We start from the raw sequence: 72,089 nt of genomic DNA, 5'->3' as shown, positions 1-72,089 counted from the left end.
CATCTCGTGCTCCCAACAGCCGCTTGCGACGACAACTCACGCGTTTCAAACTTCATGACGGAACGCTACTTCGACAAACTTACCATCCTCTCGGTAGCCGATGGGTCCCGGTCATACCTCGCTCACTTCGACTCCAAGTCTTAGAAGCCTTTCATGACGACCCGACGGCTGGCCACTTGGGTTTTCATAAAACCTACGATCGCATTAAGACTCGCTGCTTCTGGCCTGGCCTCTCCACTAGTGTTTCCAGGTACGTCACTTCCTGTTCATCATGTCAGCACCGAAAACGTTCGACATCTCTTCCCGCCGGCCCTCTACAGCCTCTCCCGTGCCCATCCGCTCCTTTCGAGTTCGTCGGCATAGACTTATACGGACCCCTTCCGCTTACCGCCGCCGGTCACCGCTGGATTGTTACTGCCGTAGACCATCTTACTCGCTACGCTGAGACGGCAGCTCTTCCTACTGGAGCTGCCAGCGAAGTAGCCGACTTTGTTCTGCGTGCCATTATCCTGCGCCACGGCGCCCCTCGTGTTCTCCTGAGTGACCGTGGCAAGACATTTCTTTCTCGTGTGCTCGCTGAAGTTTTACAGGCCTCTGACACAATCCATAAGACCACCTCGGCATATCATCCGCAAACCAATGGTCTTACTGAGCGTTTTCATAGAACCTTGTCAGACATGATCTCTATGTATGTCCAACCCGATCACAAGAACTGGGACACAATACTACCTTTCGTCACGTTTGCCTATAACACTGCCATACAACGCACTACAAGTTACAGCCCGTTTTTTCTTGTGTATGGCCGTGCACCATCTTTTGTTCTAGACACCAGCTTTTTGTCCACGCCTTCTGTCCCATCTGCGTCCCTTCCGGAAGAATTCGCTGCCCGTGTCAACCACTGCCGCACAATCGCCCGCGCCAACACCTCTACCATTCAGGCCCAGCGAAAAGTTCGTTGTGATGCGACACGTCGAGTTGTGTCATTCTACCCAGGCGACGAAGTGCTCCTCTGGACACCTGTTCGCACACCCGGCCTCTGTGAAAAATTCATTCACAGATACCTGGGTCCTTACACCGTGCTTGAACGAACATCGGCCGTAAATTATCGCGTCGCGCCGGTTACTTCGGCTTCTGATCGCCGTCGTCGCGGGACCGAGATCGTCCATGTGTCTCGCCTGAAACCTTATATCCAGCGCTCATACACTTACTAAATGAACGTCTTGCAGACCGCTTTCGTGTAGGGGGGAAATAGTGTGAGCGCTGATTGTGTTGCTTATCATTTTCACTTTCACCTGCGCATACAAAGCACCGTGATCATCATCATCGTAGCGGCTCGCTGCTTGTTCGGTTGCTGGCTCGCGCGTCTGGGTTGACAATAAAACGGTCGCTCCTTCGTACCTGACGTCGTCTCACAATATTAAGTAAAAGATTTAGGACACCCTCTTCGCTAATTACCACATCATCGATCGGCTGCTGCAATGGTGACGTAGAAAACTCGGGCAAAATGCCATTATCATGAGTAAACACAGAAGCGAAAAAAGAATTGAAATCATCAACACGTTGTTGAGTAATTTCAGGTGGCCTCGGAGAGCTTGCTGGGGGAGTTACAAAGCGCCAAAACCTTGAGGGGGCTTCCTTCAAGTATTTCGTCAATGTCACATTGAAAAACCGATCCTTGGACTGCTTCATCAGACGTTTCAGTTCTTGTCTCATTGAAGAAATGCAAGCTATTCCTTCAGGGGTACAATTTTTTGCACAAGATTTCCGTTTCCGTTTTAGTTTTCTTTTTGTGTGAATGATTTCTCTGGTAATCCAGGGATTGGTTTTACAAATGCGTTTTCTAATCCTAGGTACATGCACTTCCCTACAACAATTGAAAAGAAATGCCATAGCCTATCAGTGCTGCAGTCAGTGATGTAAAGGACCTGAAATTCACCAAAGGACCTTTCAAGAAAGTCTAAAATAGACACATCATCAGCCGCCATAAAATTCAATACAGTGCTAAGTGTGGGTTTACCCAAGGTGTCTGGGGACAATGCTAGGTGTGTTACTACCATTCTGTGGTCGGATAGGCCTTCTACAACTTCACAACGGCTGAGTAACGGCAACAGCTTTGGGGACACAAAAACCAAATCAAGGATAGATGACCTTGTAGTCCCTATCCGAGTAAATTCAGTGACAGTTTGCGTTAGCCCGTAACAGGATGTCAGCTCCAGTAGTTGCTCAGCACTTGCAACCTGTTCCAATCCAGGAGACTGGGATAGCCAATTAATATCCGGAAGATTGAAGTCCCCTAATAATAATATGTTATCTTGGAGGCTAAAATTAGAATCCATAAAATTTCTTAGCTTTGCGATTATATCAAGAGAGGAATTCGGCGCTCTATAAATCCCTCCAATATACACAGTTCGCTCGCTGAACCCACACCTAATCCACAACATTTCTATGTCATAGTTATCATCCAACACTGAAAACCTAATGTTGTCTTTAATATGAAACGCAACACCACCACCTCTTCCTTGCCGGTCTTTTCTAACAATTGTGTAACCTGTAGGTGTTACTTCAAAATCTGCTACATCCGTGTGTAACCAAGTCTCTGTTACGACCATTATATCCGGTTCATGCTCCAGGATTGCGGCTTCAACTGCATCAGCTTTATTCAGCAAACTTCTGGCGTTTACATTAATAACCTTAACAGATGCGGTCGGTCTCGATTTGCGTCAGTCAGAGCTGGTAATACCTGGGCTAGCATACCTGAATCGCTCGTTGGTAGCCTCATTCCAGCCATAGAGAACGTTGTTTACTTTCAATTTATCGATGATTAGTTTAACCTTTGCTCCCTTTGCTCTTTCATCCGCTGATGAAATCCATAGTTGTTTTCTAATTTCAACTACTCGTTTAGAGTAATCTTCGCTGATACTGAATTGCGTCCCCTTGAGGTTGCGGCAGTTTTTCAGTATTTTGGTTTTGTCCCTGAAGTCTCCTACTTTCAAGATGACCGGACGGATTCTTCCAGGTATTTTCTTTCCTAGACGGTGAATTCTCTCAATGGAGCTACACTTTGAGCCAAGTAATTTGTCAAAGATATCGTCATTCACCTTACTTAAGAGTACTGCCTCATCCTCAAATTCTTCTTCTTCCACTCCGCGTACCATAAGGTTGTTGCGTCTAGAACGATTATCTAAGTCATCGATCTGCCTGGCAAGAGCCGTCAATTCACTGTCATGGCGACCAACACTTGATTCTATCATTGTAAGCCGGCTCTGTATTTCACCCAACCCTTCAAGTTGTTTTTCAATAGTCTGGAGCCTAATATGCATGTCGGAAATGCTGGCATCCGTAGATGTCTGCTTGGCCTGAATTTCATTAACTTTTGCTAGTAGTTTAGTCTGGTTACTTAATATTTCCTCCAGCATTTTTTCAACCTCGGGCCCAGGATTTTCCTCTACGTCACCGGACAACTTCAGTAACAGGCTTACAACTGAAACACAGTCATTTAAGCAACCAAGAACAGTGTGTGGACACGGCAGCACAATCAGGCAGGTACAGTTACTACGGAAACCATACTTTCGATCACCAACCTGCACAAGTAGACGCACGTAAGGCGACATCATCACGGCGTTGCTGCCGCGTCCACTGAAGGTCGAGACCATGGCCCTTGCTTTTATATGCTCCGGGCAGCTTGCTATCGGGGAGGAGGAGAACGTCATCGTGCTCCACGGGGGTGCGCAGTCGACGAAGTCCACGTGGCACAGCATCGTTGACGCCACTGGCGATGATCTAGTTGCGCAGTGGTTGAGTTCCTTCGATGGCTGGTGCGCATTCTTCATCGGGGTCCATTGATAGTGTTGTCCAGCAATAACATAGGCCGCTGCTGCGTCCGCGAAGAACCACGCCAAAACCTGCACAAGTAGACGCACGTAAGGCCGTATCATCACGGCGTTGCTGCCGCGTCCACTGAAGGTCGAGACCATGGCCCTTGCTTTTATATGCTCCGGGCAGCTTGCTATCGGGGAGGAGGAGAACGTCATCGTGCTCCACGGGGGTGCGCAGTCGACGAAGTCCACGTGGCACAGCATCGTTGACGCCACTGGCGATGATCTAGTTGCGCAGTGGTTGAGTTCCTTCGAGGGCTGGTGCGCATTCTTCATCGGGGTCCATTGATAGTGTTGTCCAGCAATAACATAGGCCGCTGCTGCGTCCGCGAATAACCACGCCTAAACCTGCACAAGTAGACGCACGTAAGGCGACATCATCACTTGTATCTAAAAACGCTCTATTACATTGTTTCGTTAACAATTACGATATTTACATGACCTCACAGTTTTTCACCAACTTATTGCAGTACAGAACGCTGTATCTCGCTAAATGACATCGTTCTTTAAGGTTTCACGATGCTTGCATGCGCTTTAACGAGAATATCACAACATAGAAGATTCGCACTTTTAACGATACAACACGCAGTATTTGGCTTGTTCATGCCGTTTTGTGTGCTTTCACAACTTCACCTATCGCAGTTTCGTACTCGCAATAAAACAACACTATCTCGTTAGATGACGTCGTTTTTGGTGGTTTTACGACGCTACCTAGCTTAAACTAACATAACTCAACCTAACATAACCTTCGCACTTCTATCGTCAGAAAACGTTTTACTCGCTACTTTACATTGCTTTCTACAACATTACGACGGTTTCAAGCGCTTTCACAATAAATATCGCAGTTCCCGACTTGTAATGGTGAAAAACACTGCATCTCACTAAGTGACATTGTTTAATGCGGTTTTACGACGGTTCATATCTTAACCTAACCTAACCTAACCCAACCCAACCCAACCTAACCTAACCTAACCTAACCCAACCTAACCTAGCCTAACCTAACCTAACCAAACCTAACCTAACATAACCTAACCTAACCTAACCTTACCTAACCTAACCTAACCTAACGTAACCTAACCTAACCTAACCGAACGTAACCTAACCTAACCTAACCCAACATAACCCAACCCAACCCAACCCAACCTAACCTAACCTAACCTAACCAAACCTAACCTAACCTAACGTAACCTAACCTAACCTAACCTAACCCAACCTAACCCAACCCAACCCAACCCAACCACACCCAACCCAACCTAACCTAACCTTACCTAACCTAACCTAACCTAACCTAACCTAACCTACTGTAACCTAACCTTACCTAACCTAACGTAACCTAACCTAACCCGACCTAACCTAACCTAACCTAATCTAACCTAACCTAACCTAACCAAACCTAACCTAACCTAACCTAACGTAACCTAACCTAACCTAACCTAACGACGGTTGCAAGCGCTTTCAAATTAAATATCGCAGTTCCCGACTTGTAATGGTGAAAAACACTGCATCTCACTAAGTGACATTGTTTAATGCGGTTTTACGACGGTTCATATCTTAACCTAACCTAACGTTCGCACTTGTATCTAAAAACGCTCTATTACATTGTTTCGTTAACATTTGCGATATTTACATGACCTCACAGTTTTTCACCAACTTATTACAGTACAGAACGCTGTATCTCGCAAAATGACATCGTTCTTTAAGGTTTCACGATGCTTGCATGCGCTTTAACGAGAATATCACAACATAGCAGTTTCGCACTTGTAACGGTACAACACGCAGTATCTGGCTTGTTCATGCCGTTTTGTGTGCTTTCACAATATTTCACCTATCGCAGTTTCGTACTCGCAAAAAAAAACACTATCTCGTTAGATGACATCGTTTTTGGTGGTTTCACGATGCTACCTAGCTCAAACTAACCTAACCTAACCTAACCTTCGCACTTCTATCGTTAGAAAACGTTTTACTCACTACTTTACAATGCTTTCTACAAGATTACGATGGTTTCATGCGCTTTCACATTAGATCTCGCAGTTCCCGACTTGTAATGGTGAAAAACACTGCATCTCACAAAGTGACATTGTTTATTGCGGTTTTACGACGGTTCATATCTTAACCTAACCTGACGTTCGCACTTGTATCTAACAACGCTCTATTACACTGTTTCTTTCACAATTACGATATTTACACGACCTCACAGTTTTTCACCAACTTATTACAGTACAGAACGCTGTATCTCGCTAAATGACATCGTTCTTTAAAGTTTCACGTTACTTGCATGCGCTTTAACGAGAATATCACAATAAAGCAGTTTCGCACTTGTAACGGAACAAGACGCAGTATCTGGCTAGTTCATGCCATTTTGTGTGCTTTCACAACATTTCACCTACCGCAGTTTCGTACTCGCAATAAAACCACACTATCTCGTTAGATGACATCGTTTTTGGTGGTTTCACCATGCTACCTAGCTCAAACTAACCTAACCTAACCTAATATAACCTTCGCACTTCTATCGTTAGAAAACGTTTTACTCGCTACCTTACAATGCTCTCTACAACACTACGACAGTTTCATGCGCTTTCACAATAGATATCGCAGTTCCCGACTTGTAATGGTGAAAAACACTGCATCTCACTTAGTGACATTGTTTATTGCGGTTTTACGACGGTTCATATCTTAACCTAACCTAACGTTCGCACTTGTATCTAAAAACGCTCTATTACACTGTTTCTTTCACATTTAAGATATTTGCATGACCTCACAGTTTTTCACCAACTTATTACAGTACAGAACGCTGTATCTCGCTAAATGACATCGTTCTTTAAGGTTTCACGATGCTTGCATGCGCTTTAACGAGAATATCACAACATAGCAGTTTCGCACTTGTAACGGTACAACACGCAGTATCTGGCTTGTTCATGCCGTTTTGTGTGCTTTCACAACATTTCACCTATTGCAGTTTCGTACTCGCAATAAAACAACACTATCTCGTTAGATGACGTCCTTTTTGGTGGTTTCACGACGCTACCTAGCTTAAACTAACAAAACAACCTAATATAACCTTCGCACTTCTATCGTTAGAAAACGTTTTACTCGCTATTTTACAATGCTCTCTACAACATTACGACGATTTCATGCGCTTTCACAATAGATATCGCAGTTCCCGACTTGTAATGGTGAAAAACACTGCATCTCACTTAGTGACATTGTTTAATGCGGTTTTACGACGGTTCATATCTTAACCTAACCTAACGTTCACACTTGTATCTAAAAACGCTCTATTACACTGTTTCGTTCACAATTACGACATTTACACGACCTCACAGTTTTTCACCAACTTATTACAGTACAGAATGCTGTATCTCGCTAAATGACATCGTTCTTTAAGGTTTCACGATGCTTGCATGCGCTTTAACGAGAATATCACAATATAGCAGTTTCGCACTTATAACGGTACAACACGCAATATCTGGCTTGTTCATGTCGTTTTGTGTGCTTTCACAACATTTCACCTGTTACAGTTTCGTACATGCAATAAAACAACACTATCTCGTTAGATGACGTCGTTTTTGGTGGTTTCACGACGCTACCTAGCTTAAACTAACAAAACAACCTAATATAACCTTCGCACTTCTATCGTTAGAAAACGTTTTACTCACTACTTTACAATGTTTTCTACAAGATTACGATGGTTTCATGCGCTTTCACATTAGATCTCGCAGTTCCCGACTTGTAGTGGTGAAAAACACTGCATCTCACAAAGTGACATTGTTTATTGCGGTTTTACGACGGTTCATATCTTAACCTAACCTGACGTTCTCACTTGTATCTAACAACGCTCTATTACACTGTTTCTTTCACAATTACGATATTTACACGACCTCACAGTTTTTCACCTACTTATTACAGTACAGAACGCTGTATCTCGCTAAATGACATCGTTCTTTAAAGTTTCACGTTACTTGCATGCGCTTTATCGAGAATATCACAATAAAGCAGTTTCGAACTTGTAACGGAACAAGACGCAGTATCTGGCTAGTTCATGCCATTTTGTGTGCTTTCACAACATTTCACCTACCGCAGTTTCGTACTCGCAATAAAACCACACTATCTCGTTAGATGACATCGTTTTTGGTGGTTTCACCATGCTACCTAGCTCAAACTAACCTAACCTAACCTAACCTTCGCACTTCTGTCGTTAGAAAACGTTTTACTCACTACTTTACAATGTTTTCTACAAGATTACGACGGTTTCATGCGCTTTCACATTAGATATCACAGTTCCCGACTTGTAGTGGTGAAAAACACTGCATCTCACAAAGTGACATTGTTTAATGCGGTTTTACGACGGTTCATATCTTAACCTAACCTAACATTCGCACTTGTATCTAAAAACGCTCTATTACACTGTTTCGTTCACAATTATGATATTTGCATTATCTCACAGTTTTTCACCAACTTATTGCAGTACAGAACGCTGTATCTCGCTAAATGACATCGTTCTTTAAGGTTTCACGATGCTTGCATGCGCTTTAACGAGAATATCACAATATAGCAGTTTCGCACTTGTAACGGTACAACACGCAATATCTGGCTTGTTCATGCCGTTTTGTGTGCTTGCACAACATTTCACCTATTACAGTTTCGTACATGCAATAAAACAACACTATCTCGTTAGATAACGTCCTTTTTGGTGGTTTCACGACGCTACCTAGCTTAAACTAACATAACTCAACCTAATATAACCTTCGCACTTCTATCGTTAGAAAACGTTTTACTCGCTACTTTACACAACTCTCTACAACACTACGACAGTTTCATGCGCTTTCACAATAGATATCGCAGTTCCCGACTTGTAATGGTGAAAAACACTGCATCTCACTTAGTGACATTGTTTAATGCGGTTTTACGACGGTTCATATCTTAACCTAACCTAACGTTCGCACTTGTATCTAAAAACGCTCTATTACACTGTTTCTTTCACATTTAAGATATTTGCATGACCTCACAGTTTTTCACCAACTTATTACAGTACAGAACGCTGTCTCTCGCTAAATGACATCATTCTTTAAGGTTTCACGATGCTTGCATGCGCTTTAACGAGAATATCACAACATAGAAGATTCGCACTTTTAACGGTACAACACGCAGTATTTGGCTTGTTCATGCCGTTTTGTGTGCTTTCACAACTTCACCTATCGCAGTTTCGTACTCGCAATAAAACAACACTATCTCGTTAGATGACGTCGTTTTTGGTGGTTTTACGACGCTACCTAGCTTAAACTAACATAACTCAACCTAACATAACCTTCGCACTTCTATCGTTAGAAAACGTTTTACTCGCTACTTTACATTGCTTTCTACAACATTACGACGGTTTCAAGCGCTTTCACAATAAATATCGCAGTTCCCGACTTGTAATGGTGAAAAACACTGCATCTCACTAAGTGACATTGTTTAATGCGGTTTTACGACGGTTCATATCTTAACCTAACCTAACCTAACCTAACCTAACCCAACCCAACCCAACCTAACCTAACCTAACCCAACCTAACCTAACCTAACCTAACCTAACCAAACCTAACCTAACATAACCTAACCTAACCTAACCTTACCTAACCTAACCTAACCTAACGTAACCTAACCTAACCCAACATAACCCAACCCAACCCAACCCAACCTAAGCTAACCTAACCTAACCAAACCTAACCTAACCTAACGTAACCTAACCTAACCTAACCTAACCCAACCCAACCACACCCAACCCAACCTAACCTAACCTTACCTAACCTAACCTAACTTAACCTAACCTAACGTAACCTAACCTAACCTAACCTAACCTACTGTAACCTAACCTTACCTAACCTAACGTAACCTAACCTAACCCGACCTAACCTAACCTAACCTAATCTAACCTAACCTAACCTAACCAAACCTAACCTAACCTAACCTAACCTAACCTAACGTAACCTAACCTAACCTAACCTAACGACGGTTGCAAGCGCTTTCAAATTAAATATCGCAGTTCCCGACTTGTAATGGTGAAAAACACTGCATCTCACTAAGTGACATTGTTTAATGCGGTTTTACGACGGTTCATATCTTAACCTAACCTAACGTTCGCACTTGTATCTAAAACGCTCTATTACATTGTTTCGTTAACATTTACGATATTTACATGACCTCACAGTTTTTCACCAACTTATTGCAGTACAGAACGCTGTATCTCGCTAAATGACATCGTTCTTTAAGGTTTCACGATGCTTGCATGCGCTTTAACGAGAATATCACAACATAGCAGTTTCGCACTTGTAACGGTACAACACGCAGTATCTGGCTTGTTCATGCCGTTTTGTGTGCTTTCACAACATTTCACCTATTGCAGTTTCGTACTTGCAATAAAACAACACTATCTCGTTAGATGACGTCCTTTTTGGTGGTTTCACGACGCTACCTAGCTTAAACTAACAAAACAACCTAATATAACCTTCGCACTTCCATCGTTAGAAAACGTTTTACTCGCTATTTTACAATGCTCTCTACAACATTACGACGATTTCATGCGCTTTCACAATAGATATCGCAGTCCCCGACTTGTAATAGTGAAAAACACTGCATCTCACTTAGTGACATTGTTTAATGCGGTTTTACGACGGTTCATATCTTAACCTAACCTAACGTTCGCACTTGTATCTAAAAACGATCTATTACACTGTTTCGTTCACAATTACGATATTTACACAACCTCACAGTTTTTCACAAACTTATTACAGTACAGAACGCTGTATCTCGCTAAATGACATCGTTCTTTAAAGTTTCACGATACTTGCATGCGCTTTAACGAGAATATCACAATAAAGCAGTTTCGCACTTGTAACGGAACCAGACGCAGTATCTGGCTAGTTCATGCCATTTTGTGTGCTTTCACAACATTTCACCTACCGCAGTTTCGTACTCGCAATAAAACCACACTATCTCGTTAGAAGACATCGTTTTTGGTGGTTTCACGATGCTACCTAGCTCAAACTAACATAACCTAACCTAACCTTCGCACTTCTGTCGTTAGAAAACGTTTTACTCACTACTTTACAATGTTTTCTACAAGATTACGACGGTTTCATGCGCTTTCACATTAGATATCGCAGTTCCCGACTTGTAGTGGTGAAAAACACTGCATCTCACAAAGTGACATTGTTTAATGCGGTTTTACGACGGTTCATATCTTAACCTAACCTAACATTCGCACTTGTATCTAAAAACGCTCTATTACACTGTTTCGTTCACGATTACGATATTTGCATAACCTCACAGTTTTTCACCAACTTTTTGCAGTACAGAACGCTGTATCTCGCTAAATGACATCGTTCATTAAGGTTTCACGATGCTTGCATGCGCTTTAACGAGAATATCACAATATAGCAGTTTCGCACTTGTAACGGTACAATACGCAGTATTTGGCTAGTTCATGCCATTTTGTGTGCTTTCACAATATTTCACCTATCGCAGTTTCGTACTCGCAAAAAACAACAGTATCTCGTTAGATGACATCGTTTTTGGTGGTTTCACGATGTTACCTAGCTCAAACTAACCTAACCTAACCTAACCTTCGCACTTCTATCGTTAGAAAACGTTTTACTCACTACTTTACAATGTTTTCTACAAGATTACGATGGTTTCATGCGCTTTCACATTAGATCTCGCCGTTCCCGACTTGTAATGGTGAAAAACACTGCATCTCACAAAGTGACATTGTTTATTGCGGTTTTACGACGGTTCATATCTTAACCTAACCTGACGTTCGCACTTGTATCTAACAACGCTCTATTACACTGTTTCTTTCACAATTACGATATTTACACGACCTCACAGTTTTTCACCAACTTATTACAGTACAGAACGCTGTATCTCGCTAAATGACATCGTTCTTTAAAGTTTCACGTTACTTGCATGCGCTTTAACGAGAATATCACAATAAAGCAGTTTCGCACTTGTAACGGAACAAGACGCAGTATCTGGCTAGTTCATGCCATTTTGTGTGCTTTCACAACATTTCACCTACCGCAGTTTCGTACTCGCAATAAAACCACACTATATCGTTAGATGACATCGTTTTTGGTGGTTTCACCATGCTACCTAGCTCAAACTAACCTAACCTAACCTAATATAACCTTCGCACTTCTATCGTTAGAAAACGTTTTACTCGCTACTTTACAATGCTCTCGACAACACTACGACAGTTTCATGCGCTTTCACAATAGATATCGCAGTTCCCGACTTGTAATGGTGAAAAACACTGCATCTCACTTAGTGACATTGTTTTATGTGGTTTTACGACGGTTCATATCTTAACCTAACCTAACGTTCGCACTTGTATCTAAAAACGCTCTATTACACTGTTTCTTTCACATTTAAGATATTTGCATGACCTCACAGTTTTTCACCAACTTATTACAGTACAGAACGCTGTCTCTCGCTAAATGACATCATTGTTTAAGGTTTCACGATGCTTGCATGCTCTTTAACGAGAATATCACAACATGGAAGACTCGCACTTTTAACGGTACAACACGCAGTATTTGGCTTGTTCATGCCGTTTTGTGTGCTTTCACAACTTCACCTATCGCAGTTTCGTACTCGCAATAAAACAACACTATCTCGTTAGATGACGTCGTTTGTGGTGGTTTTACGACGCTACCTAGCTTAAACTAACATAACTCAACCTAACATAACCTTCGCACTTCTATCGTTAGAAAACGTTTTACTCCCTACTTTACATTGCTTTCTACAACATTACGACGGTTTCAAGCGCTTTCACAATAAATATCGCAGTTCCCGACTTGTAATGGTGAAAAACACTGCATCTCACTAAGTGACATTGTTTAATGCGGTTTTACCACGGTTCATATCTTAACCTAACCTAACCTAACCTAACCTAACCCAAGCCAACCCAACCTAACCTAACCCAACCTAACCTAACCTAACCTAACCTAACCAAACCTAACCTAACATAACCTAACCTAACCTAACCTTACCTAACCTAACCTAACCTAACGTAACCTAACCTAACCTAACCGAACGTAACCTAACCTAACCTAACCCAACATAACCCAACCCAACCCAACCTAACCTAACCTAACCTAACGTAACCTACCCTAACCTAACCTAACCTAACCCAACCTAACCCAACCCAACCCAACCCAACCACACCCAACCCAACCTAACCTAACCTTACCTAACCTAACCTAACCTAATGTAACCTAACCTAACCTAACCTACTGCAACCTAACCTTACCTAACCTAACGTAACCTAACCTAACCTAACCCGACCTAACCTAACCTAACCTAATCTAACCTAACCTAACCTAACCAAACCTAACCTAACCTAACCTAACGTAACCTAACCTAACCTAACCTAACCTAACCTAACGACGGTTGCAAGCGCTTTCACATTAAATATCGCAGTTCCCGACTTGTAATGGTGAAAAACACTGCATCTCACTAAGTGACATTGTTTAATGCGGTTTTACGACGGTTCATATCTTAACCTAACCTAACGTTCGCACTTCATTTCATTTCATTTCATTTATTTATACTGTTAGCCCAGAAGTGGGCCGTTACAGGGTGGAAGTACAAACAATTATTTGCAAAAAGAAGTACCGTACAGGTCTCGAGATAATTTCTCGGTATTATTGTGACCAGCAACTCGAAGTTATACATAGCATACATAAATGGAACACACATGCGATGCAATACATACGCGCAGAACAGCACATGACGCATTTGAGGCGGCACTTTTGCACCGCGCTGAAGATTTGAAAGACAACTACTGCAGAATCATGCAACCAACAAAAAGTACACACACACGCCAAAAAAAAACATATGTCACTGTTATTCGGAAAATAAACGTTTTAAATTCTGTTCAAATGATGTAAGCGAGGAACAACCAATTATAGACTCTGGCAGCATATTCCAATCTTCAATAGCACGTGGAAAGTAACTGAACTTAAAGCAATCGTTACGTGCGACTAGGGGTGGTATATACATATTATGGCGATGTCTGGAGTGTTCTTGTGTGTTGACCTGGAAGTAATCTGAATAGTTTAGTTTAAAATGATTATGAAATACCTGGAAGAGGAATTTCAGACGCTCAATCCTCGTCCTAAGTTCAGGACTATCCAGTCCAGCTTTTTTACAGAGTTCAGTAGGAGAATGATGTCGGCGATATTTATTAAAAATAAATCTCGCACCAAGTCGCTGTATTTTTGTTATTTTATTGCAGTTTGTCTCTGTGTAAGGGTCCCAGAGAATTTTAGAATATCCGATAATAGGTCTGACAAGAGTTTTGTAAGCAAGACACTTTATATCAGATGTGGCGGTATAAAGGTTACGTCTAAGGCTATACAATGCCTTGGTAGCCCTGGAGCATACATTATCAATATGAGTGTTCCACCGGAGGTCAGGCGTGAACCATAACCCAAGATATTTATAGTTTTGTACACGCTTGAGGAAAGCATTGCCAATCTGGTAGTTGTAATCTAGAGGTGCTTTCTTTCTAGTTATAGTCATAAAGACTGTTTTTTCTGTGTTCAAACTCATTTGCCATTCTTCGCACCAATCCTTTATTCATTGAAGATTGTTGTTTAGATTAACTTGGTCATGTTCAGTCTCGATTCTGCTATAAACAACACAGTCATCGGCAAACAACCTTATCGGGACCGTAACGCGGTTTGGTAGGTCATTTATATATAACAAAAATAAAAGGGGACCCAGCACGCTCCCCTGGGGAACTCCAGAATTCACTGCAACTGCTCTAGACTGTTTATTTTTTATTTGAACAAACTGCTGACGGCAGCTGAGATAGGATGAAAACCATTTTGTCAAGTGATTATTTTGAAACGTTTTGTCAATTTTAAACAGTAGCTTTGAGTGCGATACTTTATCAAATGCCTTTGCGAAATCCAAATATACCACATCAGTTTGACCACGCAAATTGATTGTTTTTGAAAGATCATGAACAAATTCGATTAACTGAGTTGTTGTAGATAAGCCTCGGCGGAAGCCATGCTGCTTCGAAGATAATAGATTGTGCGTATCAAGATAGGACATCAAGTGTTTGTTAATAATGTGCTCGAGTATCTTAGAACATGTACTGATAAGCGAAATAGGACGGTAGTTGTGCACGTCCCGAGAGGAGCCACCTTTGTGAACAGGGGTAATTTTAGCCTGCTTCCACGCTAGTGGGAAAGAGCCACTGCGCAGGGACGACTGAAATATTTTTGTAAGGAAGCGAGCCGCCCATTCAGCGTATCTGTACAGAAATTCGTTTGGTATACCATCAGGGCCGGGGGTTTTTCTTGTATTTATATTAAGTAAAAGATTTAGGACACCCTCTTCGCTAATTACCACATCATCGATCGGCTGCTGCAATGGTGACGTAGAAAACTCGGGCAAAATGCCATTATCATGAGTAAACACAGAAGCGAAAAAAGAATTGAAATCATCAACACGTTGTTGAGTAATTTCAGGTGGCCTCGAAGAGCTTGCTGGGGGAGTTACAAAGCGCCAAAACCTTGAGGGGGCTTCCTTCAAGTATTTCGTCAATGTCACATTGAAAAACCGATCCTTGGACTGCTTCATCAGACGTTTCAGTTCTTGTCTCATTGAAGAAATGCAAGCTATTCCTTCAGGGGTACAATTTTTTGCACAAGATTTCCGTTTCCGTTTTAGTTTTCTTTTTGTGTGAATGATTTCTCTGGTAATCCAGGGATTGGTTTTACAAATGCGTTTTCTAATCCTAGGTACATGCACTTCCCTACAACAATTGAAAAGAAATGCCATAGCCTATCAGTGCTGCAGTCAGTGATGTAAAGGACCTGAAATTCACCAAAGGACCTTTCAAGAAAGTCTAAAATAGACACATCATCAGCCGCCATAAAATTCAATACAGTGCTAAGTGTGGGTTTACCCAAGGTGTCTGGGGACAATGCTAGGTGTGTTACTACCATTCTGTGGTCGGATAGGCCTTCTACAACTTCACAACGGCTGAGTAACGGCAACAGCTTTGGGGACACAAAAACCAAATCAAGGATAGATGACCTTGTAGTCCCTATCCGAGTAAATTCAGTGACAGTTTGCGTTAGCCCGTAACAGGATGTCAGCTCCAGTAGTTGCTCAGCACTTGCAACCTGTTCCAATCCAGGAGACTGGGATAGCCAATTAATATCCGGAAGATTGAAGTCCCCTAATAATAATATGTTATCTTGGAGGCTAAAATTAGAATCCATAAAATTTCTTAGCTTTGCGATTATATCAAGAGAGGAATTCGGCGCTCTATAAATCCCTCCAATATACACAGTTCGCTCGCTGAACCCACACCTAATCCACAACATTTCTATGTCATAGTTATCATCCAACACTGAAAACCTAATGTTGTCTTTAATATGAAACGCAACACCACCACCTCTTCCTTGCCGGTCTTTTCTAACAATTGTGTAACCTGTAGGTGTTACTTCAAAATCTGCTACATCCGTGTGTAACCAAGTCTCTGTTACGACCATTATATCCGGTTCATGCTCCAGGATTGCGGCTTCAACTGCATCAGCTTTATTCAGCAAACTTCTGGCGTTTACATTAATAACCTTAACAGATGCGGTCGGTCTCGATTTGCGTCAGTCAGAGCTGGTAATACCTGGGCTAGCATACCTGAATCGCTCGTTGGTAGCCTCATTCCAGCCATAGAGAACGTTGTTTACTTTCAATTTATCGATGATTAGTTTAACCTTTGCTCCCTTTGCTCTTTCATCCGCTGATGAAATCCATAGTTGTTTTCTAATTTCAACTACTCGTTTAGAGTAATCTTCGCTGATACTGAATTGCGTCCCCTTGAGGTTGCGGCAGTTTTTCAGTATTTTGGTTTTGTCCCTGAAGTCTCCTACTTTCAAGATGACCGGACGGATTCTTCCAGGTATTTTCTTTCCTAGACGGTGAATTCTCTCAATGGAGCTACACTTTGAGCCAAGTAATTTGTCAAAGATATCGTCATTCACCTTACTTAAGAGTACTGCCTCATCCTCAAATTCTTCTTCTTCCACTCCGCGTACCATAAGGTTGTTGCGTCTAGAACGATTATCTAAGTCATCGATCTGCCTGGCAAGAGCCGTCAATTCACTGTCATGGCGACCAACACTTGATTCTATCATTGTAAGCCGGCTCTGTATTTCACCCAACCCTTCAAGTTGTTTTTCAATAGTCTGGAGCCTAACATGCATGTCGGAAATGCTGGCATCCGTAGATGTCTGCTTGGCCTGAATTTCATTAACTTTTGCTAGTAGTTTAGTCTGGTTACTTAATATTTCCTCCAGCATTTTTTCAACCTCGGGCCCAGGATTTTCCTCTACGTCACCGGACAACTTCAGTAACAGGCTTACAACTGAAACACAGTCATTTAAGCAACCAAGAACAGTGTGTGGACACGGCAGCACAATCAGGCAGGTACAGTTACTACGGAAACCATACTTTCGATCACCAACCTGCACAAGTAGACGCACGTAAGGCGACATCATCACGGCGTTGCTGCCGCGTCCACTGAAGGTCGAGACCATGGCCCTTGCTTTTATATGCTCCGGGCAGCTTGCTATCGGGGAGGAGGAGAACGTCATCGTGCTCCACGGGGGTGCGCAGTCGACGAAGTCCACGTGGCACAGCATCGTTGACGCCACTGGCGATGATCTAGTTGCGCAGTGGTTGAGTTCCTTCGATGGCTGGTGCGCATTCTTCATCGGGGTCCATTGATAGTGTTGTCCAGCAATAACATAGGCCGCTGCTGCGTCCGCGAAGAACCACGCCAAAACCTGCACAAGTAGACGCACGTAAGGCCGTATCATCACGGCGTTGCTGCCGCGTCCACTGAAGGTCGAGACCATGGCCCTTGCTTTTATATGCTCCGGGCAGCTTGCTATCGGGGAGGAGGAGAACGTCATCGTGCTCCACGGGGGTGCGCAGTCGACGAAGTCCACGTGGCACAGCATCGTTGACGCCACTGGCGATGATCTAGTTGCGCAGTGGTTGAGTTCCTTCGAGGGCTGGTGCGCATTCTTCATCGGGGTCCATTGATAGTGTTGTCCAGCAATAACATAGGCCGCTGCTGCGTCCGCGAATAACCACGCCTAAACCTGCACAAGTAGACGCACGTAAGGCGACATCATCACTTGTATCTAAAAACGCTCTATTACATTGTTTCGTTAACAATTACGATATTTACATGACCTCACAGTTTTTCACCAACTTATTGCAGTACAGAACGCTGTATCTCGCTAAATGACATCGTTCTTTAAGGTTTCACGATGCTTGCATGCGCTTTAACGAGAATATCACAACATAGAAGATTCGCACTTTTAACGATACAACACGCAGTATTTGGCTTGTTCATGCCGTTTTGTGTGCTTTCACAACTTCACCTATCGCAGTTTCGTACTCGCAATAAAACAACACTATCTCGTTAGATGACGTCGTTTTTGGTGGTTTTACGACGCTACCTAGCTTAAACTAACATAACTCAACCTAACATAACCTTCGCACTTCTATCGTCAGAAAACGTTTTACTCGCTACTTTACATTGCTTTCTACAACATTACGACGGTTTCAAGCGCTTTCACAATAAATATCGCAGTTCCCGACTTGTAATGGTGAAAAACACTGCATCTCACTAAGTGACATTGTTTAATGCGGTTTTACGACGGTTCATATCTTAACCTAACCTAACCTAACCCAACCCAACCCAACCTAACCTAACCTAACCTAACCCAACCTAACCTAGCCTAACCTAACCTAACCAAACCTAACCTAACATAACCTAACCTAACCTAACCTTACCTAACCTAACCTAACGTAACCTAACCTAACCTAACCGAACGTAACCTAACCTAACCTAACCCAACATAACCCAACCCAACCCAACCCAACCTAACCTAACCTAACCTAACCAAACCTAACCTAACCTAACGTAACCTAACCTAACCTAACCTAACCCAACCTAACCCAACCCAACCCAACCCAACCACACCCAACCCAACCTAACCTAACCTTACCTAACCTAACCTAACCTAACCTAACCTAACCTACTGTAACCTAACCTTACCTAACCTAACGTAACCAAACCTAACCCGACCTAACCTAACCTAACCTAATCTAACCTAACCTAACCTAACCAAACCTAACCTAACCTAACCTAACGTAACCTAACCTAACCTAACCTAACGACGGTTGCAAGCGCTTTCAAATTAAATATCGCAGTTCCCGACTTGTAATGGTGAAAAACACTGCATCTCACTAAGTGACATTGTTTAATGCGGTTTTACGACGGTTCATATCTTAACCTAACCTAACGTTCGCACTTGTATCTAAAAACGCTCTATTACATTGTTTCGTTAACATTTGCGATATTTACATGACCTCACAGTTTTTCACCAACTTATTACAGTACAGAACGCTGTATCTCGCTAAATGACATCGTTCTTTAAGGTTTCACGATGCTTGCATGCGCTTTAACGAGAATATCACAACATAGCAGTTTCGCACTTGTAACGGTACAACACGCAGTATCTGGCTTGTTCATGCCGTTTTGTGTGCTTTCACAATATTTCACCTATCGCAGTTTCGTACTCGCAAAAAAAAACACTATCTCGTTAGATGACATCGTTTTTGGTGGTTTCACGATGCTACCTAGCTCAAACTAACCTAACCTAACCTAACCTTCGCACTTCTATCGTTAGAAAACGTTTTACTCACTACTTTACAATGCTTTCTACAAGATTACGATGGTTTCATGCGCTTTCACATTAGATCTCGCAGTTCCCGACTTGTAATGGTGAAAAACACTGCATCTCACAAAGTGACATTGTTTATTGCGGTTTTACGACGGTTCATATCTTAACCTAACCTGACGTTCGCACTTGTATCTAACAACGCTCTATTACACTGTTTCTTTCACAATTACGATATTTACACGACCTCACAGTTTTTCACCAACTTATTACAGTACAGAACGCTGTATCTCGCTAAATGACATCGTTCTTTAAAGTTTCACGTTACTTGCATGCGCTTTAACGAGAATATCACAATAAAGCAGTTTCGCACTTGTAACGGAACAAGACGCAGTATCTGGCTAGTTCATGCCATTTTGTGTGCTTTCACAACATTTCACCTACCGCAGTTTCGTACTCGCAATAAAACCACACTATCTCGTTAGATGACATCGTTTTTGGTGGTTTCACCATGCTACCTAGCTCAAACTAACCTAACCTAACCTAATATAACCTTCGCACTTCTATCGTTAGAAAACGTTTTACTCGCTACTTTACAATGCTCTCTACAACACTACGACAGTTTCATGCGCTTTCACAATAGATATCGCAGTTCCCGACTTGTAATGGTGAAAAACACTGCATCTCACTTAGTGACATTGTTTAATGCGGTTTTACGACGGTTCATATCTTAACCTAACCTAACGTTCGCACTTGTATCTAAAAACGCTCTATTACACTGTTTCTTTCACATTTAAGATATTTGCATGACCTCACAGTTTTTCACCAACTTATTACAGTACAGAACGCTGTATCTCGCTAAATGACATCGTTCTTTAAGGTTTCACGATGCTTGCATGCGCTTTAACGAGAATATCACAACATAGCAGTTTCGCACTTGTAACGGTACAACACGCAGTATCTGGCTTGTTCATGCCGTTTTGTGTGCTTTCACAACATTTCACCTATTGCAGTTTCGTACTCGCAATAAAACAACACTATCTCGTTAGATGACGTCCTTTTTGGTGGTTTCACGACGCTACCTAGCTTAAACTAACAAAACAACCTAATATAACCTTCGCACTTCTATCGTTAGAAAACGTTTTACTCGCTATTTTACAATGCTCTCTACAACATTACGACGATTTCATGCGCTTTCACAATAGATATCGCAGTTCCCGACTTGTAATGGTGAAAAACACTGCATCTCACTTAGTGACATTGTTTAATGCGGTTTTACGACGGTTCATATCTTAACCTAACCTAACGTTCGCACTTGTATCTAAAAACGCTCTATTACACTGTTTCGTTCACAATTACGACATTTACACGACCTCACAGTTTTTCACCAACTTATTACAGTACAGAATGCTGTATCTCGCTAAATGACATCGTTCTTTAAGGTTTCACGATGCTTGCATGCGCTTTAACGAGAATATCACAATATAGCAGTTTCGCACTTGTAACGGTACAACACGCAATATCTGGCTTGTTCATGTCGTTTTGTGTGCTTTCACAACATTTCACCTGTTACAGTTTCGTACATGCAATAAAACAACACTATCTCGTTAGATGACGTCGTTTTTGGTGGTTTCACGACGCTACCTAGCTTAAACTAACATAACTCAACCTAATATAACCTTCGCACTTCTATCGTTAGAAAACGTTTTACTAGCTACTTTACAATGCTCCCTACAACACTACGACAGTTTCATGCGCTTTCACAATAGATATCGCAGTTCCCAACTTGTAATGGTGAAATACACTGCATCTCACTAAGTGACATTGTTTAATGCGGTTTTACGACGGTTCATATCTTAACCTAACCTAACGTTCGCACTTGTATCCAAAAACGCTCTATTTAACTGTTTCGTTCAAAATTACGATATTTACATGACCTCACAGTTTTTCACCAACTTATTACAGTACAGAACGCTGTATCTCGCTAATTGACATCGTTCTTTAAAGTTTCGCGATACTTGCATGCGCTTTAACGAGAATATCACAATAAAGCAGTTTCGCACTTGTAACGGCACAAGACGCAGTATCTGGCTAGTTCATGCCATTTTGTGTGCTTTCACAATATTTCACCTATCGCAGTTTCGTACTCGCAAAAAACAACACTATCTCGTTAGATGACGTCGTTTTTGGTGGTTTCACGACGCTACCTAGCTTAAACTAACATAACTCAACCTAATATAACCTTCGCACTTCTATCGTTAGAAAACGTTTTACTAGCTACTTTACAATGCTCCCTACAACACTACGACAGTTTCATGCGCTTTCACAATAGATATCGCAGTTCCCAACTTGTAATGGTGAAATACACTGCATCTCACTTAGTGACATTGTTTAATGCGGTTTTACGACGGTTCATATCTTAACCTAACCTAACGTTCGCACTTGTATCTGAAAACGCTCTATTACACTGTTTCTTTCACATTTAAGATATTTGCAAAACCTCACAGTTTTTCACCAACTTATTACAGTACAGAACGCTGTCTCTCGCTAAATGACATCATTCTTTAAGGTTTCACGATGCTTGCATGCGCTTTAACGAGAATATCACAACATAGCAGTTTCGCACTTGTAACGGTACAACACGCAGTATTTGGCTTGTTCATGCCGTTTGGTGTGCTTTCACAACATTTCACCTATCGCAGATTCGTAATCGCAATAAAACAACACTATCTCGTTAGATGACGTCGTTTTTGGTGGTTTCACGGCGCTACCTAGCTTAAACTAACATAACTCCACCTAACATATCCTTCGCACTTCTATCGTTAGAAAACGTTTTACTCGCTACTTTACATTGCTTTCTACAACATTACGACGGTTTCAAGCGCTTTCACATTAGATATTGCAGTTCCCGACTTGTAATGGTGAAACACACTGCATCTCACTGAGTGACATTGTTTAATGCGGTTTTACGACGGTTCATATCTTAACCTAACCTAACGTTCGCACTTGTATCTAAAAACGCTCTATTTAACTGTTTCGTTAAAAATTACGATATTTACATGACCTCACAGTTTTTCACCAACTTATTACAGTACAGAACGCTGTATCTCGCTAATTGACATCGTTCTTTAAAGTTTCGCGATACTTGCATGTGCTTTAACGAGAATATCACAATAAAGCAGTTTCGCACTTGTAACGGCACAAGACGCAAAATCTGGCTAGTTCATGCCATTGTGTGTGCTTTCACAATATTTCACCTATCGCAGTTTCGTACTCGCAAAAAACAACACTATCTCTTTAGATGACATCGTTTTTGGTGGTTTCACGATGCTACCTAGCTCAAACTAACCTAACCTAACCTAAGCTTCGCACTTCTATCGTTAGAAAACGTTTTACTCACTACTTCACAATGTTTTCTAAAGATTACGATGGTTTCATGCGCTTTCACATCAGATCTCGCAGTTCCCGACTTGTAATGGTGAAAAACACTGCATCTCAGAAAGTGACATTGTTTAATGCGGTTTTACGACGGTTCATATCTTAACCTAACCTAACATTCGCACTTGTATCTAAAAACGCTCAATTACACTGTTTTGTTCACAATTACGATATTTGCATAACCTCACAGTTTTTCACCAACTTATTGCAGTATAGAACGCTGTATCTCGCTAAATGACATCGTTCTTTAAGGTTTAACGATGCTTGCATGCGCTTTAACGAGAATATCACAATATAGCAGTTTCGCACTTGTAACGGTACAACACGCAATATCTGGCTTGTTCATGTCGTTTTGTGTGCTTTCACAACATTTCACCTGTTACAGTTTCGTACATGCAATAAAACAACACTATCTCGTTAGATGACGTCGTTTTTGGTGGTTTCACGACGCTACCTAGCTTAAACTAACATAACTCAACCTAATATAACCTTCGCACTTCTATCGTTAGAAAACGTTTTACTAGCTACTTTACAATGCTCCCTACAACACTACGACAGTTTCATGCGCTTTCACAATAGATATCGCAGTTCCCAACTTGTAATGGTGAAATACACTGCATCTCACTTAGTGACATTGTTTAATGCGGTTTTACGACGGTTCATATCTTAACCTAACCTAACGTTCGCACTTGTATCTGAAAACGCTCTATTACACTGTTTCTTTCACATTTAAGATATTTGCAAGACCTCACAGTTTTTCACCAACTTATTACAGTACAGAACGCTGTCTCTCGCTAAATGACATCATTCTTTAAGGTTTCACGATGCTTGCATGCGCTTAAACGAGAATATCACAACATAGCAGTTTCGCACTTGTAACGGTACAACACGCAGTATTTGACTTGTTCATGCCGTTTGGTGTGCTTTCACAACATTTCACCTATCGCAGTTTCGTAATCGCAATAAAACAACACTATCTCGTTAGATGACGTCGTTTTTGGTGGTTTCACGACGCTACCTAGCTTAAACTAACATAACTCAACCTAACATAACCTTCGCACTTCTATCGGTATAAAACGTTTTACTCGCTACTTTACATTGCTTTCTACAACATTACGACGGTTTCAAGCGCTTTCACATTAGATATCGCAGTTCCCGGCTTGTAATGGTGAAAAACACTGCATCTCACTTAGTGACATTGTTTAATGCGATTTTACGACGGTTCATATCTTAACCTAACCTAACGTTCGCACTTGTATCTAAAAACGCTCTATTTAACTGTTTCGTTCAAAATTACGATAATTACATGACCTCACAGTTTTTCACCAACTTATTAGAGTACAGAACGCTGTATCTCGCTAATTGACATCGTTCTTTAAAGTTTCGCGATACTTGCATGCGCTTTAACGAGAATATCACAATAAAGCAGTTTCGCACTTGTAACGGCACAAGACGCAGTATCTGGCTAGTTCATGCCATTTTGTGTGCTTTCACAATATTTCACCTATCGCAGTTTCGTACTCGCAAAAAACAACACTATCTCGTTAGATGACATCGTTTTCGGTGGTTTCACGATGCTACCTAGCTCAAACTAACCTAACCTAACCTAACCTTCGCACTTCTATCGTTAGAAAACGTTTTACTCACTACTTTACAATGTTTTCTACAAGATTACGATGGTTTCATGCGCTTTCACATTAGATCTCGCAGTTCCCGACTTGTAATGGTGAAAAACACTGCATCTCACAAAGTGACATTCTTTATTGCGGTTTTACGACGGTTCATATCTTAACCTAACCTGACGTTCGCACTTGTATCTAACAACGCTCTATTACACTGTTTCTTTCACAATTACGATATTTACACGACCTCACAGTTTTTCACCAACTTATTACAGTACAGAACGCTGTATCTCGCTAAATGACATCGTTCTTTAAAGTTTCACGTTACTTGCATGCGCTTTAACGAGAATATCACAATAAAGCAGTTTCGCACTTGTAACGGAACAAGACGCAGTATCTGGCTAGTTCATGTCATTTTGTGTGCTTTCACAACATTTCACCTACCGCAGTTTCGTACTCGCAATAAAACCACACTATCTCGTTAGATGACATCGTTTTTGGTGGTTTCACGATGCTACCTAGCTCAAACTAACCTAACCTAACCTAACCTTCGCACTTCTATCGTTAGAAAACGTTTTACTCACTACTTTAAAATGTTTTCTACAAGATTACGATGGTTTCATGCGCTTTCACATTAGATCTCGCAGTTCCCGACTTGTAATGGTGAAAAACACTGCATCTCACAAAGTGACATTGTTTATTGCGGTTTTACGACGGTTCATATCTTAACCTAACCTGACGTTCGCACTTGTATCTAACAACGCTCTATTACACTGTTTATTTCACAATTACGATATTTACACGACCTCACAGTTTTTCACCAACTTATTACAGTACAGAACGCTGTATCTCGCTAAATGACATCGTTCTTTAAAGTTTCACGTTACTTGCATGCGCTTTAACGAGAATATCACAATAAAGCAGTTTCGCACTTGTAACGGAACAAGACGCAGTATCTGGCTAGTTCATGTCATTTTGTGTGCTTTCACAACATTTCACCTACCGCAGTTTCGTACTCGCAATAAAACCACACTATCTCGTTAGATGACATCGTTTTTGGTGGTTTCACGATGCTACCTAGCTCAAACTAACCTAACCTAACCTAACCTTCGCACTTCTGTCGTTAGAAAACGTTTTACTCACTACTTTAAAATGTTTTCTACAAGATTACGACGGTTTCATGCGCTTTCACATTAGATATCGCAGTTCCCGACTTGTAGTGGTGAAAAACACTGCATCTCACAAAGTGACATTGTTTAATGCGGTTTTACGACGGTTCATTACTTAACCTAACCTAACATTCGCACTTGTATCTAAAAACGCTCTATTACACTGTTTCGCTCACAATTATGATATTTGCATTATCTCACAGTTTTTCACCAACTTATTGCAGTACAGAACGCTGTATCTCGCTAAATGACATCGTTCTTTAAGGTTTCACGATGCTTGCATGCGCTTAAACGAAAATAACACAATATAGCAGTTTTGCACTTGTAACGGTACAAAACGCAATATCTGGCTTGTTCATGCCGTTTTGTGTGCTTTCACAACATTTCACCTATTACAGTTTCGTACATGCAATAAAACAACACTATCTCGTTAGATAACGTCCTTTTTGGTGGTTTCACGACGCTACCTAGCTTAAACTAACATAACTCAACCTAATATAACCTTCGCACTTCTATCGTTAGAAAACGTTTTACTCGCTACTTTACAATGCTCTCTACAACACTACGACAGTTTCATGCGCTTTCACAATAGATATCGCAGTTCCCGACTTGTAATGGTGAAAAACACTGCATCTCACTTAGTGACATTGTTTAATGCGGTTTTACGACGGTTCATATCTTAACCTAACCTAACGTTCGCACTTGTATCTAAAAACGCTCTATTACACTGTTTCTTTCACATTTAAGATATTTGCATGACCTCACAGTTTTTCACCAACTTATTACAGTACAGAACGCTGTCTCTCGCTAAATGACATCATTCTTTAAGGTTTCACGATGCTTGCATGCGCTTTAACGAGAATATCACAACATAGAAGATTCGCACTTTTAACGGTACAACACGCAGTATTTGGCTTGTTCATGCCGTTTTGTGTGCTTTCACAACTTCACCTATCGCAGTTTCGTACTCGCAATAAAACAACACTATCTCGTTAGGTGACGTCGTTTTTGGTGGTTTTACGAAGCTACCTAGCTTAAACTAACATAACTCAACCTAACATAACCTTCGCACTTCTATCGTTAGAAAACGTTTTACTCGCTACTTTACATTGCTTTCTACAACATTACGACGGTTTCAAGCGCTTTCACAATAAATATCGCAGTTCCCGACTTATAATGGTGAAAAACACTGCATCTCACTAAGTGACATTGTTTAATGCGGTTTTACGACGGTTCATATCTTAACCTAACCTAACCCAACCTAACCTAACCTAACCCAACCTAACCTAACCTAACCTAACCAAACCTAACCTAACATAACCTAACCTAACCTAACCTAACCTTACCTAACGTAACCTAACCTAACGTAGCCTAACCTAACCTAACCGAACGTAACCTAACCTAACCTAACCCAACATAACCCAACCCAACCCAACCCAACCTAACCTAATCTAACCAAACCTAACCTAACCTAACCTAACGTAACCTAACCTAACCTAACCTAACCTAACCCAACCCAACCCAACCCAACCACACCCAACACAAACTAACCTAACCTTACCTAACCTAACCTAACCTAACCTAACGTAACCTAACCTAACCTAACCTACTGTAACCTAACCTTACCTAACCTAACGTAACCTAACCTAACCTAACCCGACCTAACCTAACCTAACCTAATCTAACCTAACCTAACCTAACCAAACCTAACCTAACCTAACCTAACGTAACCTAACCTAACCTAACCTAACCTAACCTAACCTAACGACGGTTGCAAGCGCTTTCACATTAAATTTCGCAGTTCCCGACTTGTAATGGTGAAAAACACTGCATCTCACTAAGTGACATTGTTTAACGTGGTTTTACGACGGTTCATATCTTAACCTAACCTAACGTTCGCACTTGTATCTAAAAACGCTCTATTACATTGTTTCGTTAACAATTACGATATTTACATGACCTCACAGTTTTTCACCAACTTATTGCAGTACAGAACGCTGTATCTCGCTAAATGACATCGTTCTTTAAGGTTTCACGATGCTTGCATGCGCTTTAACGAGAATATCACAACATAGCAGTTTCGCACTTGTAACAGTACAACACGCAGTATCTGGCTTGTTCATGCCATTTTGTGTGCTTTCACAACATTTCACCTATTACAGTTTCGTACTCGCAATAAAACCACACTATCTCGTTAGATGACATCGTATTTGGTGGTTTCACCATGCTACCTAGCTCAAACTAACCTAACCTAACCTAACCTTCGCACTTCTGTCGTTAGAAAACGTTTTACTCGCTATTTTACAATGCTCTCTACAACATTACGACGATTTCATGCGCTTTCACAATAGATATCGCAGTTCCCGACTTGTAATGGTGAAAAACACTGCATCTCAGAAAGTGACATTGTTTAATGCGGTTTTACGACGGTTCATATCTTAACCTAACCTAACATTCGCACTTGTATCTAAAAACGCTCAATTACACTGTTTTGTTCACAATTACGATATTTGCATAACCTCACAGTTTTTCACCAACTTATTGCAGTACAGAACGCTGTATCTCGCTAAATGACATCGTTCTTTAAGGTTTCACGATGCTTGCATGCGCTTTAACGAGAATATCACAATATAGCAGTTTAGCACTTGTAGTTCCCGACTTGTAATGGTGAAAAACACTGCATCTCACTTAGTGACATTGTTTAATGCGGTTTTACGACGGTTCATATCTTAACCTAACCTAACGTTCGCACTTGTATCTAAAAACGCTCTATTACACTGTTTCGTTCACAATTACGATAATTACACGACCTCACAGTTTTTCACCAACTTATTACAGTACAGAACGCTGTATCTCGCTAAATGACATCGTTCTTTAAAGTTTCACGATACTTGCATGCGCTTTAACGAGAATATCACAATAAAGCAGTTTCCCACTTGTAACGGAACAAGACGCAGTATCTGGCTAGTTCATGCCATTTTGTGTGCTTTCACAACATTTCACCTACCGCAGTTTCGTACTCGCAATAAAACCACACTATCTCGTTAGATGACATCGTTTTTGGTGGTTTCACCATGCTACCTAGCTCAAACTAACCTAACCTAACCTAACCTTCGCACTTCTGTCGTTAGAAAACGTTTTACTCACTACTTTACAATGTTTTCTACAAGATTACGACGGTTTCATGCGCTTTCACATTAGATATCGCAGTTCCCGACTTGTAGTGGTGAAAAACACTGCATCTCACAAAGTGACATTGTTTAATGCGGTTTTACGACGGTTCATATCTTAACCTAACCTAACATTCGCACTTGTATCTAAAAACGCTCTATTACACTGTTTCGCTCACAATTATGATATTTGCATTATCTCACAGTTTTTCACCAACTTATTGCAGTACAGAACGCTGTATCTCGCTAAATGACATCGTTCTTTAAGGTTTCACGATGCTTGCATGCGCTTTAACGAAAATAACACAATATAGCAGTTTTGCACTTGTAACGGTACAAAACGCAATATCTGGCTTGTTCATGCCGTTTTGTGTGCTTTCACAACATTTCACCTATTACAGTTTCGTACATGCAATAAAACAACACTATCTCGTTAGATAACGTCCTTTTTGGTGGTTTCACGACGCTACCTAGCTTAAACTAACATAACTCAACCTAATATAACCTTCGCACTTCTATCGTTAGAAAACGTTTTACTCGCTACTTTACAATGCTCTCTACAACACTACGACAGTTTCATGCGCTTTCACAATAGATATCGCAGTTCCCGACTTGTAATGGTGAAAAACACTGCATCTCACTTAGTGACATTGTTTAATGCGGTTTTACGACGGTTCATATCTTAACCTAACCTAACGTTCGCACTTGTATCTAAAAACGCTCTATTACACTGTTTCTTTCACATTTAAGATATTTGCATGACCTCACAGTTTTTCACCAACTTATTACAGTACAGAACGCTGTCTCTCGCTAAATGACATCATTCTTTAAGGTTTCACGATGCTTGCATGCGCTTTAACGAGAATATCACAACATAGAAGATTCGCACTTTTAACGGTACAACACGCAGTATTTGGCTTGTTCATGCCGTTTTGTGTGCTTTCACAACTTCACCTATCGCAGTTTCGTACTCGCAATAAAACAACACTATCTCGTTAGGTGACGTCGTTTTTGGTGGTTTTACGAAGCTACCTAGCTTAAACTAACATAACTGAACCTAACATAACCTTCGCACTTCTATCGTTAGAAAACGTTTTACTCGCTACTTTACATTGCTTTCTACAACATTACGACGGTTTCAAGCGCTTTCACAATAAATATCGCAGTTCCCGACTTATAATGGTGAAAAACACTGCATCTCACTAAGTGACATTGTTTAATGCGGTTTTACGACGGTTCATATCTTAACCTAACCTAACCCAACCTAACCTAACCTAACCCAACCTAACCTAACCTAACCTAACCAAACCTAACCTAACATAACCTAACCTAACCTAACCTAACCTTACCTAACGTAACCTAACCTAACGTAGCCTAACCTAACCTAACCGAACGTAACCTAACCTAACCTAACCCAACATAACCCAACCCAACCCAACCCAACCTAACCTAATCTAACCAAACCTAACCTAACCTAACCTAACGTAACCTAACCTAACCCAACCCAACCCAACCCAACCACACCCAACCCAAACTAACCTAACCTTACCTAACCTAACCTAACCTAACCTACTGTAACCTAACCTTACCTAACCTAACGTAACCTAACCTAACCTAACCCGACCTAACCTAACCTAATCTAACCTAACCTAACCTAACCTAACCAAACCTAACCTAACCTAACCTAACGTAACCTAACCTAACCTAACCTAACCTAACCTAACGACGGTTGCAAGCGCTTTCACATTAAATTTCGCAGTTCCCGACTTGTAATGGTGAAAAACACTGCATCTCACTAAGTGACATTGTTTAACGTGGTTTTACGACGGTTCATATCTTAACCTAACCTAACGTTCGCACTTGTATCTAAAAACGCTCTATTACATTGTTTCGTTAACAATTACGATATTTACATGACCTCACAGTTTTTCACCAACTTATTGCAGTACAGAACGCTGTATCTCGCTAAATGACATCGTTCTTTAAGGTTTCACGATGCTTGCATGCGCTTTAACGAGAATATCACAATTACGATATTTGCATAACCTCACAGTTTTTCACCAACTTTTTGCAGTACAGAACGCTGTATCTCGCTAAATGACTTCGTTCATTAAGGTTTCACGATGCTTGCATGCGCTTTAACGAGAATATCACAATATAGCAGTTTCGCACTTGTAACGATACAACACGCAATATCTGGCTTGTTCATGCCGTTTTGTGTGCTTTCACAACATTTCACCTATTACAGTTTCGTACATGCAATAAAACAACACTATCTCGTTAGATGACGTCCTTTTTGGTGGTTTCACGACGCTACCTAGCTTAAACTAACATAACTCAACCTAATATAACCTTCGCACTTCTATCGTTAGAAAACGTTTTACTCGCTACTTTACAATGCTCTCTACAACACTACGACAGTTTCATGCGCTTTCACAATAGATATCGCAGTTCCCGACTTGTAATGGTGAAAAACACTGCATCTCACTTAGTGACATTGTTTAATGCGGTTTTACGACGGTTCATATCTTAACCTAACCTAACGTTCGCACTTGTATCTAAAAACGCTCTATTACACTGTTTCTTTCACATTTAAGATATTTGCATGACCTCACAGTTTTTCACCAACTTATTACAGTACAGAACGCTGTCTCTCGCTAAATGACATCATTCTTTAAGGTTTCACGATGCTTGCATGCGCTTTAACGAGAATATCACAACATAGCAGTTTCGCACTTGTAACGGTACAACACGCAGTATTTGGCTTGTTCATGCCGTTTGGTGTGCTTTCACAACATTTCAACTATCGTAGATTCGTAATCGCAATAAAACAACACTATCTCGTTAGATGACGTCGTTTTTGGTGGTTTCACGACGCTACCTAGCTTAAACTAACATAACTCCACCTAACATAACCTTCGCACTTCTATCGTTAGAAAACGTTTTACTCGCTACATTACATTGCTTTCTACAACATTACGACGGTTTCAAGCGCTTTCACATTAGATATATCAGTTCCCGACTTGTAATGGTGAAAAACACTGCATCTCACTAAGTGACATTGTTTAATGCGGTTTTACGACGGTTTATATCTTAACCTAACCTAACGTTCGCACTTGTATCTAAAAACGCTCTATTACACTGTTTCGTTCACATTTAAGATATTTGCATGACCTCAAAGTTTTTCACCAACTTATTACAGTACAGAACGCTGTATCTCGCTAAATGACATTGTTCTTTAAGGTTTCACGATGCTTGCATGCGCTTTAACGAGAATATCACAACATAGCAGTTTCGCACTTGTAACGGTACAACACGCAGTATTTGGCTTGTTCATGCCGTTTATTGTGCTTTAACAACATTTCACCTATCGCAGTTTCGTACTCGCAATAAAACAACACTATCTCGTTAGATGACGTCGTTTTTGGTGGTTTCACGACGCTACCTAGCTTAAGCTAACATAACTCAACCTAACATAACCTTCGCACTTCTATCGTTAGAAAACGTTTTACTCGCTACTTTACTTTGCTTTCTACAACATTGCGACGGTTTCAAGCGCTTTCACATTAGATATCGCAGTTCCCGACTTGTAATGGTGAAAAACACTGCATCTCACTAAGTGACATTGTTTAATGCGGTTTTACGACGGTTCATATCTTAACCTAACCTAACCTAACCTAACCTAACCCAACCCAACCCAACCTAACCTAACCTAACCTAACCAAATCTAACCTAACATGACCTAACCTAACCTAACCTAACCTAACGTAACCTAACCTAAACTAACCTAACGTAACCTAACCTAACCTAACCCAACATAACCCAACCCAACCCAACCCAACCTAACCTAACCTATCCTAACCAAACCTAACCTAACCTAACCTAACCTAACGTAACCTAACCTAACCTAACCTAACGTAACCTAACCTAACCTAACCCAACCTAACCCAACCCAAGCCAACCCAACCTAACCACACCCAACCCAACCTAACCTAACCTAACCTTACCTAACCTAACCTAACCTAACGTAACCTAACCTAACCTAACCTAACCTACTGTAACCTAACCTTACCTAACCTAACGTAACCTAACCTAACCCAACCTAACCTAACCTAACCTAACCTAATCTAACCTAACCTAACCTAACTTAACCTAACGTAACCTAACCTAACCTAACCTAAACTAACCTAACGACGGTTGCAAGCGCTTTCACATAAATATCGCAGTTCCCGACTTGTAGTGGTGAAAAACACTGCATCTCACTAAGTGACATTGTTTAATGCGGTTTTACGACGGTTCATATCTTAACCTAACTTAACGTTCGCACTTGTATCTAAAAACGCTCTATTACACTGTTTCGTTAACAATTACGATATTTACATGACCTCACAGTTTTTCACCAACTTATTGCAGTACAGAACGCTGTATCTCGCTAAATGACATCGTTCTTTAAGGTTTCACGATGCTTGTATGCGCTTTAACGAGAATATCACAACATAGCAGTTTCGCACTTGTAACGGTACAACACGCAGTATCTGACTTGTTCATGCCGTTTTGTGTGCTTTCACAGCATTTCACCTATTGCAGTTTCGTACTCGCAATAAAACAACACTATCTCGTTAGATGACGTCCTTTTTGGTGGTTTCACGACGCTACCTAGCTTAAACTAACATAACTGTCATAATATGTGCTGCGCGGGCGCGAAACAGAAACTAAAAAAAAACGACAATAGTGTGCCGTGCGGTGGCGAAGAGGATGTGAGGTGTGCGTGTATGTGCCGGGCGGTGTCTACGAGGAAGACGAGAGCTCGTGAGGCGCGGCCTCGAGCGTGGGTGACCGGTGCCTTCGGCAGTGCGCGAAGTACGTCGTTCGAGGCAGGACTACCTCGTTGGGCGTCTGGCCCGTAGGTACGACCCAGGCCACGTCGCGACACTCGTACTAGCCGAGTGGACAGCTCAGCCTCCGCTAGACGACCGGTCTAGGAGAGCTGGCGCCTGGTTCCTGAACCTGTCCTTGTCCCGCTGGTCGTGGAGAGCTGGCGCCGGGTGCCTGAACCTGCCCTTGCGCCGCTGTTCCAGGAGGGCTGGCGTGGGTTTCCGAGGCGGACTACAGGTGCTCAAGGGCACAACTCCCCGCCGCCGGAACACGTGAGTCGTCGGCTCCAGTTCGTCGACAGTGGCGCTGAGCCACTGGCGTTCGACGCGGCGACCCTGCGTCTCCCGACTTCGTCCCTGCAGGTGACGACGCCGCCCATCGTCGACTTCGCCACTGAATGTTGCCGACGGGGCATCAACGACGGCCCAGGCTACTACCCCGACGACCTGAACTGTAGGCCGAACGTTCTACTTATTCATTTAGTTTAGCCGCGTGTTTTTTGTGTTAGGAACTTCGTAATGTGTGGGTTGTCCATGTGTGAAGGGTACAATAGAAGTTGGACGTGTGTTTGTGCACTGGCGTGCTGTCTGATTCTTTCTGGAGCGGTCCTGCCCCTATAACATCACAAACTGGCGAGCCTGCCAGGATCCGCTCGTTAAACCAGGGAAAGAAGATAGTTTCGCTCGAGGCAGACACACGTTCAGACTGCACCATGGACTTGGAAAAACTCGCCGCTATAGGGCTCCAACTAGGGTTCCCGGGTGCAGAGCTAAACAAGTGGATTGAGGCCCAACAGGCTAAGCTAAGGGATGAGAGAGCTGCAGAGCGAGAGGCAGCCAAAGAAGCTGAAGAGAGGCAGCGTGAAATTCTGCAGCTTAAGCTAAAGCTTCAGGAAGGAGCTCAGAATATGCCTGTAGCAGCTAATGACGCTTTGACTGCGCCCAGCACCTCCTCACCCCTCAATCCGCAGAAGTTACTGTCTGTATTTGACGAGAAACGCGATGATCTGCACGCGTATCTGCAGCGATTCGAGCGCGTAGATACAGGACAGGATTGGCCGCAAGAAAAATGGGGTCTCGCTGTTAGCCTGTGCCTAACGGGTGACGCGTTAACCGTGATAGGCCGAATGACTGCCGCTGATTCGCTGGACTACCAAAAAGTAAAGAAAGCGCTACTGCAGAGATTTCAGTTTACGGCTCAAGGCTACCAAGATAAGTTTCGGAAAGCACGAGCAGCAGATGGTGAAACTGGACGACAGTTAGCAGCAAGAATTACCAGTTATTTCGACCATTGGATAGACATGGCAAACGTATCCCAAACCTATGAAGGTCTAAGGGATCACGTAATCTCTGAGCAATTCTTGCGTTGTTGCCATCCAAAGCTTGTTGTTTTCTTAAAAGAGCGAGAGTGCAAGTCACTAGATGAACTCGCTAATTTGACGGATCGCTTCCTTGAGGCGCAGAATTTGACTAATATAGGAGAAGGTCCTGACCCCGCGAAAGAATCCAGTGGAAAGCCTACCGAAGCGTCGCGGAAACCGCAACTCAAGTGTATCCTGTGTCATCGTTTCGGACATTTGGCTCCTGACTGCCGCAATCCACCTAAGCAGATGCTGAAATGCAAGTTGTGCGGTAAAACGGGACATGTCACAGAAACTTGCCGAAACTAGCATGGGAACAACAAACCGAGTTCTTCGTGCGCATTTAGCGAACCTGACTCTGCCCGGGCTCGTGCTAGAAAAACAGCCAAGCGTCCAGGAAAGAAGATTCCTTGCTCAAGTCACCACGACGACAAGAACGTGCAGGGTACCATACGTTTCCTGGCCGACGGGATGCCAGTGGTCGAAGGTCTGCTGCTAGGAAGAGAGGTTCGAATCTTACGCGATAAGGGATGCAACACGGCAATCGTCCGACGGGAGCTCGTTCCTGATGTGTGCCTGACAGGCAAGAAAATCAGTGTCGTTCTCCTAGACAGGTCAACTAGCCATCTCCCGGAAGCTATTGTACAAGTCAACACGCCGTACTTCACAGGGATGCTGAAAGTGGCTTGTATGGATCAACCCCTCTATGACCTTGTGCTGGGAAATCTTCCAGGCGTCAGAGGACCATACGATCCAGATTCTGACTGGAAGCAGGCGACTCATACCCAGGTGGATGAGTTACCTGCGCAAGCACACCCGACCAAGTCACCTGTCACCTCAAGATCTGCTTCTTCAAGCGTGGCAAAAACCAAAGCCAATCAACAAGGTCAAGAAAATATCAGGCCTTTGTACGTGTCAACAACGCTCTTACCTGACGTTACCAGAGCCCAACTCGCCGAGGAACAGCGAAATGACCCGACACTCAAAGCTGTCTTTGCTAAAGTGAATAAAGAGTTCAAATCGGGAAAGGGCCACTGTTACGATTTCATCGAAGATAAAGGATTGCTTTATCGACGTTACCGCCTTGCCACTGGCAGGACGTTTAAACAGCTGGTCACTCCGAAAGCGTTCCGGGTAGGCATACTGGACATTGCTCATGGCAGTATCATGGCGGGACACCAAGGCATCAAAAGAACTACTGATCGTGTCCTAGAAGAATTTTATTGGCCTGACCTGAACGGAGACGTAAAGCGCTTTGTCAAGTCTTGCGACAAGTGCCAGAGAACTACCCCTAAAGGAAAAGTTGGAGTCGCACCACTAGGCAACATGCCTCTTATCCGGACACCTTTTGAAAGGGTCGCGGTTGATTTAATCGGCCCATTTTCACCAAGATCGGACCGTGGGAACCGATATGTTCTGACACTTATCGATTTTGCGACTCGCTACCCTGACGCTGTAGCATTGCCCGCAATCGATGCAGTTCACATTGCGGAAGCACTCATCGAGATTTTTTCCCGCGTCGGCTTGCCAAAGGAAATCGTCACCGACCAAGGGGCAAGTTTTACCTCAGAATTAATGAACGAGGTTAGCAGGCTTCTCTCCGTGAAGATGCTAAAGACAACCCCATATCATGCGATGGCGAACGGTCTCGTGGAGAAATTTAATGGCACCCTGAAGACAATGCTAAAGATAATGTGCCAAGAGAGACCTCGATCTTGGGACAGGTACCTAGCTCCGCTACTCTTTGCATATAGGGAAGTTCCACAGACAAGCCTCGGGTTCTCTCCGTTTCAGCTCATTTACGGCCGCCACGTCCGAGGACCGCTAACCGTGCTGAGAGAACTGTGGACAAATGAGGGGCTAGACGCAGAAACGCGGACGACTTACACCTACGTCTTTGATTTGCGCAATCGCCTAGAGGAGACTTGCAAGATAGCCCATGAACAGCTGGAGAAGGCTCGTGTGAAGCAGAAAACCTATTATGACAGGAAAAGTCGCCCTAGAAAATTATGCCCAGGCAACAAGGTTTTAATTCTGCTCCCGACTGACTCCAACAAGCTGTTAATGCAGTGGAAAGGGCCGTTCCAAGTCATCGAACGGAAAAATGATGTCGACTACGTCATCGATGTGTTTGGGAAAAACAAGATTTTTCATATCAACATGCTCAAAAAATACGAAGAGCGCGAAGTGACAGAACCACAACAGGTGTCAGTTGTTGCAGAGCTCCACGAAAACCTCCCCGAAGAAGAAGACGAAGTCAAACAAATGCCCATATTGAGCTTGTATCGCACGCAGTTCAGCACGGATGTCAAGCTATCACCACACCTCACTGCTGAACAAGTTCAGAATGTGCAAGCACTTTTTCAAGAGTATGCGGACATTTTTTCTGACTTACCAGGGAAAACAGCACTCGTGGAGTGTTCGCTACGTCTGACCTCCCATAAGCCTGTGCATGTTCCGCAGTACCCCATCCCCCTTGCCTTGCAAGAAAGAGTAGAAAAGGAAGTGCAAGAGATGCTGAAACTCGGTATTATTGAGCGGTCTCAGTCGCCGTACCACGCTCCCATTGTCGTGGTGAAGAAACCGGACAACACGATTAGGTTGTGCATAGACTTCAGAGAATTGAACAAGATTCTGGTCCCCGACTGCGAGCCAATACCACGCATCGATGTAGTTCTTGCACTTGTTGGACAAAAGCAGTTTTTCTCCAAACTTGATTTCACGAAAGGATACTGGCAAGTACCGATGGATCCAAACAGTCGTGAAAAAACTGCTTTCTCCAGCATGTCTGGGCTCTATCACTTCCTCTACATGCCTTTTGGCATTAAAACGGCGCCAGCAGTATTCGCGCGCCTTATGAGATCAGTACTGGGTGGTGTTGACAACGTTCACCATTATTTCGACGATGTCATCATTGCGACCGATACTTGGCAAGAGCACATCGACACCCTCAGACAAGTTTTTGAACGAATTAACCAAGCTCACCTCACCATAAAACCAAGTAAATGTGAGATAGGAGAGCGAAGCATATCCTTCTTGGGACATCGAATCGGGGAGACTACAGTTGAACCGCTTCTCAAAACGCTAGACAAGATTCTTGCCGCAAAACGACCTACAACCAAGAAAGCAGTGCAGTCGTTTCTTGGCTTGACCGGCTATTACAGGAAGTTTATACCGAACTACGCCGAACTGACCAAGCCGCTGACGGACCTTACAAGAAAGGGACAAAGCCACACTGTTTCATGGGGCGCACATCAAGAGGAAGCGTTTACGGCCCTCAAGAAGAAGCTCGGTGATGCTCCCATCCTCCTCGCTCCCGACCTCTCGAAGGAGTTCGTTCTTCGTACGGATGCCTCCAATACAAGCCTGGGCGCAGTATTGCTCCAGATGGGAAAGGGCCAGGTGCTGCATCCAGTTGCTTACGCAAGTCGTAATTTATTGCCCCGAGAAACCCACTATTCAACAATAGAACGGGAATGCCTTGCACTTGTTTGGGCAGTGCAAAAATTTCATATTTACCTCTATGGCAAACCTTTTGTCATTCAGTCAGACCACCAACCATTACAGTACTTAAATTCCGCCAAACACGTGAACAACAGAGTGTTGAGGTGGAGTCTCCTTATGCAGGAGTACTCATTCACAGTTCATTACATCAAAGGTTGTGACAATGTTGGAGCCGACTACTTGAGTCGCGCATAACTGCCGTTTAGGTAGCAACGTGGTTCTTAATACTACTAGCCCTCAGTCGTGAATAGTTGACTCCTAGTTGCGACATAGCAACCCTACTTGTACAGTAGTTTTCCAACCGAACTGTAAGCAGCCTTCTCTGAACATTCTGCTACTATGTACATGCGACCCCTAAGACAATGCAGTGCAGTGCAGGGACCGTGCAGTGACCGTGCAGTGCAGTGACCATTCGTTCGCCCCGCGCCCTTGTAGTAGAATAGTTGCAAACAACTTTCTCGGAAAAGGGGGTGATGTCATAATATGTGCTGCGCGGGCGCGAAACAGAAACTAAAAAAAACGACAATAGTGTGCCGTGCGGTGGCGAAGAGGATGTGAGGTGTGCGTGTATGTGCCGGGCGGTGCCTACGAGGAAGACGAGAGCTCGTGAGGCGCGGCCTCGAGCGTGGGTGACCGGTGCCTTCGGCAGTGCGCGAAGTACGTCGTTCGAGGCAGGACTACCTCGTTGGGCGTCTGGCCCATAGGTACGACCCAGGCCACGTCGCGACACTCGTACTAGCCGAGTGGACAGCTCAGCCTCCGCTAGACGACCGGTCTAGGAGAGCTGGCGCCTGGTTCCTGAACCTGTCCTTGTCCCGCTGGTCGTGGAGAGCTGGCGCCGGGTGCCTGAACCTGCCCTTGCGCCGCTGTTCCAGGAGGGCTGGCGTGGGTTTCCGAGGCGGGCTACAGGTGCTCAAGGGCACAACTCCCCGCCGCCGGAACACGTGAGTCGTCGGCTCCAGTTCGTCGACAGTGGCGCTGAGCCACTGGCGTTCGACGCGGCGACCCTGCGTCTCCCGACTTCGTCACTGCAGGTGACGACGCCGCCCATCGTCGACTTCGCCACTGAATGTTGCCGACGGGGCATCAACGACGGCCCAGGCTACTACCCCGACGACCTGAACTGTAGGCCGAACGTTCTACTTATTCATTTAGTTTAGCCGCGTGTTTTTTGTGTTAGGAACTTCGTAATGTGTGGGTTGTCCATGTGTGAAGGGTACAATAGAAGTTGGACGTGTGTTTGTGCACTGGCGTGCTGTCTGATTCTTTCTGGAGTGGTCCTGCCCCTATAACATCACAAACTGGCGAGCCTGCCAGGATCCGCTCGTTAAACCAAATAAAATAAAAAACAAAATAAGAACCTAATATAACCTTCGCACTTCTATTGTTAGAAAACGTTTTACTCGCTACTTTACAATGCTCTCTACAACATTACGACGGTTTCATGCGCTTTCACAATAGATATCGCAGTTCCCGACTTGTGATGGTGAAAAACACTGCATCTCACTTAGTGACATTGTTTAATGCGGTTTTACGACGGTTCATATCTTAACCTAACCTAACGTTCGCACTTGTATCTAAAAACGCTCTATTTAACTGTTTCGTTCAAAATTACGATATTTGCATAACCTCACAGTTTTTCACCAACTTTTTGCAGTACAGAACGCTGTATCTCGCTAAATGACATCGTTCTTTAAGGTTTCACGATGCTTGCATGCGCTTTAACGAGAATATCACAATATAGCAGTTTCGCACTTGTAACAATACAACACGCAATATCTGGCTTGTTCATGCCGTTTTAAGTGCTTTCACAACATTTCACCTATTACAGTTTCGTACATGCAATAAAAACACTATCTCGTTAGATGACGTCCTTTTTGGTGGTTTCACGACGCTACCTAGCTTAAACTAACATAACTCAACCTAATATAACCTTCGCACTTCTATCGTTAGAAAACGTTTTACTCGCTACTTTACAATGCTCTCTACAACACTACGACAGTTTCATGCGCTTTCACAATAGATGTCGCAGTTCCCGACTTGTAATAGTGAAAAACACTGCATCTCACTTAGTGACATTGTTTAATGCGGTTTTACGACGGTTCATATCTTAACCTAACCTAACGTTCGCACTTGTATCTAAAAACGCTCTATTACACTGTTTCTTTCACATTTAAGATATTTGCATGACTTCACAGTTTTTCACCAACTTATTACAGTACAGAACGCTGTCTCTCGCTAAATGACATCAATCTTTAAGGTTTCACGATGCTTGCATGCGCTTTAACGAGAATATCACAACATAGCAGTTTCGCACTTGTAACGATACAACACGCAGTATTTCGCTTGTTCATGCCGTTTGGTGTGCTTTCACAACATTTCACCTATCGCAGATTCGTAATCGCAATAAAACAACACTATCTCGCTAGATGACGTCGTTTTTGGTGGTTTCACGACGCTACCTAGCTTAAACTAACACAACTCCACCTAACATAACCTTCGCACTTCTATCGTTAGAAAACGTTTTACTCGCTACTTTACATTGCTTTCTACAACATTACGACGGTTTGAAGCGCTTTCACATTAGATATCGCAGTTCCCGACTTGTAATGGTGAAAAACACTGCATCTCACTAAGTGACATTGTTTATTGCGGTTTTACGACGGTTCATATCTTAACCTAACCTAACGTTCGCACTTGTATCTAAAAACGCTCTATTACACTGTTTCGTTCACATTTAAGATATTTGCATGACCTCACAGTTTTTCACCAACTTATTAAAGTACAGAACGCTGTATCTCGCTAAATGACATCGTTCTTTAGGGTTTCACGATGCTTGCATGCGCTTTAACGAGAATATCACAACATAGCAGTTTCGCACTTGTAACGGTACAACACGCAGTATTTGGCTTGTTCATGCCGTTTTGTGTGCTTTCACAACATTTCACCTATCGCAGTTTCGTACTCGAATAAAACAACACTATCTCATCAGATGACGTCGTTTTTGGTGGTTTCACGACGCTACCTAGCTTAAACTAACATAACTCAACCTAACATAACCTTCGCACTTCTATCATTAGAAAACGTTTTACTCGCTACTTTTCATTGCTTTCTACAACATTACGACGGTTTCAAGCGCTTTCACATTAGATATCGCAGTTCCCGACTTGTAATGGTGAAAAACACTGCATCTCACTAAGTGAAATTGTTTAATGCGGTTTTACGACGGTTCATATCTTAACCTAACCTAACCTAACCTAACCCAACCCAACCCAACCTAACCTAACCTAAACTAACCTAACCCAACCTAACCTAACCTAACCTAACCAAACCTAACCTAACATAACCTAACCTAACCTAAGCTAACCTAACCTAACCTAACGTAACCTAACCTAACCTAACCCAACATAACCCAACCCAACCCAACCTAACCTAACCTATCCTAACCAAACCTAACCTAACCTAACGTAACCTAACCTAACCTAACCCAACCTAACCCAACCCAAGCCAACCCAACCCAAACACACCCAACCCAACCTAACCTAACCTAACCTAACCTTACCTAACCTAACCTAACCTAACCTAACCTAACCTAACGTAACCTAACCTAACCTAACCTACTGTAACCTAACCTTACCTAACCTAACGTAACCTAACCTAACCTAACCCAACCTAACCTAACCTAACCTAATCTAACCTAACCTAACCTAACCTAACCTAACCTAACGTAACCTAACCTAACCTAACCTAACCTAACCTAACGACGGTTGCAAGCGCTTTCACATTAAATATCGCAGTTCCCGACTTGTAATGGTGAAAAACACTGCATCTCACTAAGTGACATTGTTTAATGCGGTTTTACGACGGTTCATATCTTAACCTAACCTAACTTTCGCACTTGTATCTAAAAACGCTCTATTACACTGTTTCGTTAACAATTACGATATTTACATGACCTCACAGTTTTTCACCAACTTATTGCAGTACAGAACGCTGTGTCTCGCTAAATGACATCGTTCTTTAAGGTTTCACGATGCTTGCATGCGCTTTAACGAGAATATCACAACATAGCAGTTTCGCACTTGTAACGGTACAACACGCAGTATCTGGCTTGTTCATGCCGTTTTGTGTGCTTTCACAACATTTCACCTATTGCAGTTTCGTACTCGCAATAAAACAACACTATCTTGTTAGATGACGTCCTTTTTGGTGGTTTCACGACGCTACCTAGCTTAAACTAACATAACAACCTAATATAACCTTCGCACTTCTATCGTTAGAAAACGTTTTACTCGCTACTTTACAATGCTCTCTACAACATTACGACGGTTTCATGCGCTTTCACAATAGATATCGCAGTTCCCGACTTGTAATGGTGAAAAACACTGCATCTCACTAAGTGACATTGTTTAATGCGGTTTTACGACGGTTCATATCTTAACCTAACCTAACGTTCGCACTTGTATCTAAAAACGCTCTATTACACTGTTTCGTTCACATTTAAGATATTTGCATGACCTCACAGTTTTTCACCAACTTATTACAGTACAGAACGCTGTATCTCGCTAAATGACATCGTTCTTTAAGGTTTCACGATGCTTGCATGCGCTTTAACGAGAATATCACAACATAGCAGTTTCGCACTTGTAACGGTACAACATGCAGTATTTGGCTTGTTCATGCCGTTTTGTGTGCTTTCACAACATTTCACATATCGCAGTTTCGTACTCGCAATAAAACAACACTATCTCGTTAGATGACGTCGTTTTTGGTGGTTTCACGACGCTACCTAGCTTAAACTAACATAACTCAACCTAACATAACCTTCGCACTTCTATCGTTAGAAAACGTTTTACTCGCTACTTTACATTGCTTTCTACAACATTACCACGGTTTCAAGCGCTTTCACATTAGATATCGCAGTTCCCGACTTGTAATGGTGAAAAACACTGCATCTCACTAAGTGACATTGTTTAATGCGGTTTTACGACGGTTCATATCTTAACCTAACCTAACCTAACCTAACCTAACCCAACCCAACCCAACCTCACCTAACCTAAACTAACCTAACCCAACCTAACCTAACCTAACCTAACCTAACCAAACCTAACCTAACATAACCTAACCTAACCTAACCTAACCTAACCTAACGTAACCTAACCCAACCTAACCCAACCCAAGCCAACCCAACCGAACCACACCCAACCCAACCTAACCTAACATAACCTAACCTAACCTAACCTAACCTAACCTAACGTAACCTAACCTAACCTAACCTAACCTACTGTAACCTAATCTTACCTAACCTAACGTAACCTAACCTAACCTAACCCAACCTAACCTAACCTAACCTAATCTAACCTAACCTAACCTAACCCAACCTAACCTAACCTAACGTAACCTAACCTAACCTAACCTAACCTAACCTAACGACGGTTGCAAGCGCTTTCACATTAAATATCGCAGTTCCCGACTTGTAATGGTGAAAAACACTGCATCTCACTAAGTGACATTGTTTAATGCGGTTTTACGACGGTTCATATCTTAACCTAACCTAACGCTCGCACTTGTATCTAAAAACGCTCTATTACACTGTTTCGTTAACAATTACGATATTTACATGACCTCATAGTTTTTCACCAACTTATTGCAGTACAAAACGCTGTCTCTCGCTAAATGGCATCGTTCTTTAAGGTTTCACGATGCGTGCATGCGCTTTAACGAGAATATCACAACATAGCAGTTTCGCACTTGTAACGATACAACACGCAGTATCTGGCTTGTTCATGCCGTTTTGTGTGCTTTCACAACATTTCACCTATTGCAGTTTCGTACTCGCAATAAAACAACACTATCTCGTTAGATGACGTCCTTTTTGGTGGTTTCACGACGCTACCTAGCTTAAACTAACATAACAACCTAATATAACCTTCGCACTTCTATCGTTAGAAAACGTTTCACTCGCTACTTTACAATGCTCTCTACAACATTACGACGGTTTCATGCGCTTTCACAATTGATATCGCAGTTCCCGACTTGTAATGGTGAAAAACACTGCATCTCACTTAGTGACATTGTTTAATGCGGTTTTACGACGGTTCATATCTTAACCTAACCTAACGTTCGCACTTGTATCTAAAAACGCTCTATTTAACTGTTTCGTTCAAAATTACGATATTTACATGACCTCACAGTTTTTCACCAACTTATTACAGTACAGAACGCTGTATCTCGTAAATTGACATCGTTTTTTAAAGTTTCGCGATACTTGCATGCGCTTTAACGAGAATATCACAATAAAGCAGTTTCACACTTGTAACGGAACAAGACGCAGTATCTGGCTAGTTCATGCCATTTTGTGTGCTTTCACAACATTTCACCTACCGCAGTTTCGTACTCGCAATAAACAACACTATCTTGTTAGATGACGTCGTTTTTGGTGGTTTCACGACGCTACCTAGCTTAAACTAACATAACAACCTAATATAACCTTCGCACTTCTATCGTTAGAAAACGTTTTACTCGCTACTTTACAATGCTCTCTACAACATTACGACAGTTTCATGCGCTTTCACAATAGATATCGCAGTTCCCGACTTGTAATGGTGAAAAACACTGCATCTCACCAAGTGACATTGTTTAATGCGGTTTTACGACGGTTCATATCTTAACCTAACCTAACGTTCGCACTTGTATCTAAAAACGCTCTATTACACTGTTTCGTTCACATTTAAGATATTTGCATGACCTCACAGTTTTTCACCAACTTATTACAGTACAGAACGCTGTATCTCGCTAAATGACATCGTTCTTTAAGGTTTCACGATGCTTGCATGCGCTTTAACGAGAATATCAGAACATAGCAGTTTCGCACTTGTAACGGTACAACACGCAGTATTTGGCTTGTTCATGCCGTTTTGTGTGCTTTCACAACATTTCACATATCGCAGTTTCGTACTCGCAATAAAACAACACTATCTCGTTAGATGACGTCGTTTTTGGTGGTTTCACGACGCTACCTAGCTTAAACTAACATAACTCAACCTAACATAACCTTCGCACTTCTATCGTTAGAAAACGTTTTACTCGCTACTTTACATTGCTTTCTACAACATTACGACGGTTTCAAGCGCTTTCACATTAGATATCGCAGTTCCCGACTTGTAATGGTGAAAAACACTGCATCTCACTAAGTGACATTGTTTAATGCGGTTTTACGACGGTTCATATCTTAACCTAACCTAACCTAACCTAACCTAACCCAACCCAACCCAACCTAACCTAACCTAAACTAACCTAACCCAACCTAACCTAACCTAACCTAACCTAACCAAACCTAACCTAACATAACCTAACCTAACCTAACCTAACCTAACCTAACGTAACCTAACCTAACCTAACCCAACATAACCCAACCCAACCCAACCCAACCTAACCTAACCTATCCTAACCAAACCTAACCTAACCTAACGTAACCTAACCTAACCTAACCTAACGTAACCTAACCTAACCTAACCTAACGTAACCTAACCCAACCTAACCCAACCCAAGCCAACCCAACCACACCCAACCCAACCTAACCTAACATAACCTAACCTAACCTAACCTAACCTAACCTAACGTAACCTAACCTAACCTAACCTAACCTACTGTAACCTAACCTTACCTAACCTAACGTAACCTAACCTAACCTAACCCAACCTAACCTAACCTAACCTAATCTAACCTAACCTAACCTAACCCAACCTAACCTAACCTAACGTAACCTAACCTAACCTAACCTAACCTAACCTAACGACGGTTGCAAGCGCTTTGACATTAAATATCGCAGTTCCCGACTTGTAATGGTGAAAAACACTGCATCTCACTAAGTGACATTGTTTAATGCGGTTTTACGACGGTTCATATCTTAACCTAACCTAACGCTCGCACTTGTATCTTAAAACGCTCTATTACACTGTTTCGTTAACAATTACGATATTTACATGGCTTCACAGTTTTTCACCAACTTATTGCAGTACAAAACGCTGTCTCTCGCTAAATGACATCGTTCTTTAAGGTTTCACGATGCGTGCATGCGCTTTAACGAGAATATCACAACATAGCAGTTTCGCACTTGTAACGATACAACACGCAGTATCTGGCTTGTTCATGCCGTTTTGTGTGCTTTCACAACATTTCACCTATTGCAGTTTCGTACTCGCAATAAAACAACACTATCTCGTTAGATGACGTCCTTTTTGGTGGTTTCACGACGCTACCTAGCTTAAACTAACATAACAACCTAATATAACCTTCGCACTTCTATCGTTAGAAAACGTTTCACTCGCTACTTTACAATGCTCTCTACAACATTACGACGGTTTCATGCGCTTTCACAATTGATATCGCAGTTCCCGACTTGTAATGGTGAAAAACACTGCGTCTCACTTAGTGACATTGTTTAATGCGGTTTTACGACGGTTCATATCTTAACCTAACCTAACGTTCGCACTTGTATATAAAAACGCTCTATTTAACTGTTTCGTTCAAAATTACGATATTTACATGACCTCACAGTTTTTCACCAACTTATTACAGTACAGAACGCTGTATCTCGTAAATTGACATCGTTTTTTAAAGTTTCGCGATACTTGCATGCGCTTTAACGAGAATATCACAATAAAGCAGTTTCACACTTGTAACGGAACAAGACGCAGTATCTGGCTAGTTCATGCCATTTTGTGTGCTTTCACAACATTTCACCTACCGCAGTTTCGTACTCGCAATAAACAACACTATCTTGTTAGATGACGTCGTTTTTGGTGGTTTCACGACGCTACCTAGCTTGAACTAACATAACAACCTAATATAACCTTCGCACTTCTATCGTTAAAAAACGTTTTACTCGCTACTTTACAATGCTCTCTACAACATTACGACGGTTTCATGCGCTTTCACAATAGATATCGCAGTTCCCGACTTGTAATGGTGAAAAACACTGCATCTCACTAAGTGACATTGTTTAATGCGGTTTTACGACGGTTCATATCTTAACCTAACCTAACGTTCGCACTTGTATCTAAAAACGCTCTATTACACTGTTTCGTTCACATTTAAGATATTTGCATGACCTCACAGTTTTTCACCAACTTATTACAGTACAGAACGCTGTATCTCGCTAAATGACATCGTACTTTAAGGTTTCACGATGCTTGCATGCGCTTTAACGAGAATATCACAACATAGCAGTTTCGCACTTGTAACGGTACAACACGCAGTATTTGGCTTGTTCATGCCGTTTTGTGTGCTTTCACAACATTTCACATATCGCAGTTTCGTACTCGCAATAAAACAACACTATCTCGTTAGATGACGTCGTTTTTGGTGGTTTCACGACGCTACCTAGCTTAAACTAACATAACTCAACCTAACCTAACCTTCGCACTTCTATCGTTAGAAAACGTTTTATTCGCTACTTTACAATGTTTTCTACAAGATTACGACGGTTTCATGCGCTTTCACATTAGATATCGCAGTTCCCGACTTTGAAAATGGTGAAAAACACAGCATCTCACTGAGTGACATTGTTTAATGCGGTTTTAGCGCGGTTCATATCTTAACCTAACCTAACCTAACCTTACCTAACCCAACCTAACCCAACCTAACCTAACCAAACCTTACCTAACATAACCTAACCTAACCTAACCTAACCAAACCTAACCTAACCTAACCTAACGTAACCTAACCTAACCTAACCTAACCTAACCAAACCTAACCTAACCTAACCTAACGTAACCTTACCTAACCTAACCTAACCTAACCTAACCCAACCCAACCCAACCTAACCTAACCTAACCTAACCTAACCTAAACTAACCTAACCCAACCCAACCCAACCCAACCTTACCTGACCTAACCTAACCTAACGTAACCTAACCTAACCTAACATAACCTAACGTAACCTAACCTAACCTAACCTAACGTAACCAACCTAACCTAACCCAACCTAACCCAACCCAACCCAACCCAACAAAACCCAACCCAACCTAACCTAACCTAACCTAACCTAACCTTACCTAACCTAACCAAATTATTCTTACCTAACCTAACCTAACCTAACGTAACCTAACCTAACGTACCCTACGTAAGCTAACCTAACCTAACCTAACCTAACCCAACTCAACCCAACCTAACCTAATCTAACCTAACCTAACCTAACCTAACCAAACCTAACCTAACCTAACCTAACCTAACATAACCTAACGACGTTTGCAAGCGCTTTCACATTAGATATATCAGTTCCCGACTTGTAATGGTGAAAAACACTGCATCTCACTAAGTGACATTGTTTAATGTGGTTTTACGACGGTTCATATCTTAACCTAACCTAACATTCGCACTTGTAATAAAAACGCTCTATTACACTGTTTTGTTCACAATTACGATATTTGCATAACCTCACAGTTTTTCACCAACTTATTGCAGTACAGAATGCTGTATCTCGCTAAATGACATTGTTCTTTAAGGTTTCACGATGCTTGCATGCGCTTTAACGAGAATATCACAATATAGCAGTTTCGCACTTGTAACGGTAGAACACGCAGTATTTGGCTTGTTCATGCCGTTTTGTGTGCTTCCACAAAATTTCACCTATCACAGTTTAATACTCGCAATAAAACAACACTATCTCGTTAGATGACGTCGTTTTTGGTAGTTTAACGACGCTACCTAGCTTAAACTAACCTAACCTAACCTAACCTTCGCACTTCTATCGTTAGAAAACGTTTTACTCGCAACTTTACAATGTTTTCTACAAGATTACGACGTTTTCATGCGCTTTCACATTAGATATCGCAGTTCCCCAATTTTAATGGTGAAAAACACTGCATCTCACTAATTGACATTGTTTAATGCGGTTTTACGACGGTTCATATCTTAACCTAACCTAACATTCGCACTTGTATCTAAAAACGCTCTATTACACTGTTTTGTTCACAATTACGATATTTGCATAACCTCACAGTTTTTCACCAACTTATTGCAGTACAGAATGCTGTATCTCGCTAAATGACATCGTTCTTTAAGGTTTCACGATACTTTCATGCGCTTTAACGAGAATATCACAATAAAGCAGTTTCGCACTTGTAACGACACAAGACGCCGTATCTGGCTAGTTCATGCCATTTTGTGTGCTTTCACAATATTTCACCTATCGCAGTTTCGTACTCGCAATAAAACAACACTATCTCGTTAGATGACATCGTTTTTGGTGGTTTCACGACGCTACGTAGCTCAAACTAACCTAACCTTCGCACTTCTATCGTTAGAAAACGTTTTATTCGCTACTTTACAATGTTTTCTACAAGATTACGACGGTTTCATGCGCTTTCACATTAGATATCGCAGTTCCCGACTTGTAATGGTGAAAAACACAGCATCTCACTGAGTGACATTGTTTAATGCGGTTTTAGCGCGGTTCATATCTTAACCTAACCTAACCTTACCTAACCCAACCTAACCCAACCTAACCTAACCTAACCTAACCAAACCTTACCTAACATAACCTAACCTAACCTAACCTAACCAAACCTAACCTAACCTAACCTAACGTAACCTAACCTAACCTAACCTAACCAAACCTAACCTAACCTAACCTAACGTAACCTTACCTAACCTAACCTAACCTAACCTAACCCAACCCAACCCAACCTAACCTAACCTAACCTAACCTAAACTAACCTAACCCAACCCAACCCAACCTTACCTGACCTAACCTAACCTAACGTAACCTAACCTAACCTAACATAACCTAACGTAACCTAACCTAACCTAACCTAACGTAACCTAACCTAACCTAACCCAACCTAACCCAACTCAACCCAACCCAACAAAACCCAACCCAACCTAACCTAACCTAACCTAACCTTACCTAACCTAAACAAATTATTCTTACCTAACCTAACCTAACCTAACGTAACCTAACCTAACGTACCCTAACGTAACCTAACCTAACCTAACCTAACCTAACCCAACTCAACCCAACCTAACCTAATCTAACCTAACCTAACCTAACCTAACATAACCTAACGACGTTTGCAAGCGCTTTCACATTAGATATATCAGTTCCCGACTTGTAATGGTGAAAAACACTCCATCTCACTAAGTGACATTGTTTAATGTGGTTTTACGACGGTTCATATCTTAACCTAACCTAACATTCGCACTTGTATCTAAAAACGCTCTATTACACTGTTTTGTTCACAATTACGATATTTGCATAACCTCACAGTTTTTCACCAACTTATTGCAGTACAGAACGCTGTATCTCGCTAAATGACATTGTTCTTTAAGGTTTCACGATGCTTGCATGCGCTTTAACGAGAATATCACAATATAGCAGTTTCGCACTTGCAACGGTAGAATACGCAGTATTTGGCTTGTTCATGCCGTTTTTTGTGCTTTCACAACATTTCACCTATCGCAGTTTAATACTCGCAATAAAACAACACTATCTCGTTAGATGACGTCGTTTTTGGTAGTTTCACGACGCTACCTAGCTTAAACTAACCTAACCTAACCTAACCTTCGCACTTCTATCGTTAGAAAACGTTTTACTCGCAACTTTACAATGTTTTCTACAAGATTACGACGTTTTCATGCGCTTTCACATTAGATATCGTAGTTCCCGACTTGTAATGTTGAAAAACACTACATCTCACTAAGTGACATTGTTGAATGCGGTTTTACGACGGTTCATACCTTGACCTAACTTAACCTAACCTAACCTAACCTAACCTTACCTAACGTAACCTAACCTAACCTAACCCAACCCAACCCAACCTAACCTAACCTAACCTAACCTAACCTAACCCAACCCAACCCAACCTAACCTAGCCTAACCTAACCTAAACTAACCTAACCCAACCTAACCTAACCTAACCTAACCTAACCCAACTCAACCCAACCTAACCTAATCTAACCTAACCTAACCTAACCTAACCAAACCTAACCTAACCTAACCTAACCTAACGACGGTTGCAAGCGCTTTCACATTAGATATCGCAGTTCCCGACTTGTAATGGTGAAAAACACTGCATCTCACTAAGTGACATTGTTTAATGTGGTTTTACGACGGTTCATATCTTAACCTAACCTAACATTCGCACTTGTATCTAAAAACGCTCTATTACACTATTTTGTTCACAATTACGATATTTGCATAACCTCACAGTTTTTCACCAACTTATTGCAGTACAGAACGCTGTATCTCGCTAAATGACTTTGTTCTTTAAGGTTTCACGATGCTTGCATGCGCTTTAACGAGAATATCACAATATAGCAGTTTCGCACTTGTAACGGTAGAACACGCAGTATTTGGCTTGTTCATGCCGTTTTGTGTGCTTTCACAACATTTCACCTATCGCAGTTTAATACTCGCAATAAAACAACACTATCTCGTTAAATGACGTCGTTTTTGGTAGTTTCACGACGCTACCTAGCTTAAACTAACCTAACCTAACCTAACCTTCGCACTGCTATCGTTAGAAAACGTTTTACTCGCAACTTTACAATGTTTTCTACAAGATTACGACGGTTTCATGCGCTTTCACATTAGATATCGTAGTTCCCGACTTGTAATGTTGAAAAACACTACATCTCACTAAGTGACATTGTGTAATGCGGTTTTACGACGGTTGATATGTCAACCTAACCTAACATTCGCACTTGTATCTAAAGACGCTCAATTACACTGTTTCGTTCACAATTACGATATTTGCTTGACCTCACAGTTTCTCACCAACTTATTACAGTACAGAACGCTGTATCTCGCTAAATGACATCGTTCTTTAAGGTTTCACGATACTTGCATGCGCTTTAACGAGAATATCACAATAAAGCAGTTTCGCACTTGTAACGGCACAAGACGCAGTATCTGGCTAGTTCATGCCATTTTGTGTGCTTTCCCAATATTTCACCTATCGCAGTTTCGTACTCGCAATAAAACAACACTATCTCGTTAGATGACATCGTTTTTGGTGGTTTCACGGCGCTACCTAGCTCAAACTAACCTAACCTTCGCACTTCTATCGTTAGAAAACGTTTTATTCGCTACTTTACATTGTTTTTTATAAGATTACGACGGTTTCATGCGCTTTCACATTAGATATCGCAGTTCCCGACTTGTAATGGTGAAAAACACAGCATCTCACTAAGTGACATTGTTTAATGCGGTTTTAGCGCGGTTCATATCTTAACCTAACCTAACCTAACCTAACCCAACCTAACCTAACCTTACCTAACCCAACCTAACCTAACCTAACCTAACCAAGCCTTACCTAACATACCCTAACCTAACCTAACCTAACCTAACCAAACCTAACGTAACCTAACGTAACCTAACCTAACCTAACCTAACCTAACGACGTTTGCAAGCGCTTTCACATTAGATATCGCAGTTCCCGACTTGTAATGCTGAAAAACACTGCATCTCACTAAGTGACATTGTTTAATGCGGTTTTACGACGGTTCATATCTTAACCTAACCTAACATTCGCACTTGTAATAAAAACGCTATATTACACTGTTTCGTTCACAATTACGATATTTGCATAACCTCACAGTTTTTCACCAACTTATTGCAGTACAGAACGCTTTATCTCGCTAAATGACATCGTTCTTTAAGGTTTCACGATGCTTGCATGCGCTTTAACGAGAATATCACAACATAGCAGTTTCGCACTTGTAACGGTACAACACGCAGTATTTGGCTTGTTCATGCCGTTTTGTGTGCTGTCACAACATTTCATCTATCGCAGTTTCGTACTCGCAATAAAACAACACTATCTCGTTAGATGACGTTGTTTTTGGTAGTTTCACGACGCTACCTAGCTTAAACTAACATAACTCAACCTAACATAACCTTCGCACTTCTATCGTTAGAAACCGTTTTACTCGCTACTTTACATTGCTTTCTACAACATTACGACGGTTTCAAGCGCTTTCACATTAGATATCACAGTTCCCAACTTGTAAAGGTGAAAAACACTGCATCTCACTAAGTGACATTGTTTAATGCGGTTTTACGACGGTTCATACCTTAACCTAACGTAACCTAACCTATCGTAACCTAAACTTACCTAACCTAACCTAACCTAACCTAACCCAACCCAACCCAACCTAACCTAACCTAACCTAACCTAAACTAACCTAACGTAACCTTACCTAACCTAACCTAACCTAACCCAACCTAACCCAACCCAACCCAACCCAACAACACCCAACCCAACCTAACCTAACCTAACCTAACCTTACCTAACCTAACCAAATTATCCTTACCTAACCTAACCTAACCTAACCCAACCTAACCTAACCTAACCCAACTCAACCCAACCTAACCTAATCTAAGCTAACCTAACCTAACCTAACCTAACCAAACCTAACCTGACCTAACCTAACCTAACCTAACCTAACCTAACCTAACGACGGTTGCAAGCGCTTTCACATTAGATATCGCAGTTCCCCACTTTTAATGGTGAAAAACACTGCATCTCACTAATTGACACTGTTTAATGCGGTTTTACGACGGTTCATATCTTAACCTAACCTAACATTCGCACTTGTATCTAAAAACGCTCCATTACACTGTTTTGTTCACAATTACGATATTTGCATAACCTCACAGTTTTTCACCAACTTATTGCAGTACAGAGTGCTGTATCTCGCTAAATGACATTGTTCTTTAAGGTTTCACGATGCTTGCATGCGCTTTAACGAGAATATCACAATATAGCAGTTTCGCACTTGTAACGGTAGAACACGCAGTATTTGGCTTGTTCATGCCGTTTTGTGTGCTTCCACAAAATTTCACCTATCACAGTTTAATACTCGCAATAAAACAACACTATCTCGTTAGATGACGTCGTTTTCGGTAGTTTCACGACGCTACCTAGCTTAAACTAACCTAACCTAACCTAACCTTCGCACTTCTATCGTTAGAAAACGTTTTACTCGCAACTTTACAATGTTTTCTACAAGATTACGACGTTTTCATGCGCTTTCACATTAGATATCGCAGTTCCCCACTTTTAATGGTGAAAAACACTGCATCTCACTAATTGACATTGTTTAATGCGGTTTTACGACGGTTCATATCTTAACCTAACCTAACATTCGCACTTGTATCTAAAAACGCTCTATTACACTGTTTTGTTCACAATTACGATATTTGCATAACCTCACAGTTTTGCACCAACTTATTGCAGTACAGAATGCTGTATCTCGCTAAATGACATTGTTCTTTAAGGTTTCACGATGCTTGCATGCGCTTTAACGAGAATATCACAATATAGCAGTTTCGCACATGCAACGGTAGAATACGCAGTATTTGGCTTGTTCATGCCGTTTTTTGTGCTTTCACAACATTTCACCTATCGCAGTTTAATACTTGCAATAAAACAACACTATCTCGTTAGATGACGTCGTTTTTGGTAGTTTCACGACGCTACCTAGCTTAAACTAACCTAACCTAACCTAACCTTCGCACTTCTATCGTTAGAAAACGTTTTACTCGCAACTTTACAATGTTTTCTACAAAATTACGACGTTTTCATGCGCTTTCACATTAGATATCGTAGTTCCCGACTTGTAATGTTGAAAAACACTACATCTCACTAAGTGACATTGTTTAATGCGGTTTTACGACGGTTCATACCTTGACCTAACTTAACCTAACCTAACCTAACCTAACCTTACCTAACCTAACCTAACCTAACCCAACCCAACCCAACCTAACCTAACCTAACCTAACCTAACCCAACCCAACCCAACCTAACCTAGCCTAACCTAACCTAAACTAACCTAACCCAACCTAACCTAACCTAACCTAACCTAACCCAACTCAACCCAACCTAACCTAATCTAACCTAACCTAACCTAACCTAACCAAACCTAACCTAACCTAACCTAACCTAACCTAACCTAACGACGGTTGCAAGCGCTTTCACATTAGATATCGCAGTTCCCGACTTGTAATGGTGAAAAACACTGCATCTCACTAAGTGACATTGTTTAATGTGGTTTTACGACGGTTCATATCTTAACCTAACCTAACATTCGCACTTGTATCTAAAAACGCTCTATTACACTATTTTGTTCACAATTACGATATTTGCATAACCTCACAGTTTTTCACCAACTTATTGCAGTACAGAACGCTGTATCTCGCTAAATGACTTTGTTCTTTAAGGTTTCACGATGCTTGCATGCGCTTTAACGAGAATATCACAATATAGCAGTTTCGCACTTGTAACGGTAGAACACGCAGTATTTGGCTTGTTCATGCCGTTTTGTGTGCTTTCACAACATTTCACCTATCGCAGTTTATTACTCGCAATAAAACAACACTATCTCGTTAGATGACGTCGTTTTTGGTAGTTTCACGACGCTACCTAGCTTAAACTAACCTAACCTAACCTAACCTTCGCACTGCTATCGTTAGAAAACGTTTTACTCGCAACTTTACAATGTTTTCTACAAGATTACGACGGTTTCATGCGCTTTCACATTAGATATAGCAGTTCCCGACTTGTAATGGTGAGAATCACTGCATCTCACTAAGTGACATTGTTTAATGCGGTTTTACGACGGTTCATATCTTAACCTAACCTAACATTCGCACTTGTATCTAAAAACGCTCCATTACACTGTTTCGTTCACAATTACGATATTTGCATAACCTCACAGTTTTTCACCAACTTATTGCAGTACAGAACGCTGTATTTCGCTAAATGACATTGTTCTTTAAGGTTTAACGATGCTTGCATGCGCTTTAACGAGAATATCACATTATAGCAGTTTCGCACTTGTAACGGTACAACACGCAGTATCTGGCTTGTTCATGCCGTTTTGTGTGCTTTCACAACATTTCACCTATCGCAGTTTATTACTCGCAATAAAACAACACTATCTCGTTAGATGACGTCGTTTTTGGTAGTTTCACGACGCTACCTAGCTTAAACTAACCTAACCTAACATAACCTTCGCACTTCTATCGTTAGAAAACGTTTTACTCGCAACTTTACAATGTTTTCTACAAGATTACGACGGTTTCATGCGCTTTCACATTAGATCTCGTAGTTCCCGACTTGTAATGTTGAAAAACACTACATCTCACTAAGTGACATTATTAATGCAGTTTTACGACGGTTCATACCTTAACCTAACGTAACCTAACCTAACCTCACCTAACCTAACCCAACCCAACCCAACCTAGCCTAACCTAACCTAATCTAAACTAACCTAACCCAACCTAACCTAACCTAACCTAAGCTAACCCAACTCAACCCAACCTAACCTAATCTAACCTAACCAAACCTAACCTAACCTAACCTAACCTAACGACGGTTGCAAGCGCTTTCACATTAGATATCGCAGTTCCCGACTTGTAATGGTGAAAAACACTGCATCTCACTAAGTGACATTGTTTAATGTGGTTTTTCGACGGTTCATATCTTAACCTAACCTAACATTCGCACTTGTATCTAAAAACGCTCTATTACACTGTTTTGTTCACAATTACGATATTTGCATAACCTCACATTTTTTCACCAACTTATTGCAGTACAGAACGCTGTATTTCGCTAAATGACATTGTTCTTTAAGGTTTCACGATGCTTGCATGCGCTTTAACGAGAATATCACAATATAGCAGTATCGCACTTGTAACGGTAGAACACGCAGTATTTGGCTTGTTCATGCCGTTTTGTGTGCTTTCACAACATTTCACCTATCGCAGTTTTGTACATGCAATAAAACAACACTATCTCGTTAGATGACGTCCTTTTTGGTGGTCTCACGACGCTACATAGCTTAAACTAACATAACTCAAGCTAACCTTCGCACTTCTATCGTTAGAAAACGTTTTACTCGCAACTTTACAATGTTTTCTACAAGATTACGACGGTTTCATGCGCTTTCACATTAGATATCGTAGTTCCCGACTTGTAATGTTGAAAAACACTACATCTCACTAAGTGACATTGTTTAATGCGGTTTTACGACGGTTGATATGTCAACCTAACCTAACATTCGCACTTGTATCTAAAGAAGCTCAATTACACTGTTTCGTTCACAATTACGATATTTGCTTGACCTCACAGTTTCTCACCAACTTATTACAGTACAGAACGCTGTATCTCGCAAAATGACATCGTTCTTTAAGGTTTCACGATACTTGCATGCGCTTTAACGAGAATATCACAATAAAGCAGTTTCGCACTTGTAACGGCACAAGACGCAGTATCTGGCTAGTTCATGCCATTTTGTGTGCTTTCACAATATTTCACCTATCGCAGTTTCGTACTCGCAATAAAACAACACTATCTCGTTAGATGGCATCGTTTTTGGTGGTTTCACGACGCTACGTAGCTCAACCTAACATAACCTTCGCACTTCTATCGTTAGAAAACGTTTTACTCGCTACTTTACATTGCTTTCTACAACATTACGACGGTTTCAAGCTCTTTCACATTAGATATCGCAGTTCCCAACTTGTAAAGGTGAAAAACACTGCATCTCACTAAGTGACATTGTTTAATGCGGTTTTACGACGGTTCATACCTTAACCTAACGTAACCTAACCTAACCTAACCTAACCTAACCCAACCTAACCTAACCTAACCTAACCTAACCAAACCTAACCTAACATAACCTAACCTAACCTAACCTAACCTAACCTAACGTAACCTAACCTAACCTAACCCAACATAACCCAACCCAACCCAACCCAACCTAACCTAACCTATCCTAACCAAACCTAACCTAACCTAACGTAACCTAACCTAACCTAACCTAACGTAACCTAACCTAACCTAACCTAACGTAACCTAACCCAACCTAACCCAACCCAAGCCAACCCAACCACACCCAACCCAACCTAACCTAACATAACCTAACCTAACCTAACCTAACCTAACCTAACGTAACCTAACCTAACCTAACCTAACCTACTGTAACCTAACCTTACCTAACCTAACGTAACCTAACCTAACCTAACCCAACCTAACCTAACCTAACCTAATCTAACCTAACCTAACCTAACCCAACCTAACCTAACCTAACGTAACCTAACCTAACCTAACCTAACCTAACCTAACGACGGTTGCAAGCGCTTTGACATTAAATATCGCAGTTCCCGACTTGTAATGGTGAAAAACACTGCATCTCACTAAGTGACATTGTTTAATGCGGTTTTACGACGGTTCATATCTTAACCTAACCTAACGCTCGCACTTTTATCTTAAAACGCTCTATTACACTGTTTCGTTAACAATTACGATATTTACATGGCTTCACAGTTTTTCACCAACTTATTGCAGTACAAAACGCTGTCTCTCGCTAAATGACATCGTTCTTTAAGGTTTCACGATGCGTGCATGCGCTTTAACGAGAATATCACAACATAGCAGTTTCGCACTTGTAACGATACAACACGCAGTATCTGGCTTGTTCATGCCGTTTTGTGTGCTTTCACAACATTTCACCTATTGCAGTTTCGTACTCGCAATAAAACAACACTATCTCGTTAGATGACGTCCTTTTTGGTGGTTTCACGACGCTACCTAGCTTAAACTAACATAACAACCTAATATAACCTTCGCACTTCTATCGTTAGAAAACGTTTCACTCGCTACTTTACAATGCTCTCTACAACATTACGACGGTTTCATGCGCTTTCACAATTGATATCGCAGTTCCCGACTTGTAATGGTGAAAAACACTGCGTCTCACTTAGTGACATTGTTTAATGCGGTTTTACGACGGTTCATATCTTAACCTAACCTAACGTTCGCACTTGTATCTAAAAACGCTCTATTTAACTGTTTCGTTCAAAATTACGATATTTACATGACCTCACAGTTTTTCACCAACTTATTACAGTACAGAACGCTGTATCTCGTAAATTGACATCGTTTTTTAAAGTTTCGCGATACTTGCATGCGCTTTAACGAGAATATCACAATAAAGCAGTTTCACACTTGTAACGGAACAAGACGCAGTATCTGGCTAGTTCATGCCATTTTGTGTGCTTTCACAACATTTCACCTACCGCAGTTTCGTACTCGCAATAAACAACACTATCTTGTTAGATGACGTCGTTTTTGGTGGTTTCACGACGCTACCTAGCTTAAACTAACATAACAACCTAATATAACCTTCGCACTTCTATCGTTAAAAAACGTTTTACTCGCTACTTTACAATGCTCTCTACAACATTACGACGGTTTCATGCGCTTTCACAATAGATATCGCAGTTCCCGACTTGTAATGGTGAAAAACACTGCATCTCACTAAGTGACATTGTTTAATGCGGTTTTACGACGGTTCATATCTTAACCTAACCTAACGTTCGCACTTGTATCTAAAAACGCTCTATTACACTGTTTCGTTCACATTTAAGATATTTGCATGACCTCACAGTTTTTCACCAACTTATTACAGTACAGAACGCTGTATCTCGCTAAATGACATCGTACTTTAAGGTTTCACGATGCTTGCATGCGCTTTAACGAGAATATCACAACATAGCAGTTTCGCACTTGTAACGGTACAACACGCAGTATTTGGCTTGTTCATGCCGTTTTGTGTGCTTTCACAACATTTCACATATCGCAGTTTCGTACTCGCAATAAAACAACACTATCTCGTTAGATGACGTCGTTTTTGGTGGTTTCACGACGCTACCTAGCTTAAACTAACATAACTCAACCTAACCTAACCTTCGCACTTCTATCGTTAGAAAACGTTTTATTCGCTACTTTACAATGTTTTCTACAAGATTACGACGGTTTCATGCGCTTTCACATTAGATATCGCAGTTCCCGACTTTGAAAATGGTGAAAAACACAGCATCTCACTGAGTGACATTGTTTAATGCGGTTTTAGCGCGGTTCATATCTTAACCTAACCTAACCTAACCTTACCTAACCCAACCTAACCCAACCTAACCTAACCAAACCTTACCTAACATAACCTAACCTAACCTAACCTAACCAAACCTAACCTAACCTAACCTAACGTAACCTAACCTAACCTAACCTAACCTAACCAAACCTAACCTAACCTAACCTAACGTAACCTTACCTAACCTAACCTAACCTAACCTAACCCAACCCAACCCAACCTAACCTAACCTAACCTAACCTAACCTAAACTAACCTAACCCAACCCAACCCAACCCAACCTTACCTGACCTAACCTAACCTAACGTAACCTAACCTAACCTAACATAACCTAACGTAACCTAACCTAACCTAACCTAACGTAACCAACCTAACCTAACCCAACCTAACCCAACCCAACCCAACCCAACAAAACCCAACCCAACCTAACCTAACCTAACATAACCTAACCTTACCTAACCTAACCAAATTATTCTTACCTAACCTAACCTAACCTAACGTAACCTAACCTAACGTACCCTACGTAAGCTAACCTAACCTAACCTAACCTAACCCAACTCAACCCAACCTAACCTAATCTAACCTAACCTAACCTAACCTAACCAAACCTAACCTAACCTAACCTAACCTAACATAACCTAACGACGTTTGCAAGCGCTTTCACATTAGATATATCAGTTCCCGACTTGTAATGGTGAAAAACACTGCATCTCACTAAGTGACATTGTTTAATGTGGTTTTACGACGGTTCATATCTTAACCTAACCTAACATTCGCACTTGTAATAAAAACGCTCTATTACACTGTTTTGTTCACAATTACGATATTTGCATAACCTCACAGTTTTTCACCAACTTATTGCAGTACAGAATGCTGTATCTCGCTAAATGACATTGTTCTTTAAGGTTTCACGATGCTTGCATGCGCTTTAACGAGAATATCACAATATAGCAGTTTCGCACTTGTAACGGTAGAACACGCAGTATTTGGCTTGTTCATGCCGTTTTGTGTGCTTCCACAAAATTTCACCTATCACAGTTTAATACTCGCAATAAAACAACACTATCTCGTTAGATGACGTCGTTTTTGGTAGTTTAACGACGCTACCTAGCTTAAACTAACCTAACCTAACCTAACCTTCGCACTTCTATCGTTAGAAAACGTTTTACTCGCAACTTTACAATGTTTTCTACAAGATTACGACGTTTTCATGCGCTTTCACATTAGATATCGCAGTTCCCCAATTTTAATGGTGAAAAACACTGCATCTCACTAATTGACATTGTTTAATGCGGTTTTACGACGGTTCATATCTTAACCTAACCTAACATTCGCACTTGTATCTAAAAACGCTCTATTACACTGTTTTGTTCACAATTACGATATTTGCATAACCTCACAGTTTTTCACCAACTTATTGCAGTACAGAATGCTGTATCTCGCTAAATGACATTGTTCTTTAAGGTTTCACGATGCTTGCATGCGCTTTAACGAGAATATCACAATAAAGCAGTTTCGCACTTGTAACGACACAAGACGCCGTATCTGGCTAGTTCATGCCATTTTGTGTGCTTTCACAATATTTCACCTATCGCAGTTTCGTACTCGCAATAAAACAACACTATCTCGTTAGATGACATCGTTTTTGGTGGTTTCACGACGCTACGTAGCTCAAACTAACCTAACCTTCGCACTTCTATCGTTAGAAAACGTTTTATTCGCTACTTTACAATGTTTTCTACAAGATTACGACGGTTTCATGCGCTTTCACATTAGATATCGCAGTTCCCGACTTGTAATGGTGAAAAACACAGCATCTCACTGAGTGACATTGTTTAATGCGGTTTTAGCGCGGTTCATATCTTAACCTAACCTAACCTTACCTAACCCAACCTAACCCAACCTAACCTAACCTAACCTAACCAAACCTTACCTAACATAACCTAACCTAACCTAACCTAACCAAACCTAACCTAACCTAACCTAACGTAACCTAACCTAACCTAACCTAACCAAACCTAACCTAACCTAACCTAACGTAACCTTACCTAACCTAACCTAACCTAACCTAACCCAACCCAACCCAACCTAACCTAACCTAACCTAACCTAAACTAACCTAACCCAACCCAACCCAACCTTACCTGACCTAACCTAACCTAACGTAACCTAACCTAACCTAACATAACCTAACGTAACCTAACCTAACCTAACCTAACGTAACCTAACCTAACCTAACCCAACCTAACCCAACTCAACCCAACAAAACCCAACCCAACCTAACCTAACCTAACCTAACCTTACCTAACCTAAACAAATTATTCTTACCTAACCTAACCTAACCTAACGTAACCTAACCTAACGTACCCTAACGTAACCTAACCTAACCTAACCTAACCTAACCCAACTCAACCCAACCTAACCTAATCTAACCTAACCTAACCTAACCTAACATAACCTAACGACGTTTGCAAGCGCTTTCACATTAGATATATCAGTTCCCGACTTGTAATGGTGAAAAACACTGCATCTCACTAAGTGACATTGTTTAATGTGGTTTTACGACGGTTCATATCTTAACCTAACCTAACATTCGCACTTGTATCTAAAAACGCTCTATTACACTGTTTTGTTCACAATTACGATATTTGCATAACCTCACAGTTTTTCACCAACTTATTGCAGTACAGAACGCTGTATCTCGCTAAATGACATTGTTCTTTAAGGTTTCACGATGCTTGCATGCGCTTTAACGAGAATATCACAATATAGCAGTTTCGCACTTGCAACGGTAGAATACGCAGTATTTGGCTTGTTCATGCCGTTTTTTGTGCTTTCACAACATTTCACCTATCGCAGTTTAATACTCGCAATAAAACAACACTATCTCGTTAGATGACGTCGTTTTTGGTAGTTTCACGACGCTACCTAGCTTAAACTAACCTAACCTAACCTAACCTTCGCACTTCTATCGTTAGAAAACGTTTTACTCGCAACTTTACAATGTTTTCTACAAGATTACGACGTTTTCATGCGCTTTCACATTAGATATCGTAGTTCCCGACTTGTAATGTTGAAAAACACTACATCTCACTAAGTGACATTGTTGAATGCGGTTTTACGACGGTTCATACCTTGACCTAACTTAACCTAACCTAACCTAACCTAACCTTACCTAACGTAACCTAACCTAACCTAACCCAACCCAACCCAACCTAACCTAACCTAACCTAACCTAACCCAACCCAACCCAACCTAACCTAGCCTAACCTAACCTAAACTAACCTAACCCAACCTAACCTAACCTAACCTAACCTAACCCAACTCAACCCAACCTAACCTAATCTAACCTAACCTAACCTAACCTAACCAAACCTAACCTAACCTAACCTAACCTAACGACGGTTGCAAGCGCTTTCACATTAGATATCGCAGTTCCCGACTTGTAATGGTGAAAAACACTGCATCTCACTAAGTGACATTGTTTAATGTGGTTTTACGACGGTTCATATCTTAACCTAACCTAACATTCGCACTTGTATCTAAAGACGCTCAATTACACTGTTTCGTTCACAATTACGATATTTGCTTGACCTCACAGTTTCTCACCAACTTATTACAGTACAGAACGCTGTATCTCGCTAAATGACATCGTTCTTTAAGGTTTCACGATACTTGCATGCGCTTTAACGAGAATATCACAATAAAGCAGTTTCGCACTTGTAACGGCACAAGACGCAGTATCTGGCTAGTTCATGCCATTTTGTGTGCTTTCCCAATATTTCACCTATCGCAGTTTCGTACTCGCAATAAAGCAACACTATCTCGTTAGATGACATCGTTTTTGGTGGTTTCACGGCGCTACCTAGCTCAAACTAACCTAACCTTCGCACTTCTATCGTTAGAAAACGTTTTATTCGCTACTTTACATTGTTTTTTACAAGATTACGACGGTTTCATGCGCTTTCACATTAGATATCGCAGTTCCCGACTTGTAATGGTGAAAAACACAGCATCTCACTAAGTGACATTGTTTAATGCGGTTTTAGCGCGGTTCATATCTTAACCTAACCTAACCTAACCTAACCCAACCTAACCTAACCTTACCTAACCCAACCTAACCTAACCTAACCTAACCAAACCTTACCTAACATACCCTAACCTAACCTAACCAAACCTAACGTAACCTAACGTAACCTAACCTAACCTAACCTAACCTAACGACGTTTGCAAGCGCTTTCACATTAGATATCGCAGTTCCCGACTTGTAATGCTGAAAAACACTGCATCTCACTAAGTGACATTGTTTAATGCGGTTTTACGACGGTTCATATCTTAACCTAACCTAACATTCGCACTTGTAATAAAAACGCTATATTACACTGTTTCGTTCACAATTACGATATTTGCATAACCTCACAGTTTTTCACCAACTTATTGCAGTACAGAACGCTTTATCTCGCTAAATGACATCGTTCTTTAAGGTTTCACGATGCTTGCATGCGCTTTAACGAGAATATCACAACATAGCAGTTTCGCACTTCTAACGGTACAACACGCAGTATTTGGCTTGTTCATGCCGTTTTGTGTGCTGTCACAACATTTCATCTATCGCAGTTTCGTACTCGCAATAAAACAACACTATCTCGTTAGATGACGTTGTTTTTGGTAGTTTCACGACGCTACCTAGCTTAAACTAACATAACTCAACCTAACATAACCTTCGCACTTCTATCGTTAGAAACCGTTTTACTCGCTACTTTACATTGCTTTCTACAACATTACGACGGTTTCAAGCGCTTTCACATTAGATATCACAGTTCCCAACTTGTAAAGGTGAAAAACACTGCATCTCACTAAGTGACATTGTTTAATGCGGTTTTACGACGGTTCATACCTTAACCTAACGTAACCTAACCTATCGTAACCTAAACTTACCTAACCTAACCTAACCTAACCTAACCCAACCCAACCCAACCTAACCTAACCTAACCTAACCTAAACTAACCTAACGTAACCTTACCTAACCTAACCTAACCTAACCCAACCTAACCCAACCCAACCCAACCCAACAACACCCAACCCAACCTAACCTAACCTAACCTAACCTTACCTAACCTAACCAAATTATCCTTACCTAACCTAACCTAACCTAACCCAACCTAACCTAACCTAACCCAACTCAACCCAACCTAACCTAATCTAAGCTAACCTAACCTAACCTAACCTAACCAAACCTAACCTGACCTAACCTAACCTAACCTAACCTAACCTAACCTAACGACGGTTGCAAGCGCTTTCACATTAGATATCGCAGTTCCCCACTTTTAATGGTGAAAAACACTGCATCTCACTAATTGACACTGTTTAATGCGGTTTTACGACGGTTCATATCTTAACCTAACCTAACATTCGCACTTGTATCTAAAAACGCTCCATTACACTGTTTTGTTCACAATTACGATATTTGCATAACCTCACAGTTTTTCACCAACTTATTGCAGTACAGAGTGCTGTATCTCGCTAAATGACATTGTTCTTTAAGGTTTCACGATGCTTGCATGCGCTTTAACGAGAATATCACAATATAGCAGTTTCGCACTTGTAACGGTAGAACACGCAGTATTTGGCTTGTTCATGCCGTTTTGTGTGCTTCCACAAAATTTCACCTATCACAGTTTAATACTCGCAATAAAACAACACTATCTCGTTAGATGACGTCGTTTTCGGTAGTTTCACGACGCTACCTAGCTTAAACTAACCTAACCTAACCTAACCTTCGCACTTCTATCGTTAGAAAACGTTTTACTCGCAACTTTACAATGTTTTCTACAAGATTACGACGTTTTCATGCGCTTTCACATTAGATATCGCAGTTCCCCACTTTTAATGGTGAAAAACACTGCATCTCACTAATTGACATTGTTTAATGCGGTTTTACGACGGTTCATATCTTAACCTAACCTAACATTCGCACTTGTATCTAAAAACGCTCTATTACACTGTTTTGTTCACAATTACGATATTTGCATAACCTCACAGTTTTGCACCAACTTATTGCAGTACAGAATGCTGTATCTCGCTAAATGACATTGTTCTTTAAGGTTTCACGATGCTTGCATGCGCTTTAACGAGAATATCACAATATAGCAGTTTCGCACATGCAACGGTAGAATACGCAGTATTTGGCTTGTTCATGCCGTTTTTTGTGCTTTCACAACATTTCACCTATCGCAGTTTAATACTTGCAATAAAACAACACTATCTCGTTAGATGACGTCGTTTTTGGTAGTTTCACGACGCTACCTAGCTTAAACTAACCTAACCTAACCTAACCTTCGCACTTCTATCGTTAGAAAACGTTTTACTCGCAACTTTACAATGTTTTCTACAAAATTACGACGTTTTCATGCGCTTTCACATTAGATATCGTAGTTCCCGACTTGTAATGTTGAAAAACACTACATCTCACTAAGTGACATTGTTTAATGCGGTTTTACGACGGTTCATACCTTGACCTAACTTAACCTAACCTAACCTAACCTAACCTTACCTAACCTAACCTAACCTAACCTAACCCAACCCAACCCAACCTAACCTAACCTAACCTAACCTAACCTAACCCAACCCAACCCAACCTAACCTAGCCTAACCTAACCTAAACTAACCTAACCCAACCTAACCTAACCTAACCTAACCTAACCCAACTCAACCCAACCTAACCTAATCTAACCTAACCTAACCTAACCTAACCAAACCTAACCTAACCTAACCTAACCTAACCTAACCTAACGACGGTTGCAAGCGCTTTCACATTAGATATCGCAGTTCCCGACTTGTAATGGTGAAAAACACTGCATCTCACTAAGTGACATTGTTTAATGTGGTTTTACGACGGTTCATATCTTAACCTAACCTAACATTCGCACTTGTATCTAAAAACGCTCTATTACACTATTTTGTTCACAATTACGATATTTGCATAACCTCACAGTTTTTCACCAACTTATTGCAGTACAGAACGCTGTATCTCGCTAAATGACTTTGTTCTTTAAGGTTTCACGATGCTTGCATGCGCTTTAACGAGAATATCACAATATAGCAGTTTCGCACTTGTAACGGTAGAACACGCAGTATTTGGCTTGTTCATGCCGTTTTGTGTGCTTTCACAACATTTCACCTATCGCAGTTTATTACTCGCAATAAAACAACACTATCTCGTTAGATGACGTCGTTTTTGGTAGTTTCACGACGCTACCTAGCTTAAACTAACCTAACCTAACCTAACCTTCGCACTGCTATCGTTAGAAAACGTTTTACTCGCAACTTTACAATGTTTTCTACAAGATTACGACGGTTTCATGCGCTTTCACATTAGATATAGCAGTTCCCGACTTGTAATGGTGAGAATCACTGCATCTCACTAAGTGACATTGTTTAATGCGGTTTTACGACGGTTCATATCTTAACCTAACCTAACATTCGCACTTGTATCTAAAAACGCTCCATTACACTGTTTCGTTCACAATTACGATATTTGCATAACCTCACAGTTTTTCACCAACTTATTGCAGTACAGAACGCTGTATTTCGCTAAATGACATTGTTCTTTAAGGTTTAACGATGCTTGCATGCGCTTTAACGAGAATATCACATTATAGCAGTTTCGCACTTGTAACGGTACAACACGCAGTATCTGGCTTGTTCATGCCGTTTTGTGTGCTTTCACAACATTTCACCTATCGCAGTTTATTACTCGCAATAAAACAACACTATCTCGTTAGATGACGTCGTTTTTGGTAGTTTCACGACGCTACCTAGCTTAAACTAACCTAACCTAACATAACCTTCGCACTTCTATCGTTAGAAAACGTTTTACTCGCAACTTTACAATGTTTTCTACAAGATTACGACGGTTTCATGCGCTTTCACATTAGATCTCGTAGTTCCCGACTTGTAATGTTGAAAAACACTACATCTCACTAAGTGACATTATTAATGCAGTTTTACGACGGTTCATACCTTAACCTAACGTAACCTAACCTAACCTCACCTAACCTAACCCAACCCAACCCAACCTAGCCTAACCTAACCTAATCTAAACTAACCTAACCCAACCTAACCTAACCTAACCTAAGCTAACCCAACTCAACCCAACCTAACCTAATCTAACCTAACCAAACCTAACCTAACCTAACCTAACCTAACGACGGTTGCAAGCGCTTTCACATTAGATATCGCAGTTCCCGACTTGTAATGGTGAAAAACACTGCATCTCACTAAGTGACATTGTTTAATGTGGTTTTTCGACGGTTCATATCTTAACCTAACCTAACATTCGCACTTGTATCTAAAAACGCTCTATTACACTGTTTTGTTCACAATTACGATATTTGCATAACCTCACATTTTTTCACCAACTTATTGCAGTACAGAACGCTGTATTTCGCTAAATGACATTGTTCTTTAAGGTTTCACGATGCTTGCATGCGCTTTAACGAGAATATCACAATATAGCAGTATCGCACTTGTAACGGTAGAACACGCAGTATTTGGCTTGTTCATGCCGTTTTGTGTGCTTTCACAACATTTCACCTATCGCAGTTTTGTACATGCAATAAAACAACACTATCTCGTTAGATGACGTCCTTTTTGGTGGTCTCACGACGCTACATAGCTTAAACTAACATAACTCAAGCTAACCTTCGCACTTCTATCGTTAGAAAACGTTTTACTCGCCACTTTACAATGTTTTCTACAAGATTACGACGGTTTCATGCGCTTTCACATTAGATATCGTAGTTCCCGACTTGTAATGTTGAAAAACACTACATCTCACTAAGTGACATTGTTTAATGCGGTTTTACGACGGTTGATATGTCAACCTAACCTAACATTCGCACTTGTATCTAAAGAAGCTCAATTACACTGTTTCGTTCACAATTACGATATTTGCTTGACCTCACAGTTTCTCACCAACTTATTACAGTACAGAACGCTGTATCTCGCAAAATGACATCGTTCTTTAAGGTTTCACGATACTTGCATGCGCTTTAACGAGAATATCACAATAAAGCAGTTTCGCACTTGTAACGGCACAAGACGCAGTATCTGGCTAGTTCATGCCATTTTGTGTGCTTTCACAATATTTCACCTATCGCAGTTTCGTACTCGCAATAAAACAACACTATCTCGTTAGATGGCATCGTTTTTGGTGGTTTCACGACGCTACGTAGCTCAACCTAACATAACCTTCGCACTTCTATCGTTAGAAAACGTTTTACTCGCTACTTTACATTGCTTTCTACAACATTACGACGGTTTCAAGCTCTTTCACATTAGATATCGCAGTTCCCAACTTGTAAAGGTGAAAAACACTGCATCTCACTAAGTGACATTGTTTAATGCGGTTTTACGACGGTTCATACCTTAACCTAACGTAACCTAACCTAACCTAACCTAACCTAACCTTACCTAACCTAACCTAACCTAACCTAACCCAACCCAACCCAACCTAACCTAACCTAACCTAACCTAAACTATCCTAACCTAACCTAACCTAACCAAACCTAACCCAACCTAACCCAACCCAACCCAACCTAACCTAACATAAGCTAACCTAACCTAACCTAACCAAACCTAACCTAACCTAACCTAACCTAACGTAACCTAACCTAACCTAACCTATTCTAACGTAACCTGTCCTTACCTGACCTAACCTAACCTAACGTAACCTAACCTAACCTAACATAACCTAACGTAACCTAACCTAACCTAACGTAACCTAACCTAACCTAACCCAACCTAACCCAACCCAACCCAAAAAAACCCAACCCAACCTAACCTAACCTAACCTAACCTTACCTAACCTAACCAAATTATCCTTACCTAACCTAACCTTACCTAACGTAACCTAACCTAACGTAACCTAACGTAACCTAACCTAACCTAACGTAGCCTAACCTAACCTAACCTAACCCAACCTAACCTAACCTAACCTAACCTAACCTAGCCCAACTCAACCCAACCTAACCTAATCTAACCTAACCTAACCTAACCTAACCAAACCTAACCTAACCTAACCTAACGACGGTTGCAAGCGCTTTCACATTAGATATAGCAGTTCCCGACTTGTAATGGTGAGAAACACTGCATCTCACTAAGTGACATTGTTTATTGCGGTTTTACGACGGTTCATATCTTAACCTAACCTAATATTCGCACTTGTTTCTAAAAACGCTCCATTACACTGTTTCGTTCACAATTACGATATTTGCATAACCTCACAGTTTTTCACCAACTTATTGCAGTACAGAACGCTGTATTTCGCTAAGTGACATTGTTCTTTAAGGTTTCACGATGCTTGCATGCGCTTTAACGAGAATATCACATTATAGCAGTTTCGCACTTGTAACGGTACAACACGCAGTATCTGGCTTGTTCATGCCGTTTTGTGTGCTTTCACAATATTTCACCTATCGCAGTTTCGTAGTCGCAATAAAACAACACCATCTCGTTAGATGACGTCGTTTCTGGTGGTTGCACGACGCTACCTAGCTTAAACTCAACCTAACATAACCTTCGCACTTCTATCGTTAGAAAACGTTTTACTCGGTACTTTACAATGCTCTCTACAACATTACGACGGTTGCAAGCGCTTTCAAATTAGATATCGCAGTTCCCGACTTGTAATGGTGAAAAACACTGCATCTCACTAAGTGACATTGTTTAATGCGGTTTTACGACGGTTCATATCTTAACCTAACCTAACATTCGTACTTGTATTGAAAAACGCTCTATTACACTGTTTCGTTCACAATTACGATATTTGCATAACCTCACAGTTTTTCACCAACTTATTGCAGTACAGAACGCTGTATCTCGCTAAATGACTTTGTTCTTTAAGCTTTCACGAGGCTTGCATGCGCTTTAACGAGAATATCACATTATAGCAGTTTCGCACTTGTAACGGTACAACACGCAGTATCTGGCTTGTTCAAGCCGTTTTGTGTACTTTCACAACATTTCACCTATTGCAGTTTTGTACATGCAATAAAACAACACTATCTCGTTAGATGACGTCCTTTTTGGTGGTCTCACGACGCTACATAGCTTAAACTAACCTAACCTTCGCACTTCTATCGTTAGAAAACGTTTTATTCGCTACTTTACAATGTTTTCCACAAGATTACGACGGTTTCATGCGCTTTCACATTAGATATCGCAGTTCCCGACTTGTAATGGTGAAAAACACAGCATCTCACTGAGTGACATTGTTTAATGCGGTTTTAGCGCGGTTCATATCTTAACCTAACCTAACCTAACCTTACCTAACCCAACCTAACCCAACCTAACCTAATCTAACCTAACCTAACCTAA

This window comes from Rhipicephalus microplus, unplaced genomic scaffold (genome assembly GCF_043290135.1).
Source record: "Rhipicephalus microplus isolate Deutch F79 unplaced genomic scaffold, USDA_Rmic scaffold_13, whole genome shotgun sequence".
Classification (NCBI taxonomy): domain Eukaryota; kingdom Metazoa; phylum Arthropoda; class Arachnida; order Ixodida; family Ixodidae; genus Rhipicephalus; species Rhipicephalus microplus.
The sequence above is the reverse complement of the archived record's forward strand: the minus strand, read 5'-3'. Positions refer to the sequence as shown.